General features: G+C 38.5%; 1 protein-coding gene and 1 long non-coding RNA gene across 5 annotated transcripts; one reads left to right on the forward strand and one right to left on the reverse strand.

The window, feature by feature from the left end:
- Nucleotides 1-6,265: 6,265 nt before the first annotated feature.
- Nucleotides 6,266-31,101, reverse strand: PRPF4B (pre-mRNA processing factor 4B). 3 transcript variants are annotated; one of them, XR_005601421.1, is made up of 19 exons: nucleotides 30,996-31,098; nucleotides 26,030-27,223; nucleotides 22,892-23,065; nucleotides 22,469-22,624; nucleotides 21,653-21,734; nucleotides 19,880-20,090; nucleotides 17,380-17,453; nucleotides 15,930-16,020; nucleotides 15,405-15,552; nucleotides 14,051-14,188; nucleotides 12,706-12,859; nucleotides 12,154-12,268; nucleotides 11,527-11,678; nucleotides 10,979-11,065; nucleotides 9,532-10,303; nucleotides 8,973-9,018; nucleotides 8,367-8,453; nucleotides 7,496-7,541; nucleotides 6,266-6,456 (listed from the first exon to the last, which is right to left on the reverse strand). XR_005601421.1 is itself a non-coding variant. In XM_039548880.1 (15 exons), exons 1-15 carry the CDS (start codon nucleotides 31,031-31,033, stop codon nucleotides 10,100-10,102), a joined length of 3,018 nt encoding a protein of 1,005 aa, XP_039404814.1. In that variant the 5' UTR covers nucleotides 31,034-31,098; the 3' UTR covers nucleotides 8,765-10,099. The 3 variants fall into 3 exon arrangements, 1 of the variants encoding a protein (XP_039404814.1); XR_005601422.1 differs by having other exon boundaries at nucleotides 8,973-10,303; nucleotides 30,996-31,101; XM_039548880.1 differs by lacking the exons at nucleotides 6,266-6,456; nucleotides 7,496-7,541; nucleotides 8,367-8,453 and having other exon boundaries at nucleotides 8,765-10,303.
- A 116-nt stretch (nucleotides 31,102-31,217) lies between these two features.
- On the forward strand, nucleotides 31,218-45,059 carry LOC104696797. 2 transcript variants are annotated; one of them, XR_753090.4, is made up of 8 exons: nucleotides 31,218-31,241; nucleotides 31,928-32,348; nucleotides 32,438-33,157; nucleotides 35,060-35,145; nucleotides 38,315-38,434; nucleotides 38,556-38,648; nucleotides 39,773-39,887; nucleotides 40,049-45,059. It is a non-coding gene; the product is annotated as an uncharacterized LOC104696797 (long non-coding RNA). The 2 variants fall into 2 exon arrangements; XR_753089.4 differs by having other exon boundaries at nucleotides 31,223-32,348.
- The last annotated feature ends 27,030 nt before the right edge of the window (nucleotides 45,060-72,089 follow it).

The following is a 72,089-nucleotide window of genomic DNA, read 5'->3' on the forward strand; positions in this document are numbered from 1 at the left end:
TCTTGTTCATGCAGACCCAACACCTGAGGTCTAAACTAAGTTTACTAAACTAAAACTAAGACTAAACTAAAGTTTACTAGACTTAGTAAACTAAGCTAAAAACTAAATTACACGTTTGTAGCAGGTTAAAATTTTCTAGTAAAAGATCAAAGGGAAAAGGCGAGTTGATAATTTCTGAGAAGCATTTTCACAAGCACTGTATCTCTAATTGGTTTTCTTTTCTTTGCAGGGCTCTTGTGGACCTTTTGCTTAATTTGAGGCAATCTGAACATCAGTGTAGCATAACAGAGGTGAACTTTGTTGGCCAAATGAATTAGGTATCCTGCTTTATTTCATATTCCATGTGCTTATTCTGAAATGAATTTCTGATATTTGAACAAAATTTTCCTTACTTTAGCTAACTCAAAATATCAACAAAGAATGAATGTTCTATGCCTGGAAGAAGACAAGTGAAGGTGAAATTGCTCTGAGCAGGTAAAATAATGTTTTAATAATTATATCAAGTTCAATTGAGTAGTTCATGTCATAAGCACCCACCCGGGCCAAACAGGGGAGAGCAATGCATGCAAAGACATGTTAGCACTCTGGAATTAAATATCAGTATGTAATTATGAGTTTATGTACTTTTTAATTGGAGCACTCAACAGGTTTTTATTAATTGATGTCAATTTTTTGTCATTAAAGTTATGGAAGGGTATTTGGGAGGTGAAAACCAGTATGTTCCAGTAGAAGCCTGGAGTCTCCTATTGAATGTGTTAGTCTGTTGCACCCTGAAGATGCTTGTAGACATCTAAGTATACAATTTATTAACCCCATTATTAATATGATTTCTTCAGTAAATACTCTGCATTCTCTGTCTGATTGTTGGTTTTAGTTATTGATGAAGTAGGATACAGCAGGAAGGGAGGGTTTTGCCTGGCTGTTTTTTTATTGATACTGGGCTTTCTCTTCCAATTTAGTTAAGACCCTAGAACTGCAAGAACCACGTCAGTACTTTCAATTTCAAACAACGTTTCTTGTGCACCACGTATTCTAATCCACAGGAAATGCTTATGCAGATTGAGAACTTCAACCTGAACTTTGAATAATCACTTATCTTGTTTTCCCTGAATGTGTACACAAATAATGATATCTCCAGTTTGTATCCCTCATGATAATGAGGGATATGAAATGGGTTCACCTTAATTAACATTTAGTGATGTGTAGAGTTTCATGTTTTCCAGCCACTAAAGTACCTATTGCAAATGTATTTTTTACCTGGTATTTTAGATAAAAGTAGTATAACTAATTCACAGATATGAAATAAGGAATTCTTTACCTATTGATATGAATGTTAATTTAAAAATCCGTAAAATACTTGCATAGTTTAAAAAAAAAGAAATTAAACTACTTACAGAAATTCCATGGAGTTTGTAACAACTTACCTAAAAGAAGATAACAAAACGGTTTCTAAGTTGCTACAATTTGTATTGAAGGGATATTTTTGCTGCCTCACAGCACTGCTGAATGTTGTTCTATTTCTTTTTGACATTTAAAGTGATGAGTGCAGAAAATTTTAGAACTTTTTTTTTTTAAAGCATCTGAGCAACAAAAAAAAAGCCAGCTTCTGACCATATTGTTCCATTAGTCCTGATCTTTTAAAATGTGTGACTTTACAGTTCTTTTGTGATACAAGTACAGAATGCTGGTTTTTTAAATCAAGGTCTGCCGTTGTAAAAGGAATAAAAGAAGGTACAAGTAAGTACACAAAATTAGTGGAGAGAATTTCTTGGAAATCTCCTCCCTATTCTGCAGTAATAGAACAAAACACTTTTGTCAAGGACAAGCAGTATCAAACCGATCTAAATTCCTTCAGTAGTGTGACCTGCTTGGTGTGTAAGTGGACAGCGGTGAATGTCATTTCAGTTTAGTAAGGCTTTTGTGCTGTTCTGCTGTGCAGCTGCAATTAACAATTCCAGGAAATGGGATCTAAATTAAATCACAGTTGTAGGGTTGTAGAATCAGCTGAAACACTCAACTAATCAGGTTATCAAAGTGAGAGGGCATAGACTGGGATCTGCAGGAATTGGCTGGAAGGGACCTTTAAAGATCATCTAATTCCAACCTCCCTGCAATGAGCAGAGATACCTTTGACTAGATCAGGTTGCTCAGAGCCCCATTTCACATCACCTTGAATTTTCCAGGCATAGGGCACCCTCCACATCTCTGGGCAACCTGTTCAGTGTTTCACCACCCTCATTGTAAAAGTCTTTGTTCTTAATATCCCATCTAAACCTGCTCTCCCCTTCAGTTTAAAACCATTACCCACTGCATATCACAACATACCCTGCTAAAAAATCCAAGTGTGGTAATGGTGTGAATCTTCACATGTACTTTTTACTGGCAAAGCACACAGAAAGAATTTTCTGCTGCTGCTTTTGCTGATTGTGTTTGTAAATGAGTTGGATGTCAAAAGAAAACATTATTTTATAAAATACATGGCTAACACCAAGTTTTAACAATTGTGAGCTGGATTGTTCATAACCAAAAGGATGAATTTCAGTGAAGAGAAGCACCTTTCCACTGCTGTATTTTCTTGGATGATTCTACCAATGATTAAATTATTGTCTAGCAGTGCTGAAATTGGATAGCCCAAGAACTGACATAATTGCTCTAAAATTGTTACCTCAGAACCATTTCAGTAAGGATTAACTTTTTAGCAAACCTTAAACAGGTTTGTTTCAAATTCAGTTCCTGCTAATCTAGCCATCAAGGACGGACAAATTCTGCAACATGAAGTAAGAACCCAAAAAAACATTCTGTTAAACACTTCTGTTTCCCACACCCTGCCCTTCCCTCATAGTTCTTCATCTCTGAGACTGTGCTCTCCCTTTGCTCTTGCTGGAAAACATAAAGGTGATACTAATGGGGTGGAGAGGGGAATTGTCCCAAGTTTTGCTACTATGTGCTGTAGCTAGCAGAGAGCACGTGGCCAGGTTTTGGGAGGTTTTTCTTTTCAATATGCTTTTGCAAGTTTTTTGTAAACTCTGTATTTCAAAAGATTTAGGAAGAATCTCTGTGATATTACATCTCCTGTTACAGGACATTCTTGTAGCAGCTGTGCCTTCCTCCTATAGTAAATCAGGAAAGCAATGGAAGTATGTGTCATTGTCTCTGCTCAGTCAACTAGAAACTGGGAGAACCATGAACCAGTGGCTTCTGCCACTCTCTCCTTCCCTACTCCATAAAACCCTGTGGAAGTCCTGTGGCTTAAGAAGTGCTCAGCAAAGGCAGATAGTATTTTACCTCTGTGATGGGTACAAAGCCAAGAAACCACTAAAAATTTTTAAACTCTTGCCCCTTAACATTCAAAACCAGCTTAAACAAACCACAGTTTCCCCTGTGCCTTTCAAGTTTCATTTCCTTTTATCATTCCTATTGCAGATGAACATCCTGATAACACTCTTACTTTCTTCTGGCCAGTGTCTTATCACAGGGCGTTCATCACAGGGCACTGGGCTGCTCATGGTTATGGGAAAAATTAGATTGGAGCTAGAACACTTCTTAGACCAAAACCAAACTGCGAGGTTGTGATTTTTGGTTTATTTATTTATTTTGCCTGGCATCTAGCTGTGTTACGGAAGTTGGGATAGCTTTTAATTCATAACATTGCAGCACATACTCTGAACAAGACCGTGCTTTGCAACAGTCAAATTTCTGTCACTGAGGGTCAGCTGGGTGGCAGGAGGGAAGCTGAGATGTTGCCAGTAGTTTGTTACTTGTGTTTTGATGTCTTGGTTGCTCTGTTTTGTGATCAGTGTACTAGAAAACCAAAAACATGTTGTGAATCCAGTAGGAAGAGTACAGAAAAGGTCCCCAGCCTCCCCCTGGCCCTAGGAGCATGAGAAGAAAAAGTGGGTGTGCACCTTCTTGTGGGAGTCTGGAACAAATTTGGAAGTCGGTTACACAGGATTAGTTGCAGTCTTTGGAGCAGAGCATCTGTGAGATATCCTAAATTGCTCTCAATTTCATATATTTAACTACTGTATAATTTACTACAGGAAATGAGGGTTTCTGGATTATTTCAAAAGAGAAAAACCTCAAGAAAAAAAGGATCTTGATCTGGGCATTATTTGGGATTTTCATGTAAGCATAGCTCAGGTTTTTTATTAAGGCCTTATAAACATAAATAGATTGGAAATTACTTGCAAATAAGAGTGGACGTGGTATATCAGCTTTAATGAGCTACAGAGCAATTTGGGTCAGCTTGTGAAACCACCCATTTCCTACCCTGTCAGAGAGTGCTGGATGTTCTCTGTAAAAGAGGAAGGGACCTCTATGCCTGAATTTGCTCTGCCAGATTTATTTAAGCCTCCTAGGGGGAGGAAATGGATAGGCATTCTGTGCATTTTAGATTTAATCTAAAAACTCACAGAATGACCAAATTGTCATTATCCTGTGTGAAGGAGATCACCCAAAAGAAGACTGATTGCAGGTAGTCCTCACGTTCAGCCATGATGCAGCATCTTCATTCAAGAGGCGGAAAGGAACACACCAGTTTAACCCAGCTGGCCTAATCTGTCTGGATATTAAATCCAAACTAGATTTTATGAAATTATTTACAGAATTCTGTGTGTTGCCTTCCTAGTTGCCTAGTAGATACACAAGTAACCATGGTATGGAGGTCAGCTTGGCTTTAGTTGAGCTAAACTTTGTTCCTGCCCCTGGAAAAGCTGCAGCTCAAATGTCAGATTGTTTTACAGAGTACCATGGTAACATTTTTAGGATGAGTTTTGTTTTAGCATAGGAGAAAGAGTTGTAGAATGTCTGAGCTGTCCCATTTACGCAAGGAGTTTTGCCATTGGTAGTTAAGAGCTGCTTGAAAAGTGAATATGCAGAATGTCAAATCCAGACCATTAAATACCCTTTTTCCTGCTACGACAGACGACTACGGAAGGTGGCTACCAGTGAAGAAATTCACCTGCATCCTCTAAAAAACCATATTTCTGCCTGATACTGTGTCAGATTCCGTGACAGATCTGCCTCTCCAAAGGGAAAGGCCTAGTGTAGCCGCAGGTTTAAATTGGCTTTCAAAGACTTGAAGAACACGTCAGTTTCACTAAGAGTCTGTGAAAAGGTCCATTTCCTGTACCAATAGAGAATTAGGGTTTTAACGTGTTACTGGCAATCAAGAGTGCTTTCTTCTCTGCCTTCTTGTGCCCAGTAACCTTTGTTATCAGCTCCTTTCTTTTTAAAGCTGTACCGACTTTCTTTGCTTCTTACTCGTGGTAGCTACTATCAGTCCCATTCTTTAGACTGGGGGTACTTGAGTTATCCTCAGTGACCCCCTCCTAGTTTCTTTCCACAAGAACACAAAGCCACCCTTCATTGCACTCTCACTTAAAAAGTCACTTCTGAGACTGAACCATCAACAGTTACTCTATCAGTTATGGCCTATTTGTTTATACCTGCCCATAAGAAGCTTTAAATTATTTCTCATTAACTTAAACCAAACACTGAATCTCTGTAAATATTCATGTATTTTCATTATTTTATAAATAATTAGCTCATACCTACTTTATAGAAATATCTGGGCCACAATCATCAAAATCAATGTTTATGATTTATGACTAAGACAGTGAAGAATTCAATAGGTGTATGATGGAAGGAAGGCCAAGGTTTTACATTTAGAGTAAGTATTGTCACAAGTTAAAATTAAGTTTTAATTATCTACATACTTAGATGAACAAAACTAAGACATGGATGTGTAGAACACACATGTGGTAGTCCCACTTCTGTACCCTCACACAAATATACTTAATAATGTGATACATAATTTACAAGTTATAAATAAAAACACACATTCCCTCCCACTTCACTTTGCTGCTACTCCCAATCTATTTTTTTTCCCTTATAAAGATTAATCTGTAAGTACATACGACTTCCCTCTGCTGCAATACAAGGCAATTCTTTCCCCCCTGACTCAATACAGGTTAATACCTTGCTGTAAAAGATAAAAAAAGGCACAGTGAAAAGTAAAGTGGATTCACATGAAATCTTTGGTGCTTAGGGGGCTTCCAAAACCATGGGAGACACAGAGACGCAACTTAACAAAAGCTCCATTTTACATATTCAGGAAGACTTTTCCCAGAGATTCTCTAATGCCTCTGATACCGAAGGATACAACCCCATTCAAAGAACTATACTTAATTTCTAGTGCCTTTAAAACTTGTTCATACATTTCATAGCTTTGCAGTAGGAGATGCAGGCACAACGGAAGACAGGATGCAGGCAAGTTTTAAGCACAGTTTATTAATTTCAAGCAATTGCCACTTCTCAACATTCTCCACCCACGTTACAATTTTACACATGCTGTAGAAGATCCCTCTATCTCCAGCAGTATCACAGTCTGGTCTGCCTTCTGTGTGGGGGTCAATACACACATAAAGGTTCTTCAGAAGTTTAATGCCACTTACCCTATGTATGGAGATAAAGTATTATTAAAAAGGTTTTAAAGGAATCATTATCGACTATTAAAAACTCTTGAACAGTAATTAATTTTTAAACTAAGTAGTAGACACCAAGGTAATAAAAACACATTCTAATTCCACAGGGCTGGAATCTTGTTTTTTCTGAAGGCTTGGAAAACTGAGTATGTTAAATGTGAAGCTCCTTGTCACCATGAGGGAGAAGGAAACAGAAATCAGCACAGTAAATTTAGCCAAACTTTCTGTATGTAGGACCTCTAGCAAAGACATAAGTTAAAAATTTGTGCTCAGGAGGAGAATATAAGTTATCCTCCCTCTTAGATGAGCTGAGAAATTGTTCATTCTGTTGCACAGCTGTTCTGTTTGCACCCAGCCACAACCATGAGAATTCAGCTGACTGTGGCAGCCACAGCTCTCTCCTCGCCTCAGAGACCTCAGGCTACAGGGACAGGCATTGCCCAAAACTGGAGAGGGTCCTTAACAGCGTCAAAAAATCCTCAAGTCCAGAGGTTTTTGAAGCTAGAACTAAAGATTTTTCTATTGTTGCCCACAAGAAGTATCAGCTGGATGGGAGACTGAAATCCACTTGTTTTAAATAACCCCTGCCAGTTATTCTCTGTATCGATAATTGTTTGACAGAATTGAAATAAATAATGAACCTACTGAAGTTAAAGAAAAAAGTGCATCATCTGCTTAAATGTTTACTGGTTAACACATTTATTTTAACCAAATATAATGGCCAGATTTTCTGCCTAAATGTCATAGACTTTGTACTGCTCAGTCTATCATTTTAAGAAAACTACATTTAAAGAGTAATGCTTATTTACCTACATTTAATTACAATAAAAAAAATCTCTTCAACCAGAAACAAAACAATCTATGTAACAAATTCTAATACAGCAAGTATGTTTCAGGAATTATCAGTAATGCAGCAGTGTTAATCAATTCTATATTGAAATGCTGGAAACTAAAAGACTGAGACAGAATTAGATGAAGAGCATTTTTCATATCTTTTATAGGACAGAAACCTTTGTTCATGTCTTCTGGTAGCCTTCATCTTCTTTTGAGCTGCACCTACAACACAAAGAACAAGTAAACGAGCAACTTTATGCTTCTCCAGAACAGCTTAAAATAATTCTGTAGGTATTAAGGGGCATCTTTTCTACTGCTTTGTTTCTGTATCACCAACTCATTTCATTGTTTCATATTCCTATTTTAAGAATAAAGTACAAAGCAACAGAAAGAATAAGCTATTACTACATCTGTGTAAAAGTGCCCTCAGAAGTGCTGCCTATGTTGTAAAAGTGCAAGTTAAATACAGAAAGCGTAACTAGCAAGCAACTAGTGTTTCCCTAAACATGAAAGCTAACTTCTTTCATTTCCTGTATGAAAAAGATACCTTAAATATGTGGAAATAGGGAGAGATTGGTTTTTATTAGTAATTTTACAATATAAATTGAGAAGAGACAGGTTGAAGGTTCCAAATAGGCATACAAAACCACCCATCTCCTGCTCGTTTTCGTAGTTAGTTCATTACACCTCCTGGGTGGGGTATTCCCCACCAGCAGAATGACCTGCTTTGTGGCATTTTTCCTCATTCTTGAGTGCACTAAGAGTGCATGATTGTTGCCATTATGTACCTAGATGGATACAAAAATCCTTCTTAGTTCAAAGTATTATAAAGTACGTGAAACCAGTGGGGTTTTCACAGCCTGTCAGAATATATTAATAAAAAATGAAAAGATGAACTTCTTAACATCGTCAAAGAGAACATTAAAACAGCAGTATGGACCTGAAAAAGTTGTTTCTGTTTTCCTCACCCTGTATAACCAACTCAATTGTCTCAAGCTCTTTTAACTTGTTGCTAAATGTTTATCTACACATGCTGTCAGAAATAACCTTGTTAGGAAGGTGAAGTTGGTGTCTCAGCAAATCAGACCCATGGAGTAGGCGTTGAGTGGCCTGTGACTCGCTTTCCTTTTTTCTCTTTCAGCACCATCAGAAGGAAAAGTGAGAAAAACAGCACAAACATTAGTTAAAGCCTGAATTTAATCCCATGTCCTACAGGAATAATTTCATTACAATGAAAGCAGACAGACAGTATCTGTAGGGTTTTTTGCTTTGTTTTTAAGCAGTGATAATTATTTATCCAATTAACATAGCCTATAGCTCTCCCAAAGATCATAACATTTAATCATCCCTTTAATTAAATGATTAATAGGAAATGCAGGGCCGGGTCTTACAAATTACCTGATTTACCATCACTGAAGACAGATTCTTTTAAAAATGGCTACAAATGCCTTGTTCACAAAAGACTTTATTATCTAATGATGCATACTGAAAACATACAGAAATCTGCATGGTCCACTTTACATGCAGCAGAACAATCTTCACTTTACAATAAGTAAGTGTCAACTGTTTTATGCAAGAGACAACACTTTAAAGTCACATTTCTTAAAGAAAAGCTTCATTTACAAAAGAAATAAAAGGTAAAGAAGCAATTACCGCTTTTAAAAAGCAGCTGCTTTGTTCAAGAGTGGAAGGTTTATGCCTGTATTGAAAGACAACATGATCACAAATAATGAAAACAATGAACAAATGAAACACTTTTAGCATAAAGCAGTACACTTTCAAAATGACATACAAATAGTTAAAAATTTCATTATGTTGTCTATCTATCCTTTAGATATAAGGTCTTTCGAATGAGATCCCAACATATGTAATTACTAAATGAAAACTCTTCTGTAAGTATTGGTTCTATGTCATAGTGAACTGTATTTAACAAAATGTATACAAAGTCTATAGCAAGTTGATTAAAAAAATTAAAGTAATAAGAAACAGTACACTGAAGGCGCTCTATCCATCAAGTGCGCTCTCTCCCAGTTTTAAATGTGATGAACAGAACAGAAGTTGTAACTATGCCACGGTTGCAATGCCAGAAAATAAAACAAGATCATTTCTCAAACATGCAGGGAATTCTGCCACAATGCTATTGTCTCTCATTTGTCAGTTGTTCCAGTAAAATAACAGCTTAAACACCGGTGATGTTGATGGGTTAGCTTACCTTCAGTGTACTGAAAGTTGTACACAACCTGCTTTAAAAGAGGAGACCATCCCTGCGGGCAGGCTCAAGAAGGAACAGACCCCCTTCGGCACTGACTACACCAAGGGCATGCTGCTGTGGCCTGCACACACACACCTAGGAAAATGTGAATATAAACAGCATTTATGCTGGCCATTTTGTAAAGACAAAAATGAAGCCAAGTCTGCTAAAAACAAATCAACCACCCAGTATTACTGCTCTCTTTTTTTTTTCTTTCTTTTTTTTTATAACAGATGCTTTTTTCTTTTTATAATATATACGAACTGCAACCATATACATTAGCATTGTACTTTTGTGCAGTCTTGGCAATTAAAACAGTTCTACAGTGAAAATTTTCACATAAGACACAAAACAGAATTACTCTAACATTTCTAAAAGAAATATCAGCCTTGATGTTAATTCAAATGTATCATTTCTTCCTCAACTTTGCAGGGGAAATATTTATGTTTATATACATTAATAACTGCTGTGAAATTTCTTCAGTCTTTGTATCTTAATTAATCAAACCCTTTGAACTTCTTCATCTGGTTTAAATTTTCTCCTGGATGAAGGCGTGCTGTAGAGCCTGGTTGATGCTAATCCGTTTAGCTGGGTCTAGCATTAGAATCTGGTCCAACAAGTCCTTTAGCTGGTGCACTTTTTTACGCTGGTCTTCAGGGAGTCGTTGGCACCCAATCAAGTCTGCTAATAGGTCCTTGGTTGGATTAATGGTGCTCATAACAGTAACCTTCTCCTACAAACACAAAAATGGCAGCCTTGTAGAACAGAAGTAATGCACAAACTCCCTATCCATCCCTTTTACAGAGCTTCAGCAGCAGCTTTTCTGCAGGCTTGTCTCGTATCAGAGCAGCAACACCCTTCCCCCACACGGCCTCATAAAATCATCACAGGGCAGAGAAGAGTGGAAAACACACTCTTGGGGGGAGGCCACCAACACAGGTTCACATGAATCTAACATCCCAGTTAACTCAGAACATGGAAGTCCACATGGAAAGTCCTATATCTGACCACTATTTCGTGATTCTTCTTAAATATGATATGTCAAAATTATACCAAAATTAATAGCGACCTCATACAATATAACCACATCATACTGAAGTTAAACATCCTTCTACAAAATGAAGGCAGAATTTCTTATACTAGTAATCTAAGGACAGATTATATGGAGGCACCCTGTATATCTACCAGATTAAATTTAGATTTCTCTTAATCGTGTTCCTACATCCCAGGAAAAAAAAAATCTTTTGCTGTTTTATAACTCTGTAATCTGTCCACACTGCTGCAAAAGGACTTTCTAATAGCTTATAAAATCTTGTTTTTAATTAAGAAGCCAAGGTACATTTGAAAGACCGTAATACTAGGAAAGCTTGGAAAAAGTGATGGGTTAGTCAACACACAGGGGACTTACCCTTTCTGTCACTTTATCTACTTCTATATACATAAAGTTGAGATTTTGATCAAAGTGCTGATCTTTGAACACGCCTTTTCGAATCATCTGGAAAATAAGGAAGAGGCAAGAGTTTCAGGCAACTTCTCTGTGTCTTACAAATTTCACAATTAACATCAATGTCTACTAATTTATTGCAACATGAGTAATTTAATACTAATAAAAAAATATATCAAAAGGACAGGAATAAATGTTCGAGATTGAAAACAAAGATACAGTTCAAGCCCCTTGAAAAAGGACACAGTATCTTTTATTGACTTACATTTTTTTTCAGGTCACTGCTTAGAAGGTTTCTGCTTTCACTTTATACTTAGTCTATGAAAAAGAAGCTGTATACTTTCACTTCATAAGATTTTAAATCAGTATAAATTACACAGTCAGAGCAAAGTCTATTACTTACTGTTAAGAAAAAATGTATATGATAAGAAACAGAATTCCAGAAGAACAAAGAATGTATCTTCTACTGTTCATTATAGCAGTTTCAGATATTAAGTACTTATTTTTCTTACCTTGTTTGGCATCTTTCCTTTGAGATCCATGGCAAGTTTCAACATATGATTATTGGTTTTGCCAGGAAACAGTATTTTTCCTGTGTAAAGCTCATATAATGTGCAGCCTACAGACCACATATCTATACCATAGTCATAGATTTTTCCTATAACTGAAACAGAGCAATTCCAGTTAATTCCAAAAAGGCAGACTTTGATATAATATCACAAAAGCAGACAAATGAAAAAATTCTGATTTGTAAACTATATTGGAGCTGCTCCTCTTAGGAATAAAAATTTACCATAAAAGAAGGATGTAAACCTTTTAGCTTTTAAAGTACCCCTATTTTAGAAGGGGAGGTTTTTACCTAACACCTAAACTGATCAGCTTTAAATTAGCAAAAACCAAGAAGTGAGAACAATACCTCTAAATTGAAACATAACTATAACCCATCAGAGTGACTTCTCACTGAGCTGATCACCAACATACATGAAGAGTCACACAAACATGCCTTCAAAGCCTGAATTTTTGACAGCCATCATACTTCCAGAGTCATGTTTTGCTAAGACTAGAGAATAAATCCAAGTCAAATTTTCATCTGCTAATACTGGCATGTGACAGATGTAGCTAATCCAAAATGTACTTACTGATTTCTGGAGCTCGATAAAATCTACTAACTAGATAGGGTGTGATGTCATTATCTGCGACATGTGAAGCTGAGCCAAAATCACAAAGCTTTAGTATTGTTTTAGACTCATTCACCTGAAAGTTAAAACATAAATATCCATTAGCAAAAGACAGGCGTTAAGGACCTTTCCCCATGATCTCACTCACATAAACAAAATCTCCATCCAGACTCAAACAACCTACTTCCATTTTGCAGAAAGCAAGAACATCTTTCAACTATTGATGGGAAAATTCCAAATATTTCTCCCATGAGACATTGTCTTATTTTGGAAGATCTGCTTTCTATGAAGATGGAAGTGGATGAATGTTTGTTTGGAAAAGATTTTATTTAGGTGCTGTATTATATTTCTTCCTTACTATTTATACCACAATATCATTTTATATCAAAGTGTGAACCCTTAACATTTTCAGTAAATTTGACTCCACCTAAATTAACAGAATGATATGAACTTCAAATACTTCATTTTACACTACAGACCATGCAAAAAAAGTTTTAATTATTTGTTACTTACCAAAATATTATCTGGTTTAATATCTGCATGTAGGATATTGCATCTTTTAAGAAGTTTTAAAGCCAGGAACAATTGCTGGCTGTAGGAACGCACAGCTTTAATATGGAGCCCAACATCTTTCCCATACTTCTTCAAAACCTCTCGTAAATTCATACTGTTAAGGGAAAGGGGGAAAGAAAGAATTGGAAAGAGCTTAACAAAAAAAAACCATAGCGGCCTCTTAAACTCTGAGACAAACTTGAACAAACCAGTTAGCTTTAAGTATTTTTTGAGAAAAGCAGCATTTGACTTAACATACCACTCTGTGAGCTGCAGAATTGAAATAAAAAGGCTGGTCAATCAGATCTGTCCTATATTGTGTAATTACTTACTAGACTGGACTTTACTTAGTTCGGAGCATACTTTTTAATCAATATTGATTTGAGAGGATTTATTTGCACATGAACAGCATTTTCTTAACAACCGTAAAGCCTTTGTACTCATTTTCTTCAGAAATAAAAGAAAAAGGAAGCATGCGAAACACAAAAAGTTGAGGAGATTTTTTTGGTGACTTAAGCAGCAGATGAAAAGACCATCATTCCAGGACAAAAACAGTAACTGGACATAAATAAGGTACAAGCGTGTTATCAAGAGATAGTGCAGGACAAGACAATAGTTTGTTCTACAGTTAATTAATGAAATATGATAGTAATCTCACAAAGTTTGCATTGTTTCAGTATATAACTTATGCTCACCCCAAATATGGCTAAAATTGAAATACGACATACACAGAAAACTCAGGATATGAACAACTGATGTCTCTAAGTAGGAATGGGGACTAAGGCAATTAATGTATCTGGATCTACCATAAAACAGTATTTACAATCAACCTGTCACAAGAGCTTAATTACTTGAACAGAAAGTGAGCATGCAAAGAGCCACTGTAACAATTTTCTTCCTTAGACTGTTATTATATAGGTACTCTTCACAGAATAAACAGCAACTCCTGAATCTCTCTGGGAATGCATTCTTAACAGAAACCCTTAAAATGATGAATTATTAAAACTAATAAAAATACTGACATACACAAAAAATCATTAAGTAGTACCAGCGAGAGGAACCATACATGATCTTGTTTCAAATATTTTCTAGGCAGAAAACTCACAACAGCTAAAAGTAAATCAGAAATAGTTCAGTAGCCTGTGATTTGTGCCTGCAGACAATTTTTTTTTGTTTCAAAGTTCCTTGCATTCTTGAATCTTGGCATGAGAACAAGGTATCAAAACAACAGCCAAACCCAGCAAGGTAAAGAATGCTCAGTAGTACTTTACCTTTTACAGACAGCCCCAAACATTTGTCACCTTACCTGAGTGGCTCAAATACCAGACAGAGATGTTGTTTGTGGTAGAAATGCCTGAACAACCGTAGACAATGAAACTTGTCATCAGGATCAGCATCATTGAGTTTCTTTAAAAATTCCAGTTCTTTTAGGCCAGTTTTTTGCCTGAAAACAGAGAAATGTGATTATAAAACAAAATCAGTTAAATTCTAATATTTTTTTAAATCTAGACATTCACTTGTTGGTTATAGTTATCCAGGAATGAGAAGTGTCTTGTCATTACCTAACATACCACAGCTAAAAAAAACGAAACCACAGCAGTGGTTTGCTGTCAGTGACTACACACTGGGTAAGTTTATTTAATTCTTGGATCTTCACTGTACCATTGTAACCTACTTATCCTTTCCTTCTCACTCTCAGTTGCATGTAAGGCTAAAACTGGATTTTGTCCTGTAATATGATAAATTTTAAACAGCACTCACTAGAGTAGCTTACTTTTTAAAAAAAGTACTTTGCCACATACAACAGTATTAAAAGAAGATTTAAACTGAACTGACTATAGATTCAATTACACACCCAAGCTTATTACCTGTACAACACACCAAACTAAAATAGCTTAATCACCCTCCCCCTTTTGCCTCTAAAACTTTTATTCATGTAACTAAAACCAATCCAGTTATACACACAGTAAGACAACTTTTAAAACTTCCAAGGTAAGAGACATGGAAAACATTTTCATTTAGGTTGTCTTTAACAGAAGAGGACACAGTGACTGTATAAACACTGCAGCAGATGGTAAAAATGAGTATTGTAGACAAGTCCTCAAATGACACAGTTTAAGAGATCTTACTTGTTAATGTTGACTCATTCTGAAAGACCTCTTTTTTTTTTTGTATTTCAACAGTGAGAGTCCCATCCCTTTTTATCTATCTTATATACATACAAACATTTAGATAATATACAGAAATAATTAAATGTATGGAAGTCTCTTTGTAAGTTGCAGATGACTGACTGGGATCCTACCCATAGCCTGCCAAATAGATTTGGTCCATCGAAACAGTCCACAACTCCCATCTCAAAAAACATAAGGCTCATAATTAGCTGTAACCTTGTTTCTCGCTATCACTGCTCCCTGCAGTTTTGCAAATGAGAAAGTGCCTGATGAAAGTGCAAGTACCCTTCTTCCCATGATAGCTGTAAAGAAGTGTGGATACATAGTCCTCAAGCACTTCCCATTATCTGGCTCATATTAGCAGAAAAGGCAGCAATCACAGCTGTTACCTGTTACTTTACTTGAAACAAAGGGAGATTCAAATCACATCATGAAAAACTTCCAACTGTTCCATGTGCTTTATTACCACCAAACAAAAACATTACTTACATAAGTTCATTGTTCCTGATGATTTTCACGGCTACTTCTTGGTTTGCTCTGGCCATGTCCCTGGCTCGCACCACGTTACTGAAGACTCCCTGACCAGTGTAACCATAGACATTGTAACGTTTATCTAAAACTTCACCTATATTAACACCTGAGGGAGAAAACCAAGCAAGTTCAAGTTACAAGGGATAAATGTAATGGAACTTTTCCAGAAAAATAAACCATTCCCTACCATTACAAAATATGAGGGCAAATAGCAGAATCCTTTAATTTCATGGTGTGCAATGTTTTGTAGCACCTAGCTTTGTGGAGATTATGGGGAACAAAGGGTGATTCTCCAAGTCTGGAGTCTTTTCAAAGCTGAGGTTAAAATCTGCATGCTCATTTCATCCATTACATTACATACTCAGAGAGGGCTGTGGGGTACATCTACATTAGAACAAAATTTCAATACTTTTATACATGAGGATCTTCTCCACTCAGCACCCTCACTCTATTTGTCCTTGCTGATAAACAAACACAACTCACGGTAATAGCCTTCTGCATCTGTCCAGTTATCCCTGAGATTGGGGTTTTCTTTGAAGTCTTTTCCAAACCCAGCAGCCCTTAGACGAGCACTCTGAAATAAAAATAAAAGTAACAGCTTTGCTTGTGTGCTCTGTATTTTCCCTTGACGTTTATTTACCAAAGCCCTTTTCCCCTACTGAACACTGTTTCTCTTCACAATACAAACACACTTATCTTGCAGGAGAGAGAAACAACTTACTGTTATTTACATATCAGTATTTAAAGACTGATGCAAGGAAAGAGGATGAGATCAACCAACAGAACTATTATTAAACATAAATGGGCAAAGTTTCAATTAATACAAGGAATTTATACAAGTCATGTTAGAATGCACATTCTAACATGTAAGTAAGACTTCTTATTTACAGTAAGTTTATAGTAAAAAAATACAGCAATTTGCAAGGAAAACACAACTGTTTAAGCCTTGAATTTCTGTTCATTACATGCCACTTGTTTCATACTGTTATACATACAAACGTAACACTTCTACAATTGCTGTTGACATCTCTTAACAGACTGGGCAATATTTTGTCACAAATTCAAAACTATGAGTAGTAAAGTGTATCTTCAATTGAACAACAGCTTCTGGAAGGGGGAGCTGCTCACAAGCCATGTAAATCCCCACTTGTAACTTCTGAACTTTTAAAAATGCACCCTCACACACACACACTACCCTTCAAGTATTCATCTTTTTCCAAGTCACAGTGTTACGAGAGTAAAACCATGGCAGCCTATGTTACATCCGCCATAAAAATTCTCCAGCTAATTTGGTTTAAGTTAAGAAGAAAGTTCTTGTCTTTACTTATTTCTCAGTGTTGTGCATCAGCAACAATGCAGAGGATCTATAGAGAATGGCACATAAAGTCTCAAAACTAGTCACTGGACTGCCAATATCTGAAGGTCACTGCAGGACATTTAGAGAAAAGGTAATGGAAATATGTTAAACGAGGAAATGTATCTTTTCACCCCCAAAAAATCTCCAAACAAACCACCAGATTACTCCAACATAGCATCATTAGCCAATTTCAGTATCTTACCCATTTTTTAATTAACCATATGTGAACCTCTGGAAAAAGCTCATATTTAGAACATTGCAACATGGTAACATTAATAAAAAGCTGAACTTATAAATAGATTCATGTTTTTACCACGTCCATTGTATTCAAACAGCAGGTGAATTGCCAGTTGCTTACTCTGGTAAAACTGCCACTTATTTCAGCAGGTTTTATTTCACTGAAATACTAATTAAGAACCAATTTGCCTGCCTTGGGTGACCAAAAGATTAAGAACATACAAGTCACTTAGCTGCACACGCCTTTACAAAATCAAAATTCTCACAACCCTCAGGTGACAGTGACTAACAAAAATCAAGCAGAAAAAGTCATACATTTCATCTCCAAGAATTACCTACATCAAAGTATGCAGCGAACATATCATCTGATTCTGTGAACATATCGGGAGCTAGCAGCTTCTTCTGAGATGAACCTTAAAATGAAATTTAGATTACTCAGCATGAAAAAAGATGTCAAACGATAACTGTTGCCAGTATAATTTGGCACTTAGTATCTTTACAACATAGTCTAAGATCAGTATATTGGCAAACAGGTAGCTCTACTAACATTTCTAGCAAATTTCATTTCACATATTTGACATTCTAGAATATAAAACTCAGACTAGCTAAGTTCTTCCAAGCACTCAAAAATTTATACCTCCTTGAAAAATTACATATAATAGCTTTCAAGTAAGCATAGCAGAAACAAAAAAACTACATACTTACATGCTCCCTACAAAGAATGCCTATATAGATGTACATATAAAAAGAAGTATAAAATGACTATGTGTATACATTCAAAAATACAGTCATGTTTTCAATACACAAGTTCAGGCTTTTCTGTTAATCACAAGATGTTCTATGAAAACCCAAAGTTTTAAAGCCCAGAAATTCTTTCTTTGGAAAATGTTTTCTCCAACCCTGCCAAAAAGGACCCGGTGTGTAGCTTTTTGTTAAACACAATGTTTACTACAATGTTAAAGAGAAACATTTTTGGTATGGGCAAGATTATCCCTCTCTCACCTTTTAATCATCTTTAAATCCCAAAGACATTTTACTTGGTTGATAAGATAAAAGCAAAGAAATATAAATTAAGTACACATTAACAAAAGCAAGCAAACTTCAAACGATTTCATTCATGCACACATTACGGCAGCTCTCTATGAACATGGTAAATTGGAGGCCCCCCCTTCGCTATGCAATGGAGAAAAATAAATGGCTAATTCAGCTCAGAGGCTTCAGGTCTTGTGATGCACACAGCCAACCACTTCCACACCAAAGAACTAGACTGAAATGTGACAGCATAAAAAAAATCATCCAGTATACTGATACCACTGTTTCAAGGTATAGACCTGTCACCTGACACTTGTGGGGAAGCAGTTTACACCACTGTTTTGAGCTACAAACCCTTCCAGAAACTTCCTCATATTTTCCTTTTAGTTCCAGTTACCTGCACTGGGCTACAATGAATTATTGAGTAGTTTCTTAGCAACTTATTACCCTGGCCCTGTAAGCGGTCAGGAAAGAAAAAAAAATTACTCTTGCGGAGAAAGATAACCCACTACTTTCAGCTGTTGTTACAGCCACCTCCAACCCAGGATCTTACCACCCAGATGTGAGTGTAACTGATCTGGTTTTAAAAACCTTTTTCACATGTCTATGTGGAAAACGCCTATGTAGTTAAGACTTATATTTTCGTATGCTTTAGTATACAAAACTAGAGAGCAGTACATGCTTTGACAAAAAAGGAAAAACACATTGTCTGTTAGACATAGTAAGTCTAAACTTGGGGTATGCAAAGAAAGCACTAGAACAGTTCTTTTTACTGTTCTTATTTTGCAGGAGAACAATCTGAAAACACACGACTCAAGGGAATGCCAGGATAAACTACAGAGCAGTACAGCAGTCCCTAAGAGATGCAGCTTTATTACTTTGAAGAGAAGCATCCACTAGAGACAGTGTATTCAGCCCCCAAGGATACGTGTGGCGCAGGACATGAAATACAAGCTAACTGCAACTCTTCCTTGGAGGGGTTGGGCAGGCTCCACAGCCCTTGTTAAACAGTGCTATTGCAATTAAACTGTAGAGAGAAACCAAAGCAGCTTAAACTAGCTCCAGTATGACCACACAGCATCTACACACACCTTTGACTACTTGGAAGATGGACAGTAATACACTTTCAAACCACAAAAAAATCAGCAGACTTTCAATACTACAGGGTGCGCTGGGAGATGTTCCGCATTCCTTTTGCTGCAGCTGGCACAAGGCAGGTTTTATATCAAAATTTGTTTCATTTCAACATTGCTGTACAATAGAGTACATGCAGGGGGGAAGAAGAAAATACCTATTTCAGCAATTAGCTATGCTGCTAAAATGGACTTAATAGCAACGACCCTCAAAAGCTTTAATAATTCTAAATTACTACAGACCCACCTATATTCTTCTGTCACAGTGGCTTTGACCAAAAAAAAAGGTATAAAAGGAGCATAATTTCCAACCCACAAAAAATAAAGTCTAGGACTATACTAAGCTTCTAGGAAAACAACATGCCTAAGTGAAAAGAAAAATTTGGAAGGGTAATTCTTAACCATAAAGACAGACATCATTATTTGCTCTTCCAGATGTAAAGCACAAATCGTGTTAAGAGTTATTAGAAATACAGAGAACATGTTCCACTCATCCTTCCTAATGAGGAAGATTTATTTTAATGTTATGTTTTAAGCACCATAATATTTGTGAAAATGTTCATAAATTCCATCCCCAAATTCAATCTACTTCCAAGTCTGGAAGTATGTGAGTAAACTAAGCCAAGTATCTGAGCTTTCATAAATTGCATTAGAGAGATTTCAGAAAACCTTACCATTGTTCTGTTCAACTGTCATGAGGTTGTGCTTGGCTTTCACTGATGCCTCAAATGTGTCCACATTTTCCCGTTCATACTCCTTAACATCAGCAGCGACCCTTTCTAGGATGTCGTCAGGAGAATTTGAGCGACTGCGTGTACTACTTTGAGGGCTGCTTGGTTCAGATGGTACAGATATGTTACTGTCTTCTGTCTGGCCTTTGTATTTCTAAAAAGAAATTTAATTCTTAATCTCACCGTCACACCTTATCACAATTAAAACATTTTCATATCCACCCTTTCAATGGTCTGGGCTTTCAGCTGAAACCTTAATCTTTGCTTTCATAATCACATACGTCTCTAAAGACAACAGATTATTTGCAGAATGGGATACAACTTCTGAAAATTCATTTTGTCACAATGCACCACAGCCCAGACCATAAGACTGAAACATTCATGTGTGTTCTTTAGGTCTTTATATTTCTGTAAAAAGCAATTATTACTGAATATTAGTTATTTCGTTATGCACAACAAAATGTCAGCAACAACAGATTTATTACTAAACCGTCCTGGCACAAAAACACTGAAACACAGTCTCTGAGGAAAAATTAATTATTTTATATCCTATATTCTAGAATATTTCTCAGTTTTATTAGTGTTATGGCACAGAAGAGTAGCTTTTAGACTCAGTTTTTTAATGTGAACTGGAAATCCTATTTATTCATTCGTGTTGAAAAAATTCAGAAGAATTTAAAAACTTCAAACATCTTTGCAATTTTTGTTACCCTTAAGTACTATGAAATTATACAGACCTCACTTCCTATCCCAAAAGTTAAAAACCAAGATGAAGAAATGCTGCGACTGCTCAGCTGTCAAGGCTGAACTACTCAATAAGAAAAGCAGAGGTTTTCTGTTTAGGGAATTCAGCTCTGAGATTTGCTTCCTGCCTGCACCAACATCAGGTGTAACCAGTCTTTAAACAGAATTTATATAGTTTGGCTCAGTCATAGTTCTGAAGGATTTTACAACGGGCTTTGCATAAAACTCAAATCATGGGCAGTATTTTTAGTGCTACTTAAAATAAGCAGTACACTAAAGCCAGTGAGTTTACCTGATGCTAAATAAATATGCTACAGCATTTTGCTTGCTATGTTCTAATTGTGTGCCAAATCCCACCTTTGAAAAGAGATACCTGACTTGTACTGTACAATTGCACCCCCTTTGGCCACAGCTCCTTTCAGGGGTCTCCATCACACATACACCTGTGATTAGTTACCTTGTTACCTGGAATAAGAAGTTCATGGGAACTCACATGTGCACTAATACATTATCTGCTTTTAGGGAGGAACCCATGAGAGAGCGGCTTAACAAAATTTTGGAATCTGACAAAGACAACTTCTACTTGAAACAAACTGACCAGTTAGGTTAATTGATATATAGTTATATATATCTGTTACACTGACATTATTATATCAATGATACAGCTAGAAAGAAAACCTACAGATGAAGATAACTAAAGAACATTTTTGAGGTGTCTTAAGACCGTCAGAGAATGTTTAACTGTAGCAAAAAATGACTGTAGCAAAAAATGACTCACAGAAGCGTCACTTCAGTTTTAAAAGCAATGCTGTGACAATAGAAGTGTAGAGTTTTAAGAGAGACTAACATTTACAATGAGCTAACTGCAAAAATATAGCAATAGGAATTACTATAACACAGCAATAGGCAAAGAGCCTTCCTTTACCCTGACACTACACTAAAACCACAGAAGTAGTTCCTGCAACCATGTACCTGAACAATTGCTTGCCGTTGTAACCTCCTTTGTCTGATCTCTGCTTCTTCATCCTCTTCTTCCAAATCAAAGTCTTCAAGACTACAAAAATACGATTTTTTTATATAACTTCATAAACATGTAATTATCTACTGTATTTTACCAAGTGCAGTTCCTTGGCATATGAAACACAGAATATATTAAACAATAGCTGTTCAAGTGACTCAGAAAGCAACAGTGTATTAAATCCCACTGCATATATTTACATTTCCTTACAAAGAAAATTTATCTCTTGGTATCTCTTTGGGACTTTCTGTATTCCATTTTTAATTGCAAACAATTAGCAGCCATCTTTCAAAAGACAACAAACAAAAAAACCTTGTTCCTTTTCACTGAAGCATCATTCTTCCTTAATAATTTGATTAAGAATGCATACTCTTGCACAATTGAATAAGCAGATGTCGAGGAAATATAAACACAATTTGCAAACAGCAGTTAATCCTTTCAGCTATTAAAGTTTTTCCCCAAGCAGTAAGCTCTGGTAATCAGACCAAAAGTTTTCACAAGCTACTGATCAAGTTGAGTTTAAAAACCTAATGATATATCCTCCCCTCAGGTCTGCCCACTAGCCAACAGGTCTTGCTATTTTTTGCATATTCCAAAGTTTTTCAGATCCTCCCAACAGTAATCTGACAAGATCACAAGTACTAAGACATGATTATGGTTTTAGGTGACAACTCAAAAACTACACCATGAAGATAAATGTTAGCTCGTTCTTGGTATCAGTGGAACTGTAGGTTTTAAATAATCAGTGCAAGTTAGAAATATATTCTTACTTTTCATCTGATGAAGACTCTTGTTCAGCTTTCATGCCCTCAGAAAGACTACCTTTAAATTTGTCTTCCTTAACTTTGCTTCTGCTCCTACGTCTATGGCCACCACGTGACCTGGACCTCCTTCGAAGGCGAGATCTACTTCTCCGACCTCTATCCCTGTTTGTTAAGAATAAGAGATTTGGATTTGGGGAGGGTTTGTTTTGGGTTTTTTTGAGAAGGAAAATCTCTTCAGAAAACATAAATATACACAACGATTCCAAGTAATAAAACAATTTAACTCATGGAGGACAAAGTTAATTTAACTGTGTGAGCACATATTAACATGGACAAAAAAACCAGCATAGTCTTTTTACATGTAACATAGCAATCCTTTTTCTTCCTGTAATCTTACAAAACATACTTAAAAACACAGGGTATCTTTACCTCCTTCGAGGAGATCTACTCCGCCTTCTGGGAGATCGGCTACGTCGAAGGGGTGTTCGAGATCTCCTCCTGATGGGGGACCGAGACCTTCTTCTGGATGGGGACCATCTGCTGGGTGGGCTGACATCCTTTGATCTTTCACGTCTAGACAAAATGTCATCCCTGGTCCGTGTTCTTAAAACAGAGGAAGAAAGTGGTAGTAAAAATCAGGAGCAAGCTGAAAACAAAAAAATCCGTTCTCTCTAAAAACTCACTAGAAAAATCTTACTGCAGGTGAGGGACCACCAGATGGGCTTCTGAGGGAGCGATGGATAAGAAGGCTGCAGAGCTGGCCGCCCTTCCTGCGTGTCTCTCCCCACTCTGGGAAGTGTGTGCCCATACAAAGATCTAGTTCAGGACAAGTCTGGAAACAGCTCCTTAATTACTACCACAAAGCTAAGAGAGGTTTTAAAACAATGCTTGTGTTTAAGTCCTACATAAATAGTGGCCTGTTTTCATGTTTACCAGAAACAGTATTGAAACAATACATAAAACCCTAAAATCTTATTCTCGAGAATTATTTCACCACCTTCCAACCATGGTATTGAAATTTAGGCTTAGGATCATGCTACTTCACAGTAGTGACAACACTGTCTGTTTCAATTTGGGCACTACAACTGCACGGCTTCAACATTTCACACATTCTAAAACAGCCGATGCAAACTAGAATTCTTAATTAGAATGCAAACTAACCCTTCTCAAATTAAAAAAAAAAATTCAAGTCTGATACTATATACACTATTCAAAATTTGTTTATTCTTGTCTATACAGATTCACAATTATCCAAGAAAAAAACCCTTGATGGGACTACTACATTAAGAAGCTTAATTGCATGATAGCAAGAGTTCAATCAAAAATTGGAAAGAATATGAATTAAAAATTTAACAACTATTCTAATGAGGCTGCATTAGAAATTGGAAAATAGTTTCACACCATTTCAAAGGAAATGTTGCTACACTATTTTCCTGCTCCTTATTTTTGATTTTTTTTTAATCAAGTTGGAACAACTTATTACAGGTGTTATATCTCATCAATGAACAAAGTATCTTGGATCTGAAAGACTAATTCCACCCATTCTGTGATTTTTTTCATTTGCTTCATCAGTTTCAGTTACCTTAACTACAGACAATGATCAGACATACAGAAGTGATGCAAAATAGTAGACAGTGGAGCAATAGGAAAATTTATATGTGAAATTTACTTGTGAAATTTGCATGTGCAGAGTACTGGCAGTTTCTACAAGGAATTACTGTACTCAAATGCTGGAGTAGGCCAATACCTTTAGCCCAATTAATTTATATAATGTTCTTGTGAACAATATTACATAAAGAGTCACAGGATGAAGAGTTACAGGCTTCTTGACTAACAAAGCGGTTGTACTGCCAAAACCCAATCAAAATATCTGTTACAAAAAATAGATTAGTTCAGAGATCACAGGGATGAGATAAAAAGTAGAAGCTGATTAAGAAGTCATAGTAACATCACATAATGAGTAACTCCAGTCAAAGACCTGAGAAGTGTCTTACAAGATTAGAATACTGGAAACAAACTTAAAAATGAAATTACTGGGATTTTTTTTTGTTAAAACTGTTCATTAAAGCTCCTGAAATTCTCTGGCAGTTTGAGTAATTACAAGTAGTTAAAACTTGAACAGCAGTTTGAGTTAGTTAAGGTGTCTTACAAGGAAAGATTATTTCTGCTGATCTGCAAACACCTCCAGCAAAAAATATTTTAGTAGTCCCCCACTCACATGCTGCTCACCACGCAGTTACAGAAGTATGAATTTGACAGCAAAATTCTAGACACATGCATCACTTGAAATAAGTGTCTAGACAACCAATTCAAACTGGCTGCAAAGCAAGCTGTCAAGAAAAATGAAAACTGAAAGATGCAAAATGCTACAGAGGAAAAGTCAACTACTATGCCAGAAAAACTCAGTGGTTGGGCCGACACATTCCTGATTTACTGAAAAGCAGCCAGATAAACTGGCAGCATTTACAATCCTTGCTTGATCGGGTTAACACCACTGGGGCCATTCTCCAAAGTACCCAAAGATACCCCATACCTGAAACCAGAGTAACCTTCAGTGCTTCAGGCTGAAACTTTCACATTTTTAGGTGCCCATTTACCAAGCTTGATCTTTTACTTAAATTAGTCGTACATAAGTGCTTCCAATTCCAGTTTTAAAATCATACTTATTTATTCTCAGTTCTCAAACTCGGTGAAGCTAAACCCCCCGATACAAAGTTTTAAGTTATTTATTATCCAATGCTGAACTCTTCTGCCTCTTAAACTTCTTACAGCTAATGAATTAACTTCCAAAAATGCATACACTTACATTGGTTCTCTTCTTGGAAACTTGCCATCCAGGCATTATTAGCTTTCAAATTTCAAGTTAACTGCTTTCATAGGCTAAATTTGTCTTTTAAAAAAATGCCAAGACTACACCAATACATTAAACAGATTTCCATCCTTCTCCTTTAAGTGTATGCAAAATATGGTAATTATATACGGCAGTCCAATAACAAAGCAACACTAACATCCCGCTAGCAAATGAAAAACACACAATATTTTAAAGAAAAAAAAAAAGACTCTGAGAAGGATATCTTGATATAAAAATTTGCTTACATTCACACATGCTGACTCTATCCATCATTAGGGCTTTTTTTGAGGGGAAATACAGGCTAATTACCCACTTTTAGCCAACGTTAATACATAACACTGGAGAGGATTCGCACTCCACAGAAATTTCAGAAAGCAACAGAACTATTGACAAAGAAACAAAATAGAAGCCAAATTCTGAATCCAACCAGCAATAAAAAGGAGAACACAGTTACAAAACTTGTTCCCAGTAATGGTGTGAGCAGCAAATAACTTAGCACTTTAGCAACCACAAGATGAATTTGCGTATCTGACAGCTGGGAGGAACAGTTTTCTAAAAAATTGAATACATACAAAGTAAGCTTATGATATAATGTACGATCTGATTACCTTTTTTAATACCTATTTACTGAATAAAACAAGGAGATAAACACCAAACTAGAAGACAGTTCATCCCGTAATGTATTTTTGTGATGGCTCATGACATCTTTAAGTTACCTGGGAGAAGAAAGACGCCTCCTTTCTGATTCTCTTCTTTTCCTTTCTGCAGATCTACTCCTCACTCTTCTAACCGGAGACCGGGTTCGAGAGGGTGATCTACTCTGTTTAGATCTACGGTCGTTAAAGAGAGGGGATCTGCTTCTTCTTGACTTTTCACGCTGTTTGGGAGATAAGCTTCTTCCTTTTGGGCTACGGCCAGGTCGTCTAGGGGACCTGTTTTCTTTCCCTGAAGAAGCATCTTTAGAAGGAGATTTAATTGGCTTTTTTTCTTTGTCAGTCTCTGATCTCCTAGGTTTTCTATCTTTGGACCGTGATCTTCTATCTTTGGATTTGCTTCTTAGTTCTGCTGGAGATTTAGATTTTCTACCACGATCTCTGCTTTTGTTTTCATTTACTACTGGAGATTTTCTGCGGTCTCTTGATTTACTTTTATCATCAGCCTTATTTCTATCCTCTGGAGGAGACTTTGACTTTCTGTTTTTCTCCTGAGATCTCCTCTTAAGTATAGGAGACCTAGATTTCCTTGTCTGATCTTGAGACTTACTTCTCTTATAAGGGCTTTTGGATTTCCTCCTTTCTTTTGACTTGCTTCTAGTAGTCTTCTCTTTGACTCCATCAACTCCTGCCTTGGATTTCTTTTTGTCAGATCTGTGCCTAGTCCTTTCTTTTGATTCACTTTTACTTGCTTTCTTGGAACTAGTTTTATTGTCCACAGGTTCTAATTTCCCCTTAGTATTTGACTTTGTTGTAGGTCTTGCTCCATTTCGTGCTTTTTCATTAATCTCCCCCTCTTCTTCAGATCCTGACTCATAACCTTGTAATATTAATCCCATCCCAGACTGGACTTTTCCTTCCATTAATTCATTTTCAAGTTCAGCTTTCAGCAATGCTCTTTGTTTCTCTAAGTCTTCCAGAGGAGCCAAAAAATCAATTTTAGTTCTTTTAGCTGGTCCATCTTCTTTGTCAGAGGCATCAGCCACCTCTTTCCATTTATGTTTCTTATGTTTGTGTCTGTGTTTATGTTTTTTGTCCTTATCATCTTCTGAAGAATGTTTATGTTTCTTGTGTTTACTTCGGTGTTTGTGTTTCTTTTTTTTGTGTCGGCTGTGCTTGTTCTGAGGTTGGTCTGCCTCTGATACTTCCCCATTTTCTTCATTCACACTTTTCTCGGATGCCTCAGCATCCTCAACCCTGCAAAAAAAAAAGAGATCAGTACTATAAACTCACTGTAGTCCTTTACCTCATGTTAAGTAGACAGCCTTTTATGATAGAAACTAACTGGCATTATTCACCTACCTTTGGGAAAATTAAAAATGCACCACTAATTTAAGTAAATTATAACAGCAGATACACTTCCTCAGGAACAGACAGCTATGGCTGCAGAAAGAAATACTATGGAAGGAACAGACAGCAGATGCACTGACAAAACCAAATGTGTGGATGGAATCAATGCTTACGCCTTTACGTTCAATTCTGACCTATCTGTTAATAGCATACAACAGCGCTGAACATTTATCTGTCAGTCCATCAGCATCTGTCACTTTCTGCTCCACTCCAACGCCTAACCCAAGCTATGCCTTTTAAAAGTATTTTCAAGTGGCAGAAAACAGTTGTGCTCCAAAAATCAAAATTTATTTCAAGGTATGACCACCTAATGAAACCTCCTTGCAAAATCTCATGCAGAGCTGACTGACTCTCTTAGCTGCAACTTTTTTCTCTAAGTGTACACACCTGTTAGAAAATCAAGAAATGTTCTAACATGTTGATATTATTTATGCAATACAGGGAACACTACTGAGGAACAGGATAAATTAAAGTAGTCCAATTTCAGAGCAGCTTTCTGATAGTATATAGCAGGCTAGCAGCTTCAAAAAGATGTGGTAATCTTGACACCTGTAAAATGCCATTGGCCAAAACAGCTGAAAGTAAGTCTACAGCAGGTTATTAATATAATAATATACAGTTTCTTCTAAAATGAGTCTTTTCAATTAACTGTAATTTCTTCAAACAGCAACTTCAAAAAATATAAAATTCGGTCCCAACATTACACATTCCCTTGTATTATCTTCCATAGACATTGAAACTGGCTTAACAATAAGGGGTTTTACAGTGTTTAGCAAATACCTCCTGATCTCCTTCAGAACATCAATTAAGTTACTGTCTCTGGTAATACAGACATTTGCCTTTTGAAATCTGTTGCCAAATATTACAGGTGCCAGAGCTCACCCTTCTACAAACTCACCCCATCTAAACTACAGTTTTGGAATTTACTCATTAATACTTTAATAACTTAAACATAGCACTCTGCTGTATCCCAAGCCTCATTAGGTGAAAAGAAATCCCCCAAACATGACAGTCAGGACCAGGGGGTGAACGTACACAGAAATGCGGAAATTATCTTCTGAACTCTACTAGTTTCATACAACAGCTGTTTCTGAAAAGTATGATCAATAATCTGATAGAATAAATGTATCAGAGATATTCTAAACCAGACTTAAAGGACAGCATCTCACTATGAATTTGATTAGTGTCTTCCTAATTAAGGACAGGACCTTCAAGCAGCACACATTTACTCTCTCCTGCTTGAGTTAATGCAAATTCTCATACTAATAAATACAGCTGACTTTTCTGCAAAGTACACTAAAATTATTTGCTAAAATCATTAACAGCTTAGTGCTCTGAAATAAGGAGCTTCCAAAGGGAAAAAACTGTTTTGAGTTAAAAATATAAAATATTCACAGACTTAACTCAAAATGTTGCTTGTCTTTTCTTTTACATTTTTATTACTACTTCTGCTTATTCAAGGCATACAGAAAGGTGTTTTTCTTAATTGCTACCTCCTGACACTCCACAAAATTATGATAAGAGAATATCAGAACAAAAGAGGAAAAAATGGCTTTAAAAGACTTTATTTTATGTTGCGCTTGCCATAAAAAAAAAAAAAATCTTAAATGCTAAACTTCTCCAATTTGGATTTGCTATCTGTGACATTAAGTGAAGAAATGCCAGAAGGAGAATTTTAAGGGAACTATGTGACTTTAAAAATTTCTTTTAGCTGGATACAGGATGCTGTGTAAATCCCCAATTAACAGATTAAGGGTACTTCAAGACATCATAAAAGTATTAAAGACCAAAAAAATCACGTCCATTCAAGCTGTTCCAGATAAGTCTTCCTTCTCTTAACAGCAGAAAGTGACACCAAAATCTTTAAGGAAGTTATTTTAAAATATCGCATGTATTTTAAAGTTATGCAATAACCTCATCCTAAATTCTAGAAAAGCCAGCTGGCAGCAAAGGTGCCAGATGAGCCACATCATCCCAGCAGTATCTCAGGCCACTACAGACTGCCAATACAACTGCCAGCTGTCTTTGTAACTCAACAACAAAATTAAGTTCATTAATACGCAATAAATAGTTGAAATTTTCTTCATGTACAGGGATAATTTATTTCAAGTAATTTCATTGAACTGTGGATAAACTTTTACTTCAGTTACATGCTTCAGAGGTATAGTGATGTGGATGAAAAAACCTTCTAAGAATATTTTAGAAGGTGATGAGGCAGTCTACATGTTTAGGTGCTAATGGCTTTAAATAGAGAGGAACTGTGACATGATCTTGTTAAAGCCCTACTTTTTCATACTTTTTAATTCAAGAAGAAGAATTACAGGAAGTTCATAAGGATGTGCAAAGTGATTTCACCCATATTTTCCTTCACACAGGGCTCTTATCATCAGCTTCCATCTTACTACTTAACTTTCTCTCTACAGTACTAAACCCCCTTCTTCATGTGCACATGTTTTACAAGGCTCACATGTACTGCCACTGCTTTTCCTCACCTGTTTTCTACTCCCAGGATTAACAATAAAATCAAGCTTCAAATCAAAACTTTTCAAGGCAGAAAAAAATACAGAAAGCAGTTTATATGGCTAAAATGTTAATGTAGGAAAGAGGAGAAATAGAGTAAGCATTAGATCGTTAACTCCCAGCAGAATTTTCAGAAGACCGTGTTCACGAGCTCCTGAGTGTGGACAAACCCAAACCCCCACGGCACTAACCGGGGTGCCTGGAAAACGCACGCCCGGGAGCCCCGTTCCTGCGGGGAGGCGACAGCGCTATCTTCGCTTCCCAACGGGAGCCGGGAGTTGCCAGTCATTTCGAGGGCTGGAAGGAGGGGCTGGCGGCAACAAATCACTTTCTGCTTCCACCAGCACGGGCACTTTCCATACCGCGAGAGCGGCCGGGGTCCGGGGGAAGGAGGGAGGGAGGAGAGCTCGCCGCAGGGCGGGCAGCGGCTCGGCGGCCCCGGGGCAGCCCCGCGGCAGCCGCTGGCCCGGAGCCCCCCGGCCCCGCTCGGACAGGGTGTGGGGGTGTGTGTGTGTGTTTGAGTGGCGGGGGAATCTCGGGGAGCGCCGGCCCGGATCCGCCTCAAGGATGCCCGAGCCCTGCGCGCCCCGGCGGGCAGCGGCCTCGCAGCCACGCGGAGGATGCTAATCCCTCCCCCGCGTCCCTCTGTCCCACGTCCCCCGCGCCAGAGGCGAACCCGGTTTGCCGGCGGCAATCCCGGTTCCCCGCGGCCGGAGCGCCACCAGGGCGGGAAGGCGCACGCGGGACTCCCGGGGACACGCGCCCGCCGCCGCTTCCCTTCTCTTCCCCCCTCCCCCGCGCGGCCCTCCCGAATCCACGGGCGGATCCAGCGCTCCAGGCCCCGGCGCGCCGCCTCGCCGCGGGGCCAGCGGCGCCTACAGCAGCCCCTCTCCCCCGGAGCGGCCGCCTTCCCCCATCCTCCTCTCCTTACCCCCTCCTCCCTCGCCACTTCCACCCGGGCCGCTTCTCGTCGTCCCCGTCCCGTGTAGTGTGTCCCCCCCTCCCCAATCCCCTCGCCCGTGCTTCTCCCTCCAGCTCCCTTCTCCTCCTCCCCAAGGCTCCAGGGCGAGGCGCCTCCCCCCCTCCAGCCAGTCCTTACTCGGGCGGTCGCTGCTCGGGCTCGGCCGCGGCGGCCATTTTGAACTTCCGAACTCCTTCGCTGCCGCCGCCGCCGCTGGGAGAGGGCGGGGGGGGACGCGAGGCCGGAAGTGAACCCCGCGCGCGGGGCCGGGAGCGCGCTGGAGGCCCCGCCCCCCGCCTCTAGGGTGGGCCGAGGGGAGGCGGCGGCGGGAAGGGGTCCGGCGGCGGGACGGCGTCCGGCGGCGGGACGGCGGGTGTGGATGAGGTACTGGGAGGGAGCTCTTCGCTGTGAGGCACTGGCACAGGTTGCTCAGAGAAGCTGTGGATGCCCCATCCTTGGGAGTGTTCAAGACTGGCTTGCCTGGAGCTCTGAGCAGTCTGGTCCAGTGGAAAGGTGTCCCTGCCCATGGCAGGGCTTTGGAACTGGGTGATCTTTAAGGTCCCTTCCAACCCAAGCCGTTCTGCGATTCTATGATCCTGCTGTAAGGCGCTGCTCCGCTTAGTTTGCCTTTCCGGGCTCGGCCTGGCTGTGCCGAGGAGCAGGGAAGGGGTCGGTGGGGTTTGGGCGCGGGGCAGTGTCTGGGTGCGCTGTGGTGGCTCTTGGGCCGGAGGGTGCAGGTTTCTCACCAGCGTTCTCGTCTTCTAAAAGTAGTATTAGATTTAGGACCTCTGCTGCCTGTCTCCTAACAGGAGCTGTTATAAATTTAACACAGAAAGGCCGTAATCTTGCTAACCTGTAGTTCATTTTTAGTTTCAACAGGTGATTTGAGCAGTCGTTTATGGCATCATTTTTCTCATGCAGGACCCTCACTTCTTTCAGATAGTCTTAAAATCTGCAGACATCCCTAGGACTGGAATCTGAATCTGGATGTTGTTGCTCCCCAGACTTTGGATAAGACACTTGAAATCATGAAGTGGATTTTAACTCTTCTGTTTATTGTCTTTTCACAGATTCATAGAATATTTGGAGTTGGAAGGGACCCACAAGGATCCTCGAGTCCAACTCTTAAATAAATGGCCTGTATGGGAATTGCACCCACCACCTTGGTGTTACCAGAGCCATGTTCTAACCAACTGCAACTACAGAAAATTAGTTGTTTGTAGTTATTTAACTACAAATACCAATGTGCTCTGTCAATGAACCCGCACATCACTGTTGGGACATCACAACATCCCAGCTGTGTGCTGCTCTGCTTGAGGATTTTGAAGCCCAGATTGCCCTGTCTGGTGGAAATATTTCTGGTGGAGATATAGAGGTACAAGCTCTGCCATTTCACAAGCAGGATCAAAAGTAAGATCAGGATACACCTGGCTCAAATGCGTGAAACAGATGTGGCATGTCGAATTTCGGGCTGTTCTAAAATGGACCAAGGTAAAAATGAGTTATATAGCATTGGAGATGAAAATAATGAAAACAAAGAAATCTTGCAAAAAATGACTGTCTTGTTGCCTGTCTTTCAGATGCCTCAAAATAAAGAGTCCTTGCTGTTGTGACATGAGCCCAAGCATAATTCTCATGCCTCTCACTCCTGTGAAAGGAACACCTTGTTTGGAGAAGCAGCATCTTATTTGCTACTTGAGGAACCCTGCAGTGCTGACTTCTCTTCCATATTCCAAGGGAAAGGACAGATAAGTCCAGTCTTTGCCTCTTAGCATCTGTCACATTTCCAGTATTAGAACCCAGACATTCGCTGGGGAGATAAAAACCACTAAGACTCAATCAAGGTGTAAACATCACAGGAAAATCAGTTCAAAGCTGGATCTAAAGGCTCAGCTCACCCTGTGGAAAATGCTTGTGCCTTAAAGCTGGGTTCTGAGACAAGGCAGCCTTTCTGCAATGTGTGCAGTGTAGCACTAGAGTAGAAAGATGCTGAGAAAATCCATTTAAAGGGTCATGATGTGGATCGTGTCTCTGAATGTGTTTATTGTCACATGACTGAGTAGATCTTAATGGAAAACCATTGGAAATCACACATGCGGCTAAAAGAAACCTACCAGTGCCTCATCTGTAGAGGTGCTTTTATATCACTTTATAAAGTGCCTGGGAAGTGCACAGAAACAGCCGTCAGAGGAAACCTCATCTCAGTGCCCATCATCTGGAACTGAGCAGATAAGAAATCTTCATGTAGCTTGCTTGGCCTTACCAGGATATGGTTACATGCCCACACAGTGATTTTACCAGTAAGTCAGATTTTATTTTTCACTCTCATCCAGTTGCCTCCTCAACTTAAATTTATTGCTGCAAATAACTTTATTTGGTCAATGCAAAATTTATTGTAGCCTTTCAGTATGAACTGTAAATGCTATCATCAGAAGCTACTGTAAAACATCTTCATGCTGGTTTGAGCAAAGAAAATGCAAGAACTGTGAAAATACTAAAAATGTGTTGTAAATGTTCACATTTTGATAATGTTCATTCTGCAAAATCCTGTCTCATTTCATATTTTGGATTCTGAATATTTTATGGGTAGTTTACCATCATATTCCAATAATTTCAATATTAGTAGCTTTTTAATGACTCTTAACATTACTGTGAAGGTACTTCTATCAAGGTGAATGCCTGTTATCTCTACATTTTGTGACATTTTTAATAGCTAAATATTATCTCCATTTATCAATGGCAGACCTTGACTAACGTAGTCTGTCTCCTAAAGCACAAAAGGACATTATTCCAGTATTCTAGTTCTGTTCTCCTTTGCATTAACTACAAATGTCGCTTTTGTACCAATTACACTTTCTCCTCATTGCTTAAATAATGTTTCTGTTAGTAATTTCAAGTACTCTGCCCTCAATAAAGCTATGCATCTAGTGCTCACCTTCATGTCTGTAGGTAAAAATCTTGAGAGATTGTGTACAAAGGTAGTCTGGGCATTTTTCTGTTTAACCATTCAGTATTGCAGGTGGTTGTAGTGATTAATTGATTTTAGCAATGTTTCCGTGGCTGCTGCTGGGATACAAACCAAATTCTTGCTTCAGGGGTTGAACTGCTGAGTTGGTTCTGGTTGCTCAGTATGGCCAAGGGAAAGAACAGGTGATTATGAAATAAGGTGATGGCTCCTGGGTGTGCTCTGGTGTTTGTGGCAGCGGTCAGGTAAGGGAACAGACAGGGTTAGGAACATGAAGGAATGTGGAATGACAGGGCATCCTGTGGTTGTAGCCAGGCATCTGTGTTATGATGTAGGGTTTAGATTAGATTATGAAGGGTTTTGATTGAAAGGTTTAGATTGGATAACATGTTATGCTGTCTAGTTTTGATGCCTTTGTTGTCTTTGAGATACATGAGCTTTTTCTGAGGCTATTACTGCCTGACAGGGCTGGAGATAGAGTTTTTTAAAAGGTTATAGCAGAATTTCTGGAGGAAAAGTAATTGAGAAAGTGGTAATTTTTGGAAATAAAAGCAAAACAAGTTTTTTATTTGCTTCACAATGGCTGTAAGCCAAGAACAAGGCTGCAGTCCAGTGTAACTTTTTCTCTAAGGGGGTATGGAAGGAAAGCGCATGGAAATACAATTGAAATTCACAGTATTTCAAAATAGAGATGACTACAACAGTGAAAAAATTTATGAGTCCTTATATAAACAATCTGGTTTTTAAGTGAAAGGAGAACTGCTTTTTATTAACAAATTATAAATTGTCTCTTGAATGAGTAATTTCATTCCTTTTGGGTGGGAGGCGTGGGGATCAAAAATCCATCTTCCTTAAAACTGTGATGAGAAAACCTGGGACTGGGTTTTCTGAGATGCTCTTTTGACAATTTCCGTTATGTCTGGGGGTGATGAATTTTGAAGATTATAATTTGCCATTCATTGCTATGTTAACATGCAGATAGTTTACTTAATTTTAGCTTCCTGGTGAAAAATTTAATAGGTTAAATACTTAATAATTTTTTAAGCTCTTGGTAGTGTTGTGGAATGGTAAACATTTTGTATTTTTTCTAAATATTGCTTACATTTTTGTGATAAATGTGAGCAAAGGAAACTTTTCTAAATACTTATTTAACACCATGCTACTTTCTATACATTTTTGAGGTGCAGAAGAAACAAAAAAGAAACTAAGAAAACTTCAACTTGGTAATGTTTTTCAGATGTTTCATTCCATTAAAGGAAGCTTTACTGTAACACTTTGAGGAACTGCTATCGGCTGATTTATTGTGCTTGTGGAGCTGATACAGTGAGTATGAGAGCCTTCCTGCTGGCTGTGGGGATAGTTTTTGAAATAGTTTTAACCATAGCTTCTTAGCACTAAGGTTGTGTTTAACTTAGTGTCAAGTTCTCACTGTAATTGCTAACGTTAGTTGATACAATATACTTGTTGTAGCTTTTAACCTTCGTGAAAGCCTAACTGGCTAGTGGAAAACAATGTACAAATTGAATCTTATAAAAAAGAGTTCAGAAGCTGCTGAAAAGTTGAGTGATTTTATATAAAAACCTTTATAAGGAAAGGGTTAGTGGTCTTGATTGCATTTCCCTTTAGACAGAAATCCTCTGTCCAAAGCTACAGCCTCCAACCAGTACTTTCTCCAGACCAAATCTAGACTGTCAGCAGATGTGCTCAGAAGAAAATGGACGTGTAAGGTGTATTATGTCTGCCACTAAAAATAATCCTTTGAAGTTGGGGTATTTTAATGTATCTGTTCCTTCAATATTTTTCATAAGCTGGGTAATTGACATCAAAATAACTCCACTGCAAGTACATATTTTGCTAACTCATTTTTAATTGTGGTTTGAAATCTTTGAGAGCTCCTTGTTACCATGTTTTGTTTTGGTTTGCTTTTTGTTCTGACATTGGAAATGCATTAAGCATTCTTAGACCTGAGCTAACCTTGGATTTGCTGCCAGAATCCCCATGGTCAAATTATGTCTTCATAATCAATATTTGCTCTTTCTTCTGAAATACTGTGCATCTCAGACAAATTTGGCCTCATGTCGCTTAAATAACTACAAAATACTTTTAAACTACATAGGAGTTAAGTTTGAACATGTGTGTTAATAACTGTTCAACCTGGAGAAATGTCTTCTATTACAAATTAATGTATTTGCTCTGCTTTTAAGCTATTGTAATGAACTGTGGCTTTTAATACAACTAAGGAATGGATCAAGGTCTGCAAGCATCTATGCAAGCACAGATACTGTTTCAAACTATACTGAATGGAAGATGTGAGATGTTTTTTGCAGTTATTTTCCTTTTTTTTTTAGTGCTAAATATTTGCTTAATACAAGTGTACATACAAGTAAATTTGTTTTAATTGGTGGAAGAAGGCTTTAAAACTCACTAAAATAGATTAGAAAGGCTGTGCTTTGAAGGGCAGGGGAGAAGGATTAGGGACTTCTTAGAGTTTGCTTGAAGGCACTAAACAAGGATCTCCATCTTTCCAAGGCAATAGGTGGGGTGGGATGTGGCAGCTGCATGAGTAGGTAGAGGAGAAAAGAGGGCAACATTCAGGGCAGGGAATCTGGATGGCAGGACATGATGAGATGCTTGGGTTTTGAATACTTCTTAGGTTGATTAGAGTTTCTGATGAGCTCATTTTGGCAGTTGATAATTGCTTGGTTGGATAACTAGCTGTTTAAAAGGAAATTCTGCCTTGTTAGTAGCAGCAAGTCTATCTTCCTTTCTCAAGTGTTGCTTCGTCTTACTCAGTGAAGCTTTATTTGCATCTACAAGAGGTAGAGATCCTTGCTCCATACAAGGAAGACTTTATTACCTCACCATTTTGTTATTTGTTATGTTGTTAAACTGGGGGTGGAGATACTGTACCACGTAGAATGTCAAAGCTGAAGGATGCTTAATGTCTGAAGCTTTTCTGGCTTTAGCTTTGTGTCAGTGTGACTGGAGTAACACCAGAATTGTAATACTCTTCATGATGACCATCCAGGTTCAATATTCAATTTAGATTTATTTTAACCCAAGGGTTTAGTCTCTTTCTGATTCCTTTTTGGACATTTAATGATGTCAGAAGTGCAAATCAACAAAAATGATTCAGCCTATTTTCTAGAATCCCTATGGGGAAAACTTTCTGTTCATGATGTTTTCAAGTGGAACCTGCAGGATTTCGTTTAAAAAGCCCTAATAGTCTGTGTCTTGAAGGAAATATATAAGCATTTTTCAGGTAGTGTCTCCTGTTAGAACAGCTGAAAGGCCACACTTCTATGCAAATATCTGTTGAGATTTGGACTTTTCAGTATCTCTGAAAAATGCAGTGATCAATGACAGTACCTTATTGCAGGAAGCTAATTGTGACAGACTGTTTTAGAGAGGCAGGGACTGGAAGTAAGAAAACTTGCCAGTTTCCTTTGGTACGTGTTGCAAAGGTTTTTAATTCTTTTGTGGACAGCACATAAAAGAAACTGGATACTGAAGACCAGTGGGGCTGGAAAACCTGTGAGATGTTGCTAAAGACGAGATGAGGAGATGAGCTTAAGCAGAATTTGGCATGTTAGCAAAAGTGATTATTGGGTCAAGGCAAAGTGGGCAAAGAGTAAAATAATGTGGAGTCTCAGAAAATGAGAATAGCTTGGGCAACAGTTTGGTCTGAAGTGGACAGAAAGGATATAGCCTCAGACATGTGAATCAGCATTAAAACAAGAGGGTACATAATCACTTCTATTTACTAGTGCTGCCATTACTCAAATGACAATTAGTTCAAACATTAGAGGTTTTTGATATGTGTGTGTATATTTTTATATATTTATTATTCCCCATTGTGAAATCTGGCATTAATTCTTTAACTTCTTGGGTATTTTGATTCCAACAATGAAACCTAAACCTTGTTGAATGTTAAAAAGAAAATAAAACCACAAAAAAAAAAAAAAAAGAAAAAAAAAGAAAAAGGGTTGAGAACTCTCAATACAGGTCAAAATGCCAAGCACTCATCTTGTGTGGGTGGGTACACTTGCAAAATCTTCAATTGCCTGATTTGCCTGTATACAAATTTCTGCTCCCAGTGATCCTTTTGAAATTCAGCGTGTGGAACGGGTAGTGCTTCATTAGCCTTGATTTATTCGTTAGAGAGCAGAGTAGATACACAAAAAACAATGAGATTAAGGTTACCAAGGCAACTTTGATTTTGACAATTCAACTTTAATTTTGGCAATACCTAATTTTTATTTCTTGGCGTAGCAACCTTAATGAGTTGAGGCTTTGAGTTTTTTAATGTAGCTTTTATTTTATGTGGGAAATACATTGGGAATCTACCTTAATATGCTAAAATAACTCACCAGAAATGCTCTCTCCTTTAGCAGTATGTACTGCTGTATGTTCTGAGTTACTAGGCTGTACATAGCTATGTATGTGCCATACAGTACATGGCTGTATAAAAGTTCACGTATTTCTTCCTTAGGTCCTGTGACATGTAGACCCTTTAGAGTTACTGGCTTCAGCTCCATCACAACATCCTTACATGTGTTGGTGGCATCTTGACTACTGAACCACACTGGTGTACGTTGAATTGGAGGGTCAGGTAAGTGTTTGTTTATGCTTGAATACAGCAAATAAAAAAAGCAAAAAGGTTCTTATATAATTTTCAATCTGTAAGTGGTCACAAAACTGGCATTTATCCTCCCTTTTCTCTTACTCACTAGAGACTCCAGAATTCAGCAGTATTGGCAATCTGATGCTTGCTGTGTCATCACATTAAAAGGAATAGGCAATTTAATAAGACTTGGTGACACTGGGTAAGGAAAAGTGTTTAATTTTTTTCTTTCTATAATCAGCAGTCTACTGAAATGTCTCACATTACCAAGTTGTATTTTTTACAAATACTCTTCAGAGTTGGTACAACTGTTTTGAGATTGATTTATTTGTATAACAATTAACATCAGATTTTATATCTTGTTTGTAAGCTTTTGGGAGAGTGGTGAAAGGAGATTTTTTGGTATCTTGGCTAGTGCAAAAGCAGTAATATACAAACTATGTCAGGACAAAAAATATTGAGTCAAATTAAGTTATGCTGTGCCAAATGATACTTGCATGAGATGAAAGTATTTCATTTACTCTGAAACAAACACTGGGTATCTTCTCAATCATGTAATGGGCTTACATTTTTTTCCTAATTTTTTATTTAGTTAATTCCATATAACTATGGTATATATTTAAAAGTGTATGCAGGACTGTATTTCTTAAGCTTATATCTTGGTTTGACATTTCACTGATCTTTGAGTTAGTCTTAACAACATAATTAGCATTCTATGTTATTTTAACAATTTTTGGATAGTCATAACATAATGAAAGTAAGTCAATTCCTTGCAGCATAGTAGCTGTATTATGTAAAAAGGTTGGTTGGTCTTTATCTACATGTATTATGATCATTGGAAGTTTAACTGAGGAAACTTAGAAAAGACAGAAATGTTAGAAATGTGCATTGTAGTATAAAGGTTTTATATGATAAATACACTGTAATCTGGTAAAACAAATGGATTCAGGTCAAACGAGAAACCTGAAAATCAGGTTTCTCCTTCCTGCATTGTCACTTTTAAAAAGAAAGGATATTTATTGTCGTGGCAAGTATGTCAAATGCAGTAGTAACTTTTCAAATGCTATCATTTTTATGATTATAATTTGTGCTTACCTAATTTTGGTTTTATCTTTCATTGTGCCGAACAGCACTTTAGCAATTTTATAATGCAAGTGTTCCTCTTATAATGATAATCTGTACGTCCAAGGTGTGTGTGAATGGCAGTTAAACATTCCTGTGTATCACTTGAGTGTTCATTGTATTTGCAGTATATGCAAAATAAAACAGAGCAGTTCTTTCCTCAAAATTACTTATCTTTAACTTGCATCTAATTTTGCCCTACAGGTTAAAAAACCCTCAAACAACACAACAAATGAACAAACAAAAACCAACTCAAACAAATGACTTTTCTTGAGAAGCTCTATTTTGTGTGTGTTTCACAAACAGCACAGAATGAAGAGTAAGGTTTATTTTCTCTACAACTTTGTCTTTCATCACCTGAAAGTTTCCTATCTCAGATTTTTAAGTCTTTCCATCACTGATGGTATTATAAAATAATGGTATAGTGTATTTCAGGGTTCTTTTTGAATTAGTTTACTTAACTTATTTCTTAATTGGCAGCCCAGAGAAGAGTTGAAGGAGCATATGGAAAATTACAGAACTTCTACAGCCCTTTTGTCTTCATTTTGGGATCAAGTATTCAAAGCCAGACATCAGTTGAGTGGACATCACAAGCAAATCCATCATGAAGAAACAACAAACCCACAAATGAAAGACAGGAAGAGAATAAAGAAGCCTGAAGATAATCCTGTGTTTTTCAACACAAAAGCAGCTTGAAAGAAGGATTCAGGCTAATTTAAATGCAGTACCTCCAGTAGGTATGATCTGTATCATAGCAAAACTTGCTATTTTCTTTCTTCATTGTATAATATTTGGTAATCTGGCACATTTATTTGCTGATTTATTTACATATCTTTGTAAGACAGTTGCCGTTAACCTGAACAAAAATAAGGTACTCTTTTCAAACAGCTGCCTTCTTCTTGGTTTGGAATAGTACCAGTCTTTGGAACAAATTATGCAGGTGCTGATCAAAAGATGCAGCTAAAGGTTTTCTGTTATAGTTTGTTACAAGCTTGTACAAGTTTGTTACAAAGTAGAGCCACTGAAACAGGCTCTTTCAGGAGCCAAGAGAGATGCTGTGAGACTTCTTGGAATCCGGCGAGTTAACTAGGTGGAAAAACAGCTTTCTTTGTAGTCACGGCTGAATTTTTAGGAGGAGTGTTAACTGAAGCACCAATTTTATCAGTTAGCATAAAATTCTACTTATCTGCACTTGTAAGAGTTAACACCAAGACTTTCCCTGACCTCAAGTGCATCCTTTCTTCCAAACAGAATTTGAGAAGGCATTTGATGTATTCCTGTTATTCAGAAAAGATCTCTTTTTCTTTGATAAAGAAGATAATCTCTGGTAGCCACCTGTCCATAAGTTGACATTACAAAATATTCTGATAACTTTTCTAATATTTAGGTAGAGAAGCTTGTGTACATCTCTTTCTCTAAGTTTCTTCTAAGTATGTGCATTTGGTTTGGGATGTGTTCTCTTTTTGTTGGTCTTTGTGGCCATACATATGACTGTTACATTGTCAGAAAACATTTTTACAATAGTTTAACTAGAGAAATAACTTTCTGACTTTCACAGTTGTGTATCATAAATTAATTCAAATTGTCAAAGTTTTTTTCCCCAAATGGCTTCTTTATCCTGCTGTTTTCTAGGACTTACATAATTGTTTATACTGAATCTGGCTTTTCTCGTTTGGAGTTGTTGTCACTCACATGGAAAGAAATAAATACATGTTTTAGTAGCTTACTGACATTGGTATTATAAAAAGAAAGCAAAAATGGAATTTGGGTTTGGTTAGTCAAAGGTCTAATTGCTTGAAGTGAGCTAGAGCATTTTTGTTAATAAGTAGGGAGCAGACCAATATGCTGATGATGTACCTTGCACATAGGCATCTTTTGGGCTTTTTTTAAATGAAGCAGTCAGTTAACAAAAGTTGTCTCTGTTTGAAGTTGCAGAAGTGTAAGGTTAAGCACTTTACATCGTTACATCATTACAATGGTTACTTGTGAACCAGTGGGGTATGACAATCCAGATTTTATCTTAGGTTTCGTAGGAAATCTGTCATCTGATGTACACACTGCATCTCTGTTTTGAAAGAAAAAGGAGCATTTATGGACTGTCTGGAGCTCTTCCTGGAAACGCGAAGATTAAAAACTTGAACTTTTCATACCTAGTTCTGACTCGAGCTTTGCTTGACTTCTGTACAGCAAAACAAACTTCATGTCAACACTGTTCCTTTCTTACAGCCCCCTGAGGTGCAAACTCATAAAACTGGCATTAGCCATAGTCCCAGCCTGCAGCTGTCTCTTAATTCTTTCTGCTAAAGGCCTTGTCCCCACAGCAGAACAGGATCTGTTGGTGATCACAGCCAGCTCGGTGGTGTGTCCTGCAGCACAGATGGAATAGCTGATGGCAGAAGGGCATAAGGGTAACCCTGCTGTGCTGACTGTGGCTCTGTGAGCATGGGCTGTGCCCTGCACAGAGCTCCAGAGTGCCAGAGCAAGCTGCCTCATTTTCTCTTCGTACCACAATTGTCTCTCTTTATGCCCATATTAACAGACACACATGGGAAGTATATTTTAGAGTCTATGGATACTGTAAAACTTCAAGGAATTCCTTTAAAATGAGGAAGATCTGCTGTCAGGTGGTTACCAGCAAAGTGTTGGTAGCAGGTCCTGGAAATCCAGCTGTTTTCCTGGGCGTCCTGTGGCGCTTTGTTTGTTTTCCACCGTGAGGGGGCAGCAGATGAACAACATCACGCGGGCTGTTTGTTACCTTTCAAACGCTTTTCCAGTGTCCCTCTCTGCCTGTGAATCCCAGCAGGGGCTTCATACCAATGGGAGAGTTTAAAATTATGATTCCTACCTGGAATGTACAAGAATGATTCCTGTAGCTGGAATGTATGAATTTGAAGTCTTCATTCTTTTCAGTATTAAGCAGTAGAATTTATTTAGTAAAATCTATCTCAAGTTTATAAAAAGGGCAGTTCTATATTGAGACTTAAGATTTTTATGACTATGGCATTAGGTGTGTATATATTTTAAAGGATAAAATAACCAAGCATCCCAACCCCATGTGCTTATTAGTTAATGTCACCTAAGTTTTACTTAACATCTTTCAAATATTTATTTTCTATATTTCAAATTGCATATTACAATTAAAGATAATGTTCTCACAGCCATTCTTCTCCCATCAGAAAATAAAACTGAGAATACACTAAATCTAGTGATGCTTTTCATTTGTGTGTAATTAATGTGTTCGTGTACAAGGATGGCTTGTGACTTCTGCTGACAGAGCATGGGAGTTAAAGGCCTCAATTCACAGGCAGTACTAGTGGTGCTAAACAATAGAACCAAATTTTATTGCCTTACTTCAGCCACAAAGTGCAGTTTTATCACCTAGAACTTTATGGAAGTGTACTATATTATTGATTGGAAGTAGAGTGGGGTCCATTTTCAGACTGTAGGGAAAATGGTGATTATTACCTACCATTGTGAATTTTTTGAAAGTGTGTGTCTGTAATTCTGTTTAAGTTACAGATAAAGTAGTTAACAAAAAGCCACAGAGAGAGGGAAGTCAAGCCTTTTCAGCTGCTGAGTTTTATCCAGGAGTTTATATAAAGAAAGGAAAACCATAGTGGCATCTGTGAATATCAGCTCCTAGTATCAGTGTTCAGAAGCTAACTGGGAAGAATGAAACTTAGGATTCCTAACAAGACTGGTAGACTTGCCTTAATGATTTTCATTAAAATTGTGTTGTAATGTATGTGGGACCCTTATGGAGCCTAAAACTTTATCAAGTGACTTGACTTTTTTTTCTTTTGTGGTGATTTTTTTCTCTTTAAAGATTACAAATGTTTAAGAGAAGAGGAGAAACTAGTTACGAAGATGTATTCAGAATGGCACAACTTGCCTTTCAGAGTTGGCTTTCATCTTGAAGTCCACTGTTTAAATTACAGGTTTTTTCATAGAGACCCCATGGTTTTACTGAGGTCACTCCAACAACTCCCCTGAGTATTTAAGGGGAGCATTCCCTTATGCAAGTTAAGGGCTTTTAATATTGGAGCAATCTAAGCTTTATTTTTCTGGTGCAAGAAAGATCCACACAAATAACTGAGAGTTAAATTCCCTTTTGCCTATTTCTTGTTTTGAGTACTGTTGCATAAAATAACAACTGTATGATTCACTCTTGCTTTGTGCAGTAATTAACAGGAATAGTTTTACCAGTAAAAGTCTTGAGTATAGTACAAACTAATTCCATAGTATTCTAAAATACTTTGTTTTCAAAATAGCTGGACTTGAATTGCCTTTGCAAATATGTCATGAAAACAGCTCTGTTTTCCTTATAGAGTGTTTAAAGAATGAGTAATCCTGTTTATTACATCTAATATATGAATGTACTACATGTATTTGGGAATAGTATTTACACAGCTATTAATTATTTACAGTGTGTTTTGCAAGGACATTGTTTCTGTTTGTTGAGTGCTGGTCAATAATCTGGGTAGATGTGTATGCACTTTTAAAACTTGCTATAGTTGGTTTTCACAGGACAAGGATTTTAAACTTCTATGCTTCTATTTCTCTCTTTGAAATGATTGTGTGTTAAAGATGTGACTTTACAACATTAAAGACTTGTGTTTGAATTTGTGAACAGCCAGTGCTGTTCCTCTGTTGCTGAGGTATGCTAAACACAGTGAGGGGGATAATCTAGAACATCAAGGAATTTGGGATAACAGATCTGTAATCTGCATCAGCCTTTTCAAATGTTTTCTGTTTCCCTTCCTAGGAATCATCTCTGTATATTAGCACATATATAATTTTCATATGGAGGTTTTTTTCCCCTTCTTAAATAAATTCCGCTTGCAAGCCTGAAAGAGTATAGGTTGTATAACAGAGACAAAAAATTTCTAGAAAGCTGTGGTGGACCATTCAAACATCAAAATAGAACAATCCAAGATGATCATGTTGCATTATGCAGTATTGGCTCCTAGGAAATTAATTTAACACAGCAAATGATGTCATTTTGGGAATATAAATAATTAAAAGATAATAAACTAGTAACTGAAGTATTTCATGGTATACAGGTCTGATAGGAATCTTTGTGGTCTTATCTTTCCCATAGTGGTGCCAATCTTTCCTAACTGATAGCCTTAAATACTCATGATAAAAGCCATTAAAAGCCTAAATTAACACAGTAACTGAGAAACATAATCCCTTCCAACCACCTACACAGGAAGAATAGATGATGATTTTCCAGCTGTGACAAGGTTAATTTCCTTTCTGACAGGAAGCATTCTTATAGTTAGCTCTGTAGAAACACATAGGAATGCATGCTGGCATCAAAGCCATTCCCTGCCAGCACTGGGAGTTGGGAACAAGGTCTCTCTGACACAGCAGATGTAAACACATACAGGTGGATTGCATGGATGTCCTCTTTATGTTACCACTTACGTAAATTGCTTAGGGAGGAAAAAAGAAGTACTCTACAGTTGGATATTGAGTGCTGTGAGGAGTGATTTTTTTGGGACATGAAAAGGATTTCTAGAGAAAAGGGGTGCTTTTTTCCCACTGGTAGTTTTCCCTCTTACATTGAATATGCAAGAACCAAACACTGTGATCCTGTTTTTACAAAACAAGCAAATTTTTAACTGAAATTAGTTTTTTATGGCAATTAGGGATATTGATCTTTAAGGATATATTTGATGCTGGTTTAGAATTTGTGTTCAGGCACCTATGTAAAGATATAAATACTGCAAGGACAAGGACAGCTTATGCTCCTGGCTTGTTAACTGAAAAGGGTCTCTTTGCTAGTTCAGAGGGATGTGGACTTTAACCATGCCTTTTTTTTTCTCTTCTGGTGCTCCGTGGCCAGATTAAAAACAGGAATGTCTTCTTAAAACTTTTAAAATCAACTTGCACATATAGGCGTATTTCTAGATTTCAATATCATAAAGTTGGGTTTCCAGTTTGACTACATTCCCTTTCATTTTCTGGAAAGCTCCCTACTTCAGTTTTTTGTTTTGAACTTTTTTGAACCTCTGTCAAAGGCCCGGTCTCTGTGACTGATGTTCTGTAGTCCTTTCTGACTCAACCAAGTGATTTGTTTAAATAGACTTTGCATTGCCATGGTTATACTAAACCCATCATTCTGGGGGAAAAAAAAAGGCAGTTATGTTAGAAATTCTAAGTTACACAGAAGAAAGTACCTTGTAGCACTGTCTGCTTGGAACTGTGGGATCCACTCCATCTTGTTGGTATTTAAAAGGTGAAGCCTTCCTTCTTTCTTCTGAACTGAGCATTTTACAGGATTAGAAAATAAGGTTAAGTGAATGCATAGGATGGAAACAGGCTATGTTGTGTTAATGCCTTCCTGAAACCTCCTTGGTGTGTGCAGTGAGTGGGTGAACAGGACAGTGGGAGCCAATTCAATGCTCGTGATAGTACTTAAATAAAACAGCTTGCGGAGAACTCATCCTATAGGAGCTGGCAGCATAGTGGATAGGGAACATCCACCTTTGTCCACAGTGGCAAAATTACCTTTCCACTGAGTTGAAGAAACAAAATACTCTTGCAGTCACTCGGCAGGAGCGTGGCATTCCAACACTTGAGTGCCGTGGGTGGTGCTGCATCCCGCAGCGTTGGAGCTGTGGCATCACACACGGCGGCACAGGAGAGTAGGCAGATGTCTGGCAGGAAACATGAGTGTGAAGGGGGCTGATAGACGTCTCTTGCTACTGGGACAGATGGCTCTCAATCTCTGTGGTAGCAAGTGTGCCATGTCTTCAGAGACAGGCATTTGCTCTATTAAATATTCTTAGCTTATGTAGAAGCCAACTGACAGTGCTTCAAAAGGTACAGGAGAAGGAGAGTGATGGGCAAAACAACTTCTGCTGGGAGGCTGACAAGGCAGTGTGGCCAGGATCTGTTAATGGTGTTTAGGTGCATAAGTAAACAAGTGTCCAAACCTTTGCAAAATAAATTAAACTCTTGCAAAAAAATGAAGACAGTCACTGTCTAGAAGAACGATTGCAAATCTAGAACTGTCTCCTATTCCTGGTTGTGCTGCTATGTGACCCACAGCGAACACATAACTAGTTTTAGGAAGCTACTTATTACCTATGAAAATACAATTTACTACCTTCACAGCTGCTTGTGAAGATGATGTCAGCCTCTTCCTGTTCATTTCCCCATCGACAGTTGGAGGTAAACCTAAAGAATGCTGGCTATGTAATGGTCATGCAATGCATTAATTCTTGAAAGATAACAGTGGTAGAACTGGTACAGGAGTGATACTTGTAATAATGTTGGAGTGAAATGCTCTCTTGAGGAGAATTGTTACTATACCAGGGTTGGTGTTAGGTTTAGATTCTTAAAATATGTTCACCTGTTGTTATTTTTTTTAAACTCAAATGTTTTCATTGGTATGTTTTATTTTGGGATGTAAAAATGAAAATAGGTTTGCATGTGTGGGGCTTATCCTCTATTCAACCCTGACCATTCTGTGATTCTGTTTCATTTTTTCAGTCTGTGCTTTCTTCCTGATTAGGTTCATTTCAGGTTCTCCACTGTAAGACTGATATTTCAGAATTTTCATACAAATATGAAATAAAACATTGTAAAATAGAATTTGTCAGTGGGAATGTAAATGAAAGGGGTGTCCTGTTCTTTAAGAATGTACCTCTCAATGTTTTTGTTTTTAAAAGTCACTTTTTCTTTGTATTTGTGACCTAAATGTTGTCCTTGATGTCCTTACAGAAAATTCTTTGTGTGTTTTCTTCATTAAGTTAAAATTATTTTACCTTAATGTGATTTCCTATTGCTTTTTGAAAATTTCCTGTTCTGCTATATTCCCCTTTCTGGAGAATTTGTCTGATTTTAATTGGTGACGTAGAATACACTTGAAGTTGTCCTCCTGAACTTTGATTCAGAAAAAAAAGATCAAAACAAAATTTGGAAATGGTTCTGGCCAGTCTATCTTGGTTAGACTTACGTTTGAAGGCAAATTTAGATGCAGTAGGTCTGCTGCTGGTAAAACAGACTTCAGCATTTAACTGCCCAGAGCAGTGTCTAAGATGATGCTTTATTAGCAACAGGATCGTGTGAAAGATGAGCTGTGGCTTGGAGGATGTGCTGTAAATGCTGATCCCCTGACATTCTTCTGGATTCTCCACACACACTTGGTGTTTGCCTGGAACAAACAACATCCTTCCTATTTGCTTTTCATTTCCTGATAGGTGAAAAGCTTTTTCAAGTGTGAGCTCTGCTCTTGTGCCACTCTGGTGGCACTTGCAAACACATACAAGTGAGAGACCCTGCAAATTTGGCTCTGCTCATAGAGTTGGTAGGTGTAAATAATCCCTCTGTCAGACAAATTCTGTAAATCTGGTGGCTTTTAAAGAACAACAAAATCCCACACTTTGAGGTATGCACTCCTACCGAAGTCAAGCATTTATATCCATTCCTGTTGGGACCCTGGCTCTGTGAAGACCTTTTTGCTTAAGGGAATTGCTTTCTGGCTCTTCTTTACAGCTCTCCCTCTATGTAACTACCACATAGACTCTACCAAAAGATGTATGGAACACTAGTGGGATAAATACAAAAATATCCAGCAGGTGACAGTATCAGTGCATGTGTTAGAAGAGATACTGGGACAAGTGGTAGTAGCTTATGTAAAAAAACCCAAGAACATGTTCATTCACTAATTGTATGTCTTAATTTGGTGGTTTAGGTTCACCATGCAGCTTTTTCACTGATTTTGTCTGCAGCTTTGCTTGTAGTATTTTGATTCTACCCCTCCCCCCTCCTCCTCCCCCACCCCCCCCCCCCACTCCCGTGGATTGAGGAAATTATCACATTCTTGATAGTGCTAAACACATCTCGTTTTGCGGTGTTGGCGGGGCACGTCATGTGATGAGTGGGAGCATTAGCTGGTCTTAGTAAAGCCGAAGAATATGTTCCAAGTATGAACTTAGCAGCCTCAGTGGATGTTTAAATGTTAAATTCATGTGTGTTTAAGCTCTTTACACTAAATAATGTATTCTTTGCTGCTTTTATTTCTTTTCCTAAAGCTGAAAAGTTGAAACTAATATAAGCTAATGTCCATGAGTTCACTTGTTGAGGTATGCAGTGGTTGGTGGAGAGATGGTTTAATTAGTCTGGGTTTGTAACTTACACAACAACAACAACAAAAAAAAGCTTAATCTATTTTAATTCTTTAGCTGTCATAATAATGGTGGTTCTTATTACAAAACTAGTGCTCTGTTTGGAGAGTCTTTTGATGTCTGAACTAAAATCTGGAAATGCATTTATCAAAAGCGATAAAATACCTTGAGCTTAAAGTTCCTTCTTCACCGAGAGCTTTTCAGTATCTGGTAATGGAATAACAGGCTAAAGGGCTTTTTCCTAGCTTTTGTGGCAGGTGTGCAAAAATGCAGAATTGTAAACATTATCCAAATGTTGTAACAAAAAGTGAAGGAAGTTCATACAATGGAATGATCACTTACTGACCTTGTTACAACGATTTCCTTAGTTATTAGATACAACGTAGTGACAGGGATCCATACTCTTTAAGTCCTATACTACAAAAAATACTTTTAAAAATAAATCATTCTGTAATATCTGTCATGATATTTCGTCTCTTTTTGCAGTATTACTTTAGAAGCACATGCTTTTTCATTTACTTGTAATAAATCAGCCCAACTGTTTTGTTGCTTGCAGATTACCAGTGTGCCTCCTTTCACCAGCCTGCTTTGCCCTGTTAGATGCATGTTAGCCATCATGATACTATAAACACTTCCATGCTCAACTTCTGCTGTAAAACTGGTTCCATTTGAAATTGACAGAATTTTTCTTTAATAAGTCAAAAACTTATAATGACAGTCTATGAGATCAGGAAGTGAATAATTTAACTAGTGTTCATTAGAGTAAACAATTGCATTGTCTGAAGGTACTCTTTTGTTCTATGTGAAATTTATACTTAAAAAAATATTTAGTTCCTATCTGCATAATGTTCCTGACCTAAATAGTTAGAGTGTTTGAAATTGCCACTTGTGAAAGAGTTTGCCTGAGTTGGGTAAATACAGTTAAGGTTCTGGTTTTGTTTGGTTTTTTTTTTTTAAGTAGCTTCTTTCGGGTCTGTGTTGGTCTTAAGATTTTTAAGCACAATAAAATCTAACAACCTCTACTTCTGAAATTGTACCAAAAATACAATAAAATTTAAGAATACTGAAGGAAAAAAAAAAAAGAAAAATCTAGACAAACCCAACCCAGTCCCCAAGCATACACTTTGCACCCACACAGAATCCATTGCCTGATTCAGTGGGCTGTGTTCAAAAGCGAGGTGTAAAGGGTAGAAATCACATGCAGATCTGAGTGTAAGCAAGACTAAGGATGGCATAACTGCAGTGATGAAATACAGAAAAGTGTAATCTCTAAACCTGTATGGTATTCTCATATAGTTCATGAATAAATATAAATTGTTTACTGATAATTAGAAAAGAGTGCATTTCTACATGTGTTGATGCATTTATATATGTGTATGAGTATGTAACTGGGCTGTTCACAACAGTCTTTTACTTTAAGGCTTTTGTCTTATCAAGAGCTTAAAGCTGAGTTGAAGATGGGACATAAATTTGCTTGAGATATTTGCCATACTTAGTGACTTGGAAGAGGCAGATGACTGCTTCTGATGGCACAGAAACAGACAGGTTCACATTTTTTGTAGCTTTGCTGTCAAAGACTGCAAGATGATTTCCTGAAAATTGTGTGTTCTGATGATAATAGAGATGGCAAGGGTTCTGTGCTTCTTTAATAATAATATAAGGGAAAATGTTTCATCTTTTGTATAAATCTTAGCTTGAAAATGGATTTTTTTTTTTGTCTTCTAGACCAACCAATTAAATTTTTTGTTAGGTGCGAAGGAAAAGGAGGGTTAAGGTATGCTTTTTCTATTAAGCATACTTGTAAGGAAGTCTAAGGGTTTTTTGCTGCTTGTATTTATGTAATAACACCACCACCCAAGTACCACTCCCCCAAATAGAGAAAACCCATAAATATTGGCATTACCAGCCACGAGGTTTTTAAACTAGTGTGGTGTATACATCAGTCTAAAAATTAGGTTTAGCCAACTTAAATGGTTTAATCTGACCTCTCTGAGGGTCCCCTTCTATGCTCATTGAAGAATGATGGGCATTCCTGCGAGATATCTTAATTTCATATGAGACATCACTTAAATGTGTGGGCTAATTCACCTGTTAGGATTTCTTGCTGCCTTCCTGCAGTTAACTTTACAGGGGAAATCTAGAAGGTAATACGCCTGTTGGCTAACACTGTGTGGGATGAATCCTCCTGGAGGTGATTGTTTCAATATCTTACCTTGTAGGTCTGCAAAGAGTGCTACCAAAATAAATGGATCCTCAATATTTGTTTAAGTTCAAACTTAAGGAAACCTTAAGTTCAGAGAAGCTTGTGTTACAAATTGGTAGATTTTGGTGTCTCATAGTTTGATGTTAGGGCACAAGTGCTGAGACTAACCCACAAGTCACAGTCTGGGTTCACTTGTACCCTGTGTACAGCTGTATTCTTGGCTGGTTTTACATAAGGAAGGTGCCAGAAACCAAAGGTTTAGATTCTAGGTTTGGTATTTCCTGATCTGAAAGAACTGAGATTTTGATAAGTATCAGATGACAATTCCACTGTCTCAGGGGAGGATTTTGACCCATAGTAAATGTGTGGCAAACCTCATGTTTTTATATAGAATGAATCTTTGACAGTATTTGTATTATGTTTAAGTTCTTTATTTTGAGGTATGTCCCTCTGTCATAATGCAGAATAGGTAGAATAAATGACAAATGCAAGTTCAGAGCAAGTTGCAGCTTTCACTACATTAAGCTGGAATTATCTGTACACGCAAATGTGTGCATCTCTGGGGTAGTTGGTTACATGCTGGAGCAATTGTATCTGAAATGCATAGAGGTGCTATTAAGACCGAAAAGTAAATTGGGACACTTGTGTTTTTAGGAGTTTAGATTTTTTTATTGTCTCTATGGAGGTTTTATTTTAAAAGAATAGCTATATCCACAGCTGGACAGCTGAAATAGAAGTACTGCTGAAAACATGCTGCAGACTCCACTAACTTACTCCAGTGGTAGGGAAAAAGTGGTGGAAGGTATCATCTTGCTTGTGTAAAAGGAGAGGTGCTTTAGGTGTAGCATCTCTCACTTGGGAATACGGCTAAGCTGTAAGTGAAATTGCTTGTGAGAGCTGCTCTGGGCTGGATCTGCTACTGGACTGAGCCGTGAGATCTTGTGAGGGATGGCTCATCCCCTGACCTACTGTTTGGCTGTTTTGGATTTGTGAGCACTCCAGCTAGAGACTGACAGCCTGCATCTGTGCAATGCTCACTCACTGCCGCTGGTGGTTGTAATCACTGATACATTTCTGGTTTGTTACAGCTTTCAGAAGAGCTTGGACCTTCACACAGGCTGACATCCCACTGGTGTTGAGGTGTTTGGCTCTAGTTTTTGCTGTTCTTCTTCCTCTGATAAACAACTTCTCTCAAAATACATTAAGAAATACCACCTGAGTTCAGAAATCTCATTAACCAGTTCCCAGGCCATCTTTACCCTCGAACCACTCCCTGTGGAACATTAGGTTCTTAAACTTCCACCTGAGCATTTCAGGAAATAAAGAAGTTGTTGGCATTGTCAGGCTTTTGTGCTGAAAGACAGGGATTATATGTAAGAAGAGAAAAAATAGTTCTTATGTGGCAATTAAAAGCACTTAAGAGTGGTCTTTCCTAAGTGCTTTGTGTGAGATATGGTACTGGTGGTAACTCCAGTGTGCTGAGAGGATCATGGGGATTTGTCTTGTCCAAAGGGTGAACATGTTGATTTCTGTTCTGGTTACCTCTAGCTGATAGGTTCTGCTTACTTACAAATGAAGAGTGTGACATTTCAAGGCAGAGTTAGTTGAAATGTGCCAAAGCTGACAGTGAACCCTACAACTGGTTTCTTCTTTGTGTCTTTCATTTTTAATACAGTCTCTATATAAAACAGTAAATGATTCAATAAAAACTACTGATGCTGTAGCATTCAATGAAGGAAACAAAATTCACTAAATTTCTTCATGGTTACTTTTTGTAATGAGTATATTATTATAAGCTCATCCAATGTTGAAATAAAAATATAAATTATTGAAATATGTTATCAAATAAACTTAAAAATTCAGTGGTTAAGTATACTTGAATCTTATTTAGCCAAATAGAAATTGCTCTTTAAAATGGTTTTACTCTAAGACTCCACATTTATTATTTGACTGTGGTTTAAAAAATCTGTAGGGATAAAAAACCTAGTATCACAACTTTATACCAGACGGAAGCGCTGTTCTCTGAAACACAGTTGTGAAGAATATACTACTGCAACAGGATAAAAGTTTCCCTTCAGGTAAGTTATAGATTTCTTGATTTACAGGAAAATGTTAGTTAGAGAGTTATGTGGAGAGAAGCTACTGGCAATTTGTAAGTAGAATCTCTATGAAGGAATTAAAGAAAAATTTTTCTAAGAGAAGAAGATTCTCATAGTGTAAGAAACTGATGAGCATCCCAAGTCTCATCTCCCTGTTGTACATTTGGCACAGAAAAGGTTGGAGATGCATACCGAACATAAACACTCGGTCCCTCTTCATCTGGAAGAATAATAGTTGGACATTTGGAACTGAATACGTAAACTGTTACTATAATGGGAAGTGTTTTCTTTCTTTAGAATGCTGCCATGTGAATTGTATTAACTTGTTTGCACAACATTCAGATGGTTCTTTAACTTGAAATTGCTTGAGTGGTAAGTACTCATTTATGACAACAGCAGTACTTTATTCTGAAGAATTCTGGCAGCTTTTCCCTGACTTTGCTTTGGGGAACTGTTTTGATCCTTGTTGATGTTGGGCTCAGAGGACACTGACGTAACATGTTGGTTGTTTAATAGCATTTAGCAGTAGCAAAGGAATGTGAAGGAGATGTAGGTATGTGGAATTTAATTAAACAAGTTGGAATTCAGCCAAAACTCAGATCAACAGTCCCAATCTTGCAAAAAGCAAGAAGAGACTTGTAATAGTTGGTAAATGAACTGAGCTCTCATTTTGGTGTCACCTTGACAATTGTGTTGTAAGCAATCTGCTTTTCTAGGGAATTTATTCAGTAATGTTGTGAAGGATGGTCTGTACCACTTACTAAATTACTAGTAATTACTGGAGATTACTTCTGGCGGCATTCTGGCCTGGTTTTACATCTTTCACATAAGCACCAAGCTCAATCTTAGCATTTGAGAACAGGCAAGAGTAGCTTGCAGTAGCAGAGCTGCAGGTGCAGTAGGGTGCAGTTGCATGCCCACTAGAATTTTTAATATGTTGGGGGTTTTTTCCATTTTTTTCCCCACTGTTGTTCGAGCAGGCTGTACAATAAGCTTGATAAATTAATTAGAAAGGGGACCTTGAATACAAAATAAGTGCTTTATTTCTTTTTTTTTTTTTTTGGTATGTTTATTACCCTGTTGTAAGTGGGCAGAAATATTCAGTAATAATTAGTTTACTGAAAAGACTGCTGATAACAGGTTTTGTACGTACAAGGTATGATTTATAGAGCCAGATTATAATCTGTTCTTTATCCCAGCCCCAGGCAGTATAGTTACTCTGAAGTAAAGTGAAAGATTTCGGTATGTCCTTTTAAGTGATCTTTCAATATGAATATGACAGGTTCTACAAGAATTATTTCTTTGCACTCTAAAAAAGGAAGAAAATTTAGATGCAGAAATTAATAATCTTGACATATTTCTGGTTTGCTTCGTAAAACATCTTGGAACACCAGCCTTTTATCAGAAGTTCACACACTTTGGTAATTTGGGAGACGCTAGTAGTGGAAGTCTAATGTGGCTTTCATGTGTAACTGTGATTGAATAATATAAAATATTTTAAATGTACTTAGACCAGTATGCAATTATTTTCTACTCCAACTGCCAGGTATAGTAGAAATCTTCCAAGTTTACTCTGACTCCAAGCCAAATTATTCAAGGAATATCTGAATTTGTATGTTTTAGTTTCTCCGCAGTCCAGCAAACAGGGATGTGTGTAGCTTTTTGAATGTCAATTTCCATGAGTCTGAGAGGAACCCAGGCTAGGTCTTAAGGTGTTAACTGTGCTTCCTCTTGAACAAACTGATCCTTGCATTCACTGTCCTTCCTACTTTGCTATCGTGAAAGACCTTTCATAGAGCAGTAGCTCCACAAAGTGCAGGCTCAGCATAGGTTAAGGGCTGTAGCAGAGTTGACAGAAGACTCTTGTGTTATATTCAGGCAAAGGTTCTACTGCTATAAATAATGCATGTTTTAATTGGAAACTTCAAATGGAAATATCCGTCTCTAAAGGCTCATTGATTTCAGTATAATCTCTAGGGGCAGATTCTGTTTACGTGCTGAGCGTGCAACACATTCCCCACTTTTGTGCTTGGTTTTCTTCATCAGCACTACTTGCACAAGTGAGCTCCTTCCTATAAATTAAGACGAATGTCATATATACATAATCATCTGGGAATTTTTATCACTGTATATTATAAAAGTTGCATGAAACACAAGACTGCATACCCACTGATGTTAAGAATTCTAGTTTCCTTTTCCCTAGGTCGGTATTAATTGGAGGGTGCACCATATCTATTAAATTTGATTATTAGTAGGGAATGAGTTTAAAAGCAGATAATAAACATTCATTTCTTGCCAGATTTTCCTGGATTTAATCACACTGTGCCTGATGTTAACCACAGACTTGGGCCTCCATATACAGCTACACTGTCTAGGCTGATACCTGGTTAATTAATGAATCTGGAACTCTAATCCCATCCAACAGGATGGGCACAACTTTTCTTACTATTTTAATTAAATTGATTTAAAACCACACCTTAAGGCCTCTTCTAAACATAACATCCTACTGACTTCACTAAGGGTGTCTGACAGTTACCGAAGTGGTGTCTAAGTGTGTGACTACAGATGTGTGTGAAGGCTAGTAGTTTGCTTTGGGCTAGGTTGATTTTTGCATTAATTTGGATCCTTTCTGTTTGCATGCATTCATCAGTCTTGTTCTGAACTCACTTAACAGTGTCAATAAGAATTTTGCAAATTCTATTAGTAGTTTATAGATATTAAAATAATAAATGAACCCCTGCCACACAACTTGCAGAATTGTAGAAAAAAGGGAAACAGATTAGGGTGGTCAATGTAATTTTATTGCTGTCCACTTTGAGCCCCCTAATCTGTTGTTTGTGGGCAAGCCGAAGCAACTTACACCTAGAATGCATCTCAGTTGTAGAATTTAGGAATACTATAGGATTTAAATGTAGAAGTCCTGAGTGATGTGGAATCCTTCCAGAAGTGCCTGAAGGCTGACTTCAGAAAAGGCTGTAGGAACACCCGACCCCAAGCTTTGAGTGCCTATAGGCATCCCGTCTTTCAGCATGAGTATGTACTGAGTTACAGGTGAGCCAGGTGCCTCAGAATGCCATCAGGAAGATGCTAACATTGAGTAGGGAGCCTCCAAGAGGCAAGGTTGAACACAGGATTGTCTTTTTACCCCCAATCTTCAGACTAAAGCACCTCCAGCTGGTTGTGATTAACTCGTGAACTCTTACCTCTTGATGGATGGCTGGAGTTTGCTTTGACTAGACACAACCTGGGAAAGTCCTGGTGCCCCTAATCTTAATTTATTTGTCTCTGTGAAGATCGTGTGTAGAGGTTTAGAAGACTTCTTTGCACAGTAAGACATTGTTTTTTATTCTGAGTTTCCCAAGAGAGTGCAAAAGGGTTAAAACCTTTTGGAAATGGGGTTTATCGAGTGCTCCTATGAAAGTGTTATGCATGAGGAGACTAGGCTTCTAATTTCTATTTCAGAGAGTTTTCGAATATTCTGTATTAAATGGAGCAGGGTTTAGGCTACATCATTCCATGTAGCACAACTTAAATGTTATGTTGTATAGACTTTCTCTTATTTTTCTAGTAGCTAATAGTGACTGAATTAGTCTGTTAGCAGTGGTTTCAGACATTCTTCTAGCTTTATGGTCAGAGCCCTTTCTTTAGGGGTAGCAGAGATAACATAAGGCAGAAGACAGTTTTTAAATTTTTTCACTGAGGCTTCAAAGCAAGTCCAGGGCAGAAGTCAGGCAAGGAAAAACAGTTCTGTCTTGTCCATGAGTCTTTTCAAATATACCTGTCCTCTTTAGCAGAGTGCTAGAAATAGAGAAGAAAGATAACTTCCTTCCCTTCTTTCTCTAGAAGATTCGTCCTGAAAACAAATTCAGGATAGCTACTAAAACTAAAAAGTAGGAAGGAGAAGTCTGAACCAGATAGAACTGCTCAAATCTGATTTTTGTTGAAGAACTAATAGTTAATGCTATTATATGTAGTTACCTCTACATTCTGCAAGGCAGTGCATTGTATAAGTACATTATTCTTTTCTGCATCATAAATATACAGGACTTAGTGGTATACATGGTGTACGCTCTTGGATTGCATTGCACCTAAATCAGTGTTTTTAACTTCACATTCCTGTTCCAAGGTAATTCTACATATAATGGGAAACCTAAAAGGCCAACAGAGCAGCAGTGTTGGCAGAAAACATCTTGAAAACATTTATGGATTATGTTTTCTCATTTACACTGTATTTTCAAAATAAGCAGCTCCCTGTGGACTCCTAGACACAGAAAACATGTTCCAAGAGATGGCATGTGAAGATGAACCAACAGAGGTAGGGTAGGTGAAAGTCCCACACTGCAAACTGATATTCAGCATTCTTTTGAGTCATTGCCCTGGTAACTCCACACCCTCTGAGTAATATGGTCATACAGCAGTGATAAGCCACCATAGCCCCTGGAGAAGGAAGCTCTTTTTGTGTTCCCAGCCAGGCATATGCAAAGGTATGCCCATAAGCTGTTGCTGAAAGTGCTGGTTGCATCTAATTGGTGTTAATTTATTCCGGTCTGAATTGTATTGAGAACTAGCTGTTAGCAGGAGCAGAAGAATTTTCCTCTTTATAGGTGTCGATTCAGGTCTTGCTGAAGGACAGTATGCTGCTGTGTTTGTTAGTAATTCTTATCCTCGGAGCAAAGGGATCTGTAGCGCTCCTCTTTTGTGTCATGAAGAATATTTTGGCCAGAATTTATTATTCTTGCCAGTCCGGGTTGGCAAGAAAGCGTGGTTCCCTGTCCTCCTTATGTCTCCGGTGGCCCTGCCACTGAGGTTACTCGTGCTAGCAGCTCTTGTCCAGAACCAGATTGCTTAGGGAGTTGTTCTCAGATTTTTGCTACTGACGCACTTGTTGTGAAACAATGTCTCTCTCTGGCTCCCAGTTTATAGGGGTGGGTGTGTCCAGTCTTAGAAAAGGCCATGCACTGGTAAATAGCTGCGTTACTGTTTCTTTGTCGTTGTTCTTTCTTCGTACGCAAGTACAAGGAAGCAACAACCTAATATAATGTTATAACCTAGTACTAAGAAAGCTTCACTTCCTCCACAATAGTCGGTGCAACTGGCTCAAGGCGTTTGATTGTTGTCTGAATTTCGGAAATGATGTCTTGGTGATTGGAATGCCCTTTCTTCACTTGCCAGCTGCGGCACAGGGGTGCCTCAGTTCCATTTTCGTGTGCCAGCTTTAATTTCTGTTTCCTTAACAGAAAGTGAGCAATGCAGCACACCTTTCCTAGCATGCAATTAATCCTGCCTTAGTCACTGCTGGCCGAACAGGCAGAAACAGATAATTTGATAGAAACTGTCTCTAATTAAACTGTGGCAGACATGTCCTGTTGAAGATTGGAGGAAATCCCTTCAGGCAAAAAGTCTGCTTCCTAAGGATGGACTTAGCATGGCCTTCCTTGTATTGTACTTTCCTTCCTGTAGATGACAGATATGGTTAAATGCTGGTACCATTTCCGCAAGCATGGCTTTACTCCACACCCTGCTACAAGGGGTCACGCTGGCTGTGGCTGATTCTTCCCAACCTGGTCTTGTACTAATTTCAAACTTTCCTGCAGCCAGATGTGTGACTGAGCTTTGCAAACCTTAGAAGCCTAAGAAGTAATGCATTCCATCTACAGTCTGGTACGTGGATACTTTCTAGAGGCGACAGGGATAGTATTTGTTTCCTGGCAGTAATCAATCCCATTCTGATTGGGGTGGTGGGGTAGCAAGGTGTTTGCTTCCTAGGCGTAGGCACAGCAGGAAGTGTTCTAACGGCCAGGGTCTCTGCTCTCTGCAAACCCAGCCTTGCAAGAAGCTCTGCTAGGGATCCTTTTCAGTTATATTTTTAGACAAATTAAATGCTGTCAATAGTCAAATTTGTTATTAAAACTCCTTTTTACAATAATCTGAAAATTGTAATGGTATTTAAAAACCACCAGTCCCTGCAGTCTTGTGCTCATTGTGGAATTTGGGTAAGTAAAAGCAGTATTGTCCGTCATGTTTTTCTCTAGTGTGTTTTAGAGAGCTACTCAGACTAAGATTGGTGAAGGAGTCCTACTATATGGCAGATTTGAAGAAAAAGTAACACAATGGTATAGATTTTAAGGGCAAAAGAGATCATAAGAACAACATCTCCCAGGTAGCTTATCTTCTGACACAAACATGGCCTGTATGCTATCTGTAGCCATAGCACAAAATTGCTTTTGTAGTATTCTCACTTAAGCAATTTCATGAACAGCAAAGCTACTGAAGCCTTGTTTCCAAAGTGTGTATATGCATGTTTCATGTCCTCCCGTGTGGATTCTCTGATGTCTTAATTCTGTGGCCTGTTCCTCTGTGGGAAAATAAGAGATCTATGGGTTAAGAAGAGATCTGCTTTGTTAAGGACTGGCTGGGCTGTTTAATATCTTTATCGATGATCTGGATGAGGGGACTGAGTCTACCCTTAGTAAATTCGCAGACAACACCAAGCTGGTTAGGAGTATTGATCTGCTGGAGGGTAGGAAGGCCCTGCAGAGGGACCTGGACAGGCTGGATCAATGGGCTGAGACCAACAGTATAAGGTTCAACAGGGCCAGTTGCCAGGTCCTACACTTTGGTCACATCCCATGTGGAGCTATATCTGGCACTGGTGAGGCCACACTCTCTCCAGTTTAGAATTCCTCACTACAGACACTGTAAGAAAGACACTGAGGTGCTGGAGAAAGTCCAGAGAAGGACAACAAAGCTGTTGAAGGGGCTGGATGACGAGTCGCATGAGGAGTGGCTGAGAGAGCTGGGGTTGTTTAGCCTGGAGAAAAGGAGACTCAGAGGTGACCTTATCATAGACTTAAACCGTGCCAGGGAAAGTTTAGGTTGGACATTAGGAAGAATTTCTTCACAGAAAGGGTGAATAGACATTGGAATGCCCTGCCATTCCCATGCACAGGAAGGTGGTGGAGTCACCATCCCTGGAGGTATTTAAGGAAAGACTGGACACAGCACTTCGTACCATGGTCTATTTGACATGGTGATGTTCGCTCATAGATTGGACTAAATGATCTCAGGGGCCTTTTCCAACTTAACTGATTATTTGTGTGATTCTGTGATCCTCTCTCTTTTGGCTCTTTTCACAAATGATTTAAGCATTTCATACTTAGCAACCCCCTACCTTTTGTTGAATTTCATTAAACTTTGCCACTGGGTACCAGAATTACTAAGAGGCAGTGGACAGACCTATGTTTATGTAGAGCACAAAGCCAAGTTTTATTTTCATAGGAAGCTTGGCAATAAATTTAGAGTGAGGGGTGTGGTGATGTGGTAAGGGTATTGAGTAATGACTGATTGTATAGTGTGGTTGGCCCCAAAAAGCACAGAAAGATGCCTGTGCCTGATCTCCCACCTTGCCTGTTCTCTGTAGTCCATTTCACAGAACTCCTGCTAGACAAGAGATGGCTTGTTTTTTATGGAAACACTGTGTCATTTAAACATAAAAAAAAGAAGTTTACTGCTTCAGTTCATAATCAGTCATAGCAATGGGTCACAGTTAAAATGTTACTTATTTTATCTCTAAATTGGTGTTATTTTTTGCTTTAACTTTTTACTATTGATTCTTTCAATGCTTTCCTCTGCTAAGTGAGACAACCCTTGGAGACCAGCTATTTTTTACAATGAGGGGTGTGTGTGCTGTAATTGGATCATTCATTATTTCATTTTTTGATAAATGAAGCACATTGAATTCTTTGGGCCCTATGATAGGGCATTTTTTTCTAGCCATCATATTCTGGCTCCTCACTCTGTAATTGCAATCAGTGTGGTCAAAAACAATTTCTAAATTAATTGTCAGGTTCTGGCTATAGTATGCTTTCTAACTGGCACAGATCCTGGAGAAAGAGAGCAATATCCAGTTTCCTATCTGCTTTGCATGATAAAAATGCACAATAAAGTAAGGACGGCAGCATCAACTAATTTGTTGGGGGTTTTTTTCTTTTTTTTTCCAGTGTGGCTGGGAAGATGCTACTTCAGTACAAGCTGTAGAACCAGCTAATTTGAAGTTGCATTTTTATATTTATATTTAGTTTTCCTTTTACAACTCTTGCATTCATTAGCAAGCATTTGTCAAACTATGCTGTTCCTTTGAGATCCTCAAATGCCCTGCTCAAAGCCAAGCACTGTATGCATTCAGGAAGATGTTGGTCTATCACTACATGTTTCCATTTTTCTCTCTATGAAGAACAATTTAAATTTATTATTGCCAGCTGTTTCTTTATACAGTGTTGTGCTGTGTTTTTTTCTCATGTGATTAGTGATCCTGATTGATTCAACTCCTTGCCCTGCACAGGGATAGCATCAAGGCTGCTCTGTTATGTTAAATTGCCTGGCAAGCTAGCATCACAAAAGATTTAAAACCGTAAGCAGAAAGAGCATGTGTTTGACCGGATTTTGCTCTTTTATAAATCCCCTTTGAAGGAGTAATTTATTTATTTATTAATTACAATAATAAACAAATGTGATTAATTTTACAGCCTGTCTCAGTTTATCTAGTGTGGTCATCCTCTTGCAATTTTCTTGAGTAAATACTTGCACCAGTTTTGTTTGCTTGCCCCCTGTCTGATGCATGAGAGCCTCATTTCACTGATTACTGGAAACCTCTTGCTCCCAGTGAGTTTCATGCAGACACAGTAAAATGCTTAATCCTCAGTCTCTGAGGGTGATCAGAAGAGTCAAGTTAACCATTTCACCTTATGGCTAAATATTAATTATGCAGAGTGTACTAGTATCCTTTTTTTGCAAACATTTTAACTTAAAGCAGTCAGTGATTAGTGCTGGCAGGTCATTTTTTCCCAGTGCTGCTGCAGAGCAAAGTTAAATTTTGCTGGCTGCATCTGTGCCTCTAGCTGGGTGATGAGTTGTATAGGTTTAAGACAACAATACTGACAAAATGGATGGGTTGAAAATCAGATTCTTCTGTTGTTACAGAACAGCTAGGCTAGAATGAAATGGCAGTGGTTCAAGCTCATGCTAGACAGACCATATGGTCCTTACAGTGAAATGAAGTGGTGTTGCATATGTGTATTGCTAGGCATAAGGACAACTGCTCCAGCTTTCAGAACTGCTGGCAGGAGTCCTACATGGAAGAAATGTTCCCTTCCTCTATCCCTTAAAAATCATTTAGGAGTGAAGCCAGCATCCCTGCCTGTCTCATGCTGGAGCAAGATGTACTAGGAAAACATGCCTTTTATAAAGAAGTGGACATCATTAATATATTTCAATTATATATGCAACTTAGTTCTGAAATAATCAGCTAAAATCACCACAGAACTATCGCTTCTGAAATACAGGACTGCAAGGGATCTCTTGAGTGACTGTGTCTTACCCCTCCTCTCCCAATAATTAAATGAATGCTGATTAATTTATCAAATTCAATTTTGAGAGCTGTCATTTTCCTGCCCTATTGTTCCAGAACTCTGATTCTTTCCTACCTTAATTTTCTAATTCTCACCACAAATTCTAGACTTGCTTGGGGATGCCATTAATGGCTTTGAAATTTTTGAGAGAAATAGACAGTTGTTTTGTGTCTGGGAGAGGAGACGTGGACATGACAAGTGTGTTTTGAGTTAAAAGTGCTGGTTGAAGACCTAGCTGTTGGCGACTTAGAGCTGCATAGTAGAAACAGTAGTTTTTCCTGCTTGCAAGTGGTGAGTGAGCCAAGTCATCCTCAGGCAGAGGAAGTAAACCCACAGTCTTCCAGGAAATCATCTTCTACAGGCTCTTTCCCAGCTTTACAATTTGCATGGCCTTAACAAGTGACTGTACACACCTGAACTGGTAGATCTCCATAGGAGATTTTTCACAAAGCCCATTGTCCTTTATGTGGTGCTCTAACTAAATCAGAACAGGGATAAAAACAAATAAGCCCTGCTGCAACTCAGGCACGGCTAAGTCCATGGCAATTGCAGTCATATGCTAAAGCAAATTGATCAGACTGTGGAAAGTATATCTCTATACCCTTAATCACCCACTCTCACCCTCCTATCCTTACACCCTGTCTTTCGTCCTTTGAATTCTTCTCTGCTCTTTTCAGGCCATGGTGCTATTAGTTCTGGTGCCGTGCCCTGCATACTGGGCAGCTGAATGAAGTGTGTGTGCATGTCAGAGGGCAAATCTCACAGGTTTTCTTTGGCTTTGCTTTCTGACTTCTGATTCCTGGATTTAGCTATTGATGTCATTTGCTAAAAAGCAGAAGGGATTGAGCCATTAGCAATAAGCCATTTCCTTCTGTTTTTTATTTTCTTTTCATGAAATGCTTTCATGCTCTTAAGCAGAGCATTGATCCTGCCTGAAATTGTGTATTATGCTTGCTGTCATCCAGGAAAGGAGAGAACAATTTAAACACCTCTCCATGCAGTGACAACTGAAAAAAATTGGGAACTACTACGCAAGTCTGGAAAGGGGCATGTGGCTTAGTGGTTTTGTCAGTGCTGCCAACGAATTTAAGGGCCTGGTTTTCGTACTAGCACTGTGTGTATGAGGCAGAAGTAGTAGGAAGCCCACAGAGCCAGAAGAAACTAATATCTACCTCAAACTTTGTCACTGATGAGTTTCTCAAGAGAGTAAGACAAGTACAGTGCTGCTAGAAGGGGGTTTGGGACTGTGAGAAATGGCATTGTGTTGTGCAGTTTGACTTATATAGTGTCGGTTTTTGAGGTCAGGTCTGCAGCTGGTATAAATCATGACAGTGAAAACAAATGTTGATGCAAATTTTCCTTGTAATCTTTAATTCATTTTTTGTAAATCATATGGCAACTGCAAAACAATTTGTCTTCATTAGCATGAGGCAAAAATCCTGAACACTGGGATAATTTAAGCAAAAAAACCCACCACGTCTTCAGATGAAGATGTAACTTAGATCCAGCTGCAAACCACTCAACCTTAGTGGAAAGTAGTTCAGAATTCTGTATCACAAGTACCAAACACTGCAGCAGCATTGGATTTAGAGCTAAGTGTCTTCTGCTTTTGCACAGGTGTAAATTTGGATCATATCCAAAGACATTAGTGGGCTTGCACTGTTTCTGCACTGGTGTAAGGAAAGAGAATGGTCTGCACTAGAGTGTCTGGGCCTCTCCTACAGAATCACAATTCCTTCTCTAGGAATGGATCTATGTTGCAGACTTCTGTTGACACAGCAATATCATCCAGGGATAGGAAAAGGTGTCATCTCTGGCTAGTGGAGCCAGGCCAGGAAAATCTCCTAATACAAATGCAATTACCCAGCATAACTATTATACAGTTACAGGGTGACTTTCAGAAGGGCTGCCAAATGCAGTGGTTCTGCTGCTCTTGGATTACATCCACACAAGGGATTCTCTGCTGGATGTTTTGGCTGGAATGGTTACTCCAGCAAAAGGTCATGCTAGTATTGATCAGGTACACATCTTTTAAAACCTGCCTTCTTTAGCAGTTAATAATTAGTAGGCTTTAGGCAAATGGGGGATCTGAGTTTTTAGGCAAACTGTGGAAGACAGGCTAAAGGTGCCCAAATGAGCCTGTGTTACACGACATCTGTGAAGCAGTAAATTCAGCCCCACCTACCCCCTCCACCCCCCCCCCCGCAAACACAACATTTAAGAAAAATTTGTGGCTTACTCATAAGCTGTTAGAATTGTTGTTTTGGGTTTGGGTTTTGTTATTGTTGTTATTTTGTTTGGGTTTGTGGTGGTGTTGTTGTTTTGTTTGGGTTTGTTCATGGTGATTGTTGTGAAGATATCAGAAGACATGATATTCCCTTGGTATAATACCAAGGGAAGTAGAAATGTTTTGCAGGGACTTTAGATCATAACACAATGTTTGGGTTTGAATGAGGGGGAAGAGAGACTGCATTGATTTGGATATGTATGTTTATCCTGCAACCTAACTCACAGGGCTTTTGGAGCCCATCCATGAACCCGATCCCAAACCCACATACTTCCCTGGGAACAGCAGATGCTTCACATCTAAAGGGGCTCTTTTCTTTCTCATTCTTCTTATTTATGGAGTCTTTCTCCTGATCTGGTGATCTTTTGCCTAGTTAAAAATAAAGAGGGTCCAATAAATGAATAATAAACAGGGCTAATAATGATATTAAATAAGGAAACTTCTCTCTTAGAGAAGAAAAATAGAGAAAGAAGATCTAACTTTTTCTAGCTACTTTCTTAATTTTAGCAACATGATTTGCAGTGCTGCTTCCAGCACAGAGATTCTTAGAGAGTCATAATTCTTCTGCTTGGTAATTCGTTGTGGTTTTGGATAATCTAGGCATTGTTGCCAATGGCAGAATGGGGAAAGTGGGACAAATTTGTTCGTATGTGCACACTAGCACTTGCATTCATCTCTGGCTTATATGCGCCTGGAAGGATTCACATCACTCCCCTCCAAGTATATGGCCTCCATGTGTTTGGGATTTGTTACATTCCTGTCAGCACAGCATAAATCCTTATTAGGTTGGTCATAATGTTTCTTACTACTCAGCTGGGCATGTGTTTGAAAACTTTAGCCATTTGCTAGCAGAATTTGGAACTGACTTCTACTGAAACATGTAATAAAGCAACCTTTGCATTTTTAATACCTCTTATTGCATAAGTTAGTTTAATTAGTTCTGCCCCTTCACACTGGCTTGTTAAGACATCTCCCTTAATATGTTGCCAAATTAAGATATTGCAGAGAGAAATATTGGAAGAGAAGGAAAAAAATCTCTGCAGCCAAAGAGCAAGAGAAAGAAGTTTCTGTGTGTGTGATTTGAAATGATGCTGAGAACTAGTGAAGTACCACCAGGAAAACTGCTGCCATCAACACTGTTGGGAAGAGCTGTGGTGGAACATCTGGTTCTGGTAGGCAAAAGCAGAAACCTTGAAGCTCTGTTGCTCTGCAACATGTCTGGAACACTTAAACACATTTTTAATGACGTGAATGCAAAATGATGGAAAATGAGGCTCAGCCGTTTGTTTTAGTGTAACACAGTAAATGATCTAAGGGCCCAAAACAGTGATGCAATAAGCCTTCTCCAAAATCCTCCAACAAAAGCAGACAAGAAAAGTGACTTTTTGTGGATGGACTCCCACATCCACTGTATGTCCAAATATTTCATCGGCAAGCACACCACCTAATGATACATAGGGTAAGCAGTAGCAAGATAATAAGCTCCTCTCATGTGGTGTTGTATTTCCCACTGATTCATTTATTAAATGCCTTTCACACTGTTGCCCCCCCGCTTTCCCCTGCCCCTAGCCCTGGCCATTCCCTCCGGTTCTCCCTATTGGTTCCTGTACCCCAACTCTGCCCATGTACCGCCCCTGCGATCTGACAAAAGCCCCCTGCGCCCGGATCACGAGGTCTCGCTACCTCTGGAAGTCGCCGGGACGAGATGTAACCATTAAAGGTCCTCTGAAACCCTCATGCAGAGACCCTTCTCGCCTCCTTTGCCATCACTGGGTTGTAGAGCTGACAGCTGACCAGAGCAAAACTGCGGGGCCGTCCGAAATGGACTGCGGGAGGGCGAAATGGTCGCACTGCCCTAAGCAGCTCTGCTGAGCTCTCAGGGAAAGCTGCAGCTTGCTAAACAAAACCTAGCACTGCAACACTCTCACTGATCCAAAACTATCATCCTTGCTATGTTTTAAAAAAGCCTTTAGAATTTCTACCATGCATCTCTAAAGGAAGTAGCCATTTGTGGGGATCAATTCTGATTTTAGCTTTCAGGTTTTGTTTTTGTTGTTACAGTGTGTCTTGTGAGAGCAAACTGAAAGTGATTTTGAAATCGGTTAGTATGAAACATCCACTGTTGTTTGGCATCTCTTGTGTTTCTGCTCGGATTAGCATGCCTATCACAGGAGACAAGCAGACTTCCAAAGAGCAAGGGGGATCTTTAAACTTAAAAAAGATGAGTTCTGATTATGTCAGAATGGACTTTGTAGAAAATGTTACAACTTCACACAGTTACTAAGAAAAGGGCATTTTGATTTGAAAACTCAAGACTTCCACCTGAATCTTACCAGTTGGTCAGTGTGGTTGTCACACTACTTTAAGAATGCCCTGCAGGAAAGAATTTCGTTTTGACAGCTATTATGTGATGCTGCCTGCATCACAAATATGCCTTTAACTCAGAGCTTACTCATAAAAAACTGAAAATGCCTAAATGTACATGCTTGAATTTGCTTCTTTCCTGGCATGAAAAAGCAGCCAGCCAGTGTTGGGGAAGATGAAACAGGAAGGCCTGGTGGATATGATTGCCTGACAAAAGATTTTGGGAATATGAAAACTACAGGCAACATCGAAATGAAAGCCACTTTTGAAATACCAAGTCTTAGTTACTGAACAACTAGAAAACAATGGTATGGCCACTGAAGTAATCCCCTCTTGATTGAACAATACCCTCTGCTTGCAAGCGGTCCAAGGGTCAGAGCAGACCCTACTAGCTCAGCAGAAGGGGTCCAAAGAGTAGTTTTTAGAAGTTAAGATGTAACACTCTATGGTAATATAAGAACTCTTATAGGCTGTATGTAAATGCTATAGGATTTGTATCTTGTATTAGATTGGTTAGTGACAATTAGAATATTCAGTACAGAAGATGATTTATTGTATTGTAACCAGGACTTCAGACACTTCTACTTCGATTCTCTCTCTTCCATTCCTTTTCTTACTCCTGCTCTTACTTCCACTCTTGCTCTTACACCCTCTCTCTCTCTCTCTCTCACCTGCTTACTCTCTTGGGCCTGCTCAGAGCCGAGTCTGGCAGCTCTGAGCAGTGCCCCTATACCCACGCCTTTACAATAAACCGACTGTGTCCCAAGACCTGCTTATAGAGATCTCTCCGTCACCGTCTCCGTCCCGCCCGAAACCTACAAGCCAGCCCCTTGCTCCTAGATACCACTGATTAGGAAGATGCTCTTTACTCAGAGCATGGTGAGGCACTGGAACAGGTTGCCTAGAGAAGCTGCGGGTGCCCCATGCCTGGAAGCGTTCCAGGCCAGGTTGGAGGGACCCCAAGCAGCCTGTTCTAGTGGGTGGCATACCTGCCTGTGGCAGGAGAGTTGGAACTAGATAAGGTCTCTTCCAAATCAAATCATTCTATGTTTTGTGACAGCGAGCTTGGGAATTTAATCCTCCAACAGAGAGAGACGTTTTGATATCCAAGTGAGTTTTATGAATTCAAATAACTGTACCAGTTGGAGATCTCTTTATTTGCTGTTGCTCTAAAATCTGATTTACTGCCAGCCTAGAAAGTCCTCTTATTACCAAACTTACTCCCTCCCTTGCTATTGATGGAGAGATTTGGAAACAGGTTCACTCTGAAAATGTGAAGTACAGAGCATAGCTTAATAACCAGCTACCTGATGCTGTTACCAAATCTCTGAAAACTGGAATAACACCAATTTTTCTTTGTTAAAGAGGGCATCATCTATTTAGGTGCCTGGAAGGCATGGGGAATCAGTCCTCCTAACATGGCCCCTGATTTCTACAAGCATGTTGCTAATATACAGTCACTACATGCATATTATACTTTGTTCACTACCATAAAAACCCTGCCTATGTTCCCCAAGTTCCTAAACTCAGTACTTGTTTTGGATGTAGCTGCATTCCTGAGCCAGATGTCTCCTCTTTATCTTCTAACATCCTTGCTTGGAGAACAATTTCTGCATGCCTTGCTTGTCTGCTAAAAGTGTGCGGAGTGTCTTTGCTAAAAGTTCGCAGTTACAGTATCTTTTTAGTAAAAGCTCACGATTACAGTAGAAATTTAGTTAACTTTTTTGGTATCAGGGGAATTTTATGTGAGGATGAGAAGATGAGACATTTTACTACGTCAAGCAAAAGAAGATACAGGTTTTGAAGCTGAGTTTTAAAAAGAACTGCCGAAGCTCGTGCTGATCTAATATGATGAAAAAACCTGACCAGGTCACCTGCAAGTGGAAAACACCCTTAAATAAAGTTCAGGAGGCCACTCCAGTTTACTGACTTTGAAGGTACAAGATCTGTCCAGATGTCTGAGCTATGTTTGTAGCATTTGGGAAAGTGTATTTTCTTAAAAGGTATAGTGTTGTCCTGAATTACTCTGCCTGGAGGAACTCTTGTCATTCTCATTAGCTTGAAAAAAGGATAATGCAAGCCAGAGGCAGACATGATACATCCACCTCTCTGAAAGGCCCTGATGGTTCATTCATAATGTTCAGTAACCCTGTTATAAATGCTCTTCTGGGTTTCTCCTTTGGGGGCTCTTCCTGGTACATCCTAACTCGCCTAAGGAGCTGCAGTAGTTTGAGAGCATCCACTGTGGCTCTACAGGCCGAACGGAAGACCTACCTTGGAGATTCCTGTTAGCTTTTGTAAGTTTGCATTAACAAAACTACCCAGTTGTTCACGGTCACTCTAGCAGTCCTGCTTCCAAACCCTGCCCTCAAAGTCAGTGAGGTGGAATGACAACTTTTGGCCCCACCAGGTCATGGCAGTGGGATAGGCTGAGTCAGAGTAGACCAATTTTCACACTATGTATTTGTGAGGCATTTGCTTTGGTGCTGCTGCACTGGGTGAGAATGGGCACGGACAAAGGGTAGAGGCAGCTCTGAGCCATTGCTGGCCTGCATCTGTCCTTGTGTAAGCAGGTAATGTTCTACCAAGGCAAAACAGGGCAGGAGAAAATTCTGCAGCATAAGGCAACAGCAACCTGGTCTTAACTGCCTTTCGTTTTCCCAAGTCTCACATTTGGTTCAGTAGAATAGACAATTGTATGAATAGCCCTTCACTGCATCTTTTTCTGATCTAAAAATTTCTTTTTAAGTACTATGCAGCAACCAATATACTTCCTGACAAGAAAAGTGTTATGAATTATCACCCTGGAATAGTGGGATTTAAAGTAATTGAGTTTCAAGCTCAGGCTTTCTGATCCAAAGCTCTTGGAGTGATACACATCTGCCTTTACAGACAGCAAAACCCAGAGATTAGAAGCTGATGCAGTTTCTCTCCTGTTCTCTCTCAAATTAGTTCCCTCTTCATGTTGATTTGGAAGTACAGTTGCAAGAAGGTGCAACATAAGGTAGTTGGTAATTTTGAGCATTTTGGGTTCCCCCTCCAGTCAATCCCTATTTGCTTGATTGTGCTGAACTTGTTACAACGTGTCTGGATAAGAAACAATTCCAGAGTAAAAGGTGAGCAGCTTTCAAGTGAGCTACACGTGTAAATACATTATCAGTGGGAGCAGAATGGTGATGGTGCCTCCACTGTCACACTGTTTGCCACTTTAAAGGGGCCTGTCTCCCTTTAGTACTACACGTAACACATTCTGGGAGCCCCATTGCAAGTAAAACATTTTCTATAAAGAAAGTTGGTTTGCAACTTGCAGTGGTCAGAACTGAGGCACACAGTACTAAATCCCAAGCTCTGAAGCAATGAGGATGTCCTCAAAATATACCAGTGCTCTCCAGACCTCTGTTTTGCAGACATATGGCTAATGTTAAATGCTGCTGAGCAGAATGCTAGAACTATGCTAAAAGATCAAATTACTCAAGATCCCTCTTGTTATGCAGTGTATATTAAATTATGGTTTTTTCTTGGTTTAAAGCAATTTTTGGGTAATATTTTTGCTCTTTGCTGTTATTCCTTTTTTAAAAACTTGCAGTGGAAGGGACTGCAGAGTTTGAAAATTAGGAATGGTAAAATTGTTATTTGCTGAAATGTGGGGAATGAATTTTCTGTTCTGGGCCAGTTTGTTTTGACATCTGGGAGGATGCAAGTTCTCAGCTGGTTGTTAAGCCTTATTTCATGGTCTTCAGATAGTCTAACCCTGCATTTCCTCCTTTGAATCATACTTCTCACACTTGTTCTTAGTTCATCAACATCTTTTCTCTTTCTCTCTTAAAGTTCAGCAATTTTTCAAGAATACAAGTATTTGATTTTCTTCATTAGGAAAACAAAAAACCAACAAAGCAAAACCCAACTATCTTTTTTTACTGATATTTGACCTCAGCAAGAGACAGTGGAAACATATTTGACAGAAAAAAAGATCATTGTTAGGAAGAAGTCAAAGTATCATCTGAAATTTTGGTTTCTGGTTGTAACTGGACTGGCAACATGTTAGCATAAACACAAAATTAAGCATAAGCTTGAATTTTTTTACTGAACTGGTATGTTTTTTGGTGCCAGGAAGGAACAAGTTCTCAGAGGACTGAATTAACAGCCTCTTAAAAATCTGTTTGTTTTGCATATACTGTTACTGGTCATATAACAAGCCAAATTCTCTCTGCATTTCATTAGCTTTGCCCATGCATGCGTATATAAAGAGTATGGCAATGCCCATTGAGCAGACAGTCTCTCAGTGCTCCATTGTGTTTGCACATGCATGCATAAGAATGTTGCTTTTTAATATAGAAAGGCTGCTCTTACGTGGTCTGTGGTGATGTTTGTGTAAGCAAGCAAGGCTTCCTGGCTTGTCCTGTCTCCTGCTTCCAACAGCCCTGTCTCACCGTTTGTCTGCATTGGGTGAAGGGGTTTGGCTTCCCAGATCCAAAACTCATGTTTCTCATCATGGGATTTCTATCTTAAAAATTATCTGCCAAGATTGTTCAAAAATAAATAGTTTTTCTACCCTTGTGATGTGTCTTACGGTTCAGTCTTTTTCACTTAGACCCATCATTTTAATTCTTTAGAAAAAAGTGCTCAGGTGGGACAAAATGACACAGATCTGTGCAGCAAATGGTGTTTGTAAATAGGTATCAGTGTGACACCCAAACAAAGAAATTAAATTGTTTTAAAATATTACTGCATTTACAGACATCTTTTCTGTAGAGGGAACAAAGCCAGGTCCTTTTGTATTAAACAGCACACGATCAAATCATTAAGAAGTCTGTTGGAGTGTACAGTGTGGAGGAAACATGATTAAAAACCCTGTTGGGACTCCTGATGTGGATTTTTGTGTAGGAAAAGACACAGGTGGTCTTTAGGAGTGTGAACCAGTAATTAAAAGCTATGTAATATATACATGCTTGCACATAATTAAAACCTGTGTGGTGGACACCTTAAGTGATGGAGATAACCAGCAGAGTAAGATGATGCTG

Source organism: Corvus cornix, chromosome 2, assembly GCF_000738735.6.
Source record: "Corvus cornix cornix isolate S_Up_H32 chromosome 2, ASM73873v5, whole genome shotgun sequence".
In the NCBI taxonomy this organism is placed as follows: domain Eukaryota; kingdom Metazoa; phylum Chordata; class Aves; order Passeriformes; family Corvidae; genus Corvus; species Corvus cornix.

What these genes read in the sequence shown, in the direction of transcription:
- PRPF4B (XM_039548880.1), bottom strand. Translation starts at nt 31,033, where the DNA reads ATGGCCGCCGCGGCCGAGCCCGAGCAGCGACCGCCCGA. An exon ending in AACGGCAAGCAATTGTTCAG is followed by an intron (nt 20,091 to 21,652) that starts GTACATGGTTGC and finishes ATTTCTTTTTAG; the next exon opens with AAATACAAAGGCCAGACAGA. An exon ending in AGATGCAGAAGGCTATTACC is followed by an intron (nt 15,553 to 15,929) that starts GTGAGTTGTGTT and finishes TTTCTCCCTCAG; the next exon opens with GTGTTAATATAGGTGAAGTT.